We start from the raw sequence: 51,279 nt of genomic DNA, 5'->3' as shown, positions 1-51,279 counted from the left end.
GGTTAAGGTGTCCACCTCTTGACATCTGGATCTCCAGTCTTCAGAGAGGCCACCAACCCAACCCAACCCAACCCAACCCAACCCAATGCAGGTTGAGGTGCCCACCTCTTGGACACCTGGATCTCCAGTCTTCAGAGAGGCCACCAACCCAACCCAACCCCAACCCAACCCAACCCAATGCAGGTTGAGGTGCCCACCTCTTGGACACCTGGACTCTGGTCTACAGAGATGCCACCAACCCAACCCACCCAACCAACCCAACCCAACCCAACCAACACCACCAACCCACTCAACCCAACCCAACGCCCCCAACCCAACGCCCCCAACCCAACCCAACGCCACGAACCCAACCCAACCCACCAACCCAACCCAACCCAACCCAACGCCCCCAACCAACCCAACCCAACACCACCAACCCAACCCAACCCAATGCCACGAACCAACCCAACCCAACCCAACCCAACCCAACGCCCCCAACCAACCCAACCCAACCCAACGCCCCCAACCAACCCAACCCAACCGAGGCGCTTTGAGGTGCCCGCCCCTCGCCCCCCCCCCCCCACCCCGTACCCTGGGGGCTGCTGGTGGTCCCCCAGCCCATGACGGTGCAAGCGGGCGCCGGCGGGCGGGGGCGCGGGGGGCAGGGCCAGGGGCCGGACGTAGGCGCCGGGCACGAAGGGGGGCTCCACGCGCAGCAGCATCAGGTCGTGGGCGTAGCCCCCGGCCCCTCCCCCTCCCGGTACCCGGTGTGGGTCACCGCCTCCACGGCCACGGCGAACTGCTCGCGCCCCGTGGGCGCCGCCAGCCCGTGCTCCCCCGCCCGCACCTGGATGTGGCTGCGGGACGCGCGGCGCCCGTGAGGGCCCAGTTCCTCCCAGTTCCCCTCCCAGGGCTCCAGTTCACCTCCCAGTGCTCCCAATCCCCTTCCAGTGCCTCCCAGTGCCCCAGTCCCCTTCCCAGTGCCCCCAGACCCCCTCCCAGTGCCCCCAATCCCCCTCCCAATGCCTCCCAGTGCCCCCATTCCCCATCCCAGTGCCTCCCAGTGCCCCCCAATTCCCCCCCAGTGCCCCCAGTCCCTTTCCCAGTGTTTGCCAGTGCCCCCATTCCCCCCTCCCAGTGCCTCCCAATCCCCTCCCAGTGCCCCCCAGGTGCCCCCAATCCCCCTCCCAGTGCCCCCAGTTCCCCTCCAGTGCCTCCCAGTGCCCCTAGTCCCCCTCCCAGTGCCCCCAGTTCCCCTCCAAGTGCCTCCAGTGCCCCCAGTCCCCCTCCCAGTGCCCCTAGTCCCTCTCCCAGTGCCCCCAGTTCCCTCCAGTGCCTCCCAGTGCCCCCAGTCCCCCTCCCAGTGCCCCTAGTCCCCCCTCCCAGTGCCCCCAGTACCCCTCCCAGTGCCTCCCAGTGCCCCCAGTCCCCCCCCCAGCAACCCCAGTCCCCTTCCCAGTGCCCCTTTCCCCCTCCCAGTGCCCCCAATCCCCCCCAGTGCCCCCAAATCCCCCTCCCAGTGCCTCCCAGTGCCCCCAATCCCCCTCCCCAGTGCACCCATTCCCCCTCCCAGTGCCCCTAGTCCCCCTCCCAGTCCCCCATTCCCCCTCCCAGTGCCCCAATCCCCCTCCCAGCGCCCCCAGCCCCCCTCCCAGTGCCTCCCAGTGCCCCCAATCCCCCTCCCAGTGCACCCATTTCCCCCTCCCAGTGACACCAATCCCCCTCCCAGCGCCCCCAGCCCCCCTCCCAGTGCCTCCAGTGCTCCCAATCCCCCTCCCAGTGCCCCCAGTCCCCCTCCAGTGCCCCTAGTCCCCCTCCCAGTGCCCCCATTCCCCTCCCAGTGCCCCCAATCCCCTCCAGCGCCACCAGCCCCCTCCCAGTGCCTCCCAGTGCCCCAATCCCCCTCCAGTGCACCCATTCCCCCTCCAGTGCCCCCCAATCCCCCCCAGTGCCCCCAGTCCCCCTCCCAGTGCCCCCAGTTCCCCTCCCAGTGCCTCCCAGTGCCCCCAATCCCCCTCCCAGTGTACCCAATCCCCCTCCCAGCGCCACCAGCCCCCCTCCCAGTGCGCCCCAGTGCCCCCAATCCCCTTCCCAGTGCCCCCATTCCCCCACCCAGTGTCCCCAATCCCCCTCCCAGTGCCACCCCAGTGCCCCCATTCCCCCTCCCAGTGCCCCCAGGCCTCCTCCCAGTGCCCCCCAGTGCCCCCCAGTCCCCCTCCCAGCGCCCCCAGCCCCCCTCCCAGTGCCCCCAGTGCCCCCAATCCCCCTCCCAGTGCCCCCATTCCCCCTCCCAGTGCCCCAATCCCCCCCCAGTGCCCCAGTCCCCCTCCCCAGCGCCCCCAGCCCCCCTCCTGTGCCTCCCAGTGCCCCAAATCCCCCTCCCAGTGCCCCCAAGTTCCCCTCCAAGTGCCTCCCAGTGCCCCCAGTCCCCCTCCCAGTGCCCCTAGTCCCCTTCCAGTGCCCCCAGTTCCCCTTCCAGTGCCTCCCAGTGCCCCAGTCCCCCCCCAGCAACCCCAGTCCCCTTCCAGTGCCCCCAGTTCCCCTCCCAGTGCCTCCCCAGTGCCCCTAATCCCCCTCCCAGCGCCCCAGTTCCCCTCCAGTGCCTCCCAGTGCCCCCAATCCCCCTCCCAGTGCCCCAGTTCCCCTCCAAGTGCCTCCCAGTGCCCCCAGTCCCCTCCAGTGCCCCTAGTCCCCCTCCCAGTGCCCCCAGTTCCCCTCCCAGTGCCTCCCAGTGCCCCAGTCCCCCCCCAGCAACCCCAGTCCCCCTCCCAGTGCCCCAGTCCCCCTCCCAGTGCCCCTAGTCCCCCTCCCAGTGCCCCAGTTCCCCTCCCAGTGCCTCCCAGTGCCCCCAGTCCCCCCCCAGCAACCCCAATCCCCCTCCCAGTGCCCCCAGTCCCCCCCAGTGCCCCCAATCCCCCCCAGTTGCCCCCAATCCCCCTCCAGTGCTCCCAATCCCCCTCCCAGTGCCTCCCAGTGCCCCAGTCCCTTCCCAGTGCCCGCATTCCCCCTCCAGTGCCCCCAGCCCCCCTCCCAGTGCCTCCCAGTGCCCCCAATCCCCCTCCCAGCGCCCCCAGTTCCCCTCCCCGTGCCTCCCAGTGCCCCCAGTCCCCTTCCCAGTGCCCCCAGCCCCCCTCCCAGTGCCCCCAGTTCCCGTCCCAGTGCCTCCCAGCGCCCCCATTCCCCCTCCCAGTGCCTCCCAGCGCCCCCAATCCCCCTCCCAGTGCCCCCAGTTCCCCTCCCAGTGCTTCCTAGTGCCCCCAATCCCCCTCCCAGTGCCCCCAATCCCCCTCCCAGTGCCCCCAGTTCCCCTCCCAGTGCTTCCTAGTGCCCCCAATCCCCCTCCCAGCGCCCCCAGCCCCCCCTCCCAGCGCCCCCAATCCCCCTCCCAGCGCCCCCATTCCCCCTCCCAGTGCCTCCAGCGCCCCCAATCCCCCTCCCAGCGCCCCCAGCCCCCCTCCCAGCGCCTCCCAGTGCCCCCAGTCCCCCCCCAGCGCCCACCTGGCGCGGCAGGTGGGCGGCCGTGAGCACCCAGCGGGGGCTGAGCAGGGCCCCCCCCGCACTGGGGCTGCTCGAAGTGGAAGAGGAGGGACGAGGCCGGGGTGGGCGCGGGGGGGGCACTCGCTGCCCCCCAGGATCCGCTCTGCCCACGGCCGGGCTGGGGGGGCGGGGGGGGGTGTTGGGGGGGGGGGGACCGAGACCCCCATCTCCCCCTCCCCCCCCCATCTCCCCTCCCCACCCCCCCCCCCGCACCCTCCCCCCCCCGTGGTCCCTGAGACCCCCCCCCCCCCAACCCCACCCTGGGCCCCCCAGGGACCCCCCCCCCCCCCGCACCTTGGGGACCCCCCCAGACCCCCCCCTCCCCAAATCCCCCCGGGACCCCCCAGACCCACCCCCCAGGGACCCCCCCCCCCAGCCCCACCCTGGGGACCCCCCCACACCCCCCCCTCCCCAAATTCCCCTCCCGGGGACCCCCCGCGACTCATCCCAGCCCCACCCTGGCCCCCCTCCAGACCCCCCCCCCCAAATTCCCCCACCGGGGACCCCCAGACCCCCCCCAGCCCCACCCTGGCCCCCCCCCCAGACCCCCCCTCCCCAAATTCCGCCCCCGGACCCCCCCCAGCCCCACCCTGGCCCCCCCTCCAGACTCCCCCCTCTCCAAATTCCCCCCGGGGACCCCCCCAGCCCCTCCCCAGCCCCACCCTGGGGTCCCCCAAGGCCCCCCCCCCCCCCAAATTCCCCCCTGGGGACCCCCAGACCCCCTTGTCCCCACCCTGGGCCCCCCCCCAGACCCCCCCCTCCCCAAATCCCCCCGGGACCCCCCCCAGCCCCTCCCCAGCCCCACCCTGGGGGCCCCCCCCAGCCCCCCTAGGTCCCCCCCCCTCCCCCAAATTCCCCCCCAGACCCCCCCAGCCCCACCCTCAGCTCCCCCAGGGACCCTCCCCTCCCCAATTCCCCCCAGACCGCCCCCAGCCCCACCCTGGCCCCCCCCATAGACCCCCCCCTCCCAAATCCCCCCCGGGGCCCCCCCCAGCCCCACCTGGGGTCCCCCCCCAGACCGCCCCCCTCCCCAAATTCCCCCCAGACCGCCCCCAGCCCCACCCTGGGGACCCCCCCAGCCCCCCTAGGTCCCCCCCTTCCCCAAATCCCCCCTGGGACCCCCAGACCCCCCCCCTCCCCAAATCCCCCCCGGGCCCCCCCCGCCGCTCACCGGGGGTCGCGAGCGCGAGGAGGAGGAGGAGGAGGCACGCGGCGGGCCATGGCGGGGTCGGGGCTGGGGGGGGGGTGGGGGGGGGGCGCGGGGCCCCCCGCTTATCGGGGCCGCGCGTTAATCATTAACGGGGGCGCGCCCCCCCCCCCCTCCCCCGCCCCTGTTTGCTCGCGCGGCCCAGCTGCGGCGTTCGCACCCCACCCCCCCCCCCGCGACCCCCCCCCCGCCCCACGGATTTGGCCATGGGGCAGCCGTGGGGTGGGGGGAGGGGGGGGCTGGGGAAGGGGGGGGGGGTCCCGTGGGGGGGTGTGGGGCGAGTGGGGCAGCTGGGGCTGGCAGGGTGCCCCATGGAATCTGTGGGGTGATGTGGGCAGCCCCACATGCCGGGGTGCCCTATGGAATCTATGGGGTGATGTGGGGCAGCCCCACATGCCGGGGTGCCCTATGGAATCTGTGGGGTGATGTGGGGCAGCCCCAAACTCCGGGTGCCCTATAGAATCTGTGGGGTGAGGTGAGGCAGCCCCGAATGTCTGGGTGCCCTATGGTGTCTATGGGGTGAGGTGGGGCAGCCCCACATGTCTGGGTGCCCTATGGAATCTATGGGTGATGTGGGGCAGCTGGGCTTCCTGGGTGCCCTATGGAATCTGTGGGTGAAGTGGGGCAGCCCCAAACTCCGGGTGCCCTATGGTGTCTATGGGTGATGTGGGGCAGCTGGGCTGCCTGGGTGCACTATAGAATCTGTGGGGTGATGTGGGGCAGCCCCAAACTCCGGGTGCCCTATGGTATCTATGGGGTGATGTGGGGCAGCCCTGAATTCTTCAGCCCCTACGGTATCTGTGGGGTGATGTGGGTCCCCCATGGAATCTATGGGGTGATGTGGGTCCCGTACAGCATCTATGGGGTGATGTGGGTCCCCCATGGAATCTATGGGGTGATGTGGGTCCCGTACAGCGTCTATGGGGTGATGTGGGTCCCCATGGAATCTATGGGGTGATGTGGGTCCCGTACAGCGTCTATGGGGTGATGTGGGTCCCCCCATGCAATCTATGGGGTGATGTGGGTCCCGTACAGCGTTCTATGGGGTGATGTGGGTCCCCCATGCAATCTATGGGGTGATGTGGGTCCCGTACAGCGTCTATGGGGTGATGTGGGTCCCCCATGGAATCTATGGGTGATGTGGGTCCCGTACAGTGTCTATGGGGTGATGTGGGTCCCCCATGCAATCTATGGGGTGATGTGGGTCCCGTACAGCGTCTATGGGGTGATGTGGGGTCCCCCATGGAATCTATGGGTGATGTGGGTCCCATAACAGCATCTATGGGTGATGTGGGTCCCCCATGGAATCTATGGGGTGCTGTGGGTCCCGTACAGCATCTATGGGGTGATGTGGGTCCCGTACAGTGTCTATGGGTGATGTGGGTCCCCCATGGAATCTATGGGGTGCTGTGGGTCCCATACAGCATCTATGGGGTGCTGTGGGTCCCGTACAGCATCTATGGGGCGATGTGGGGCAGCCCCAAACACCGGGGTCCCCCAGGGTCCTGTGGGGTGAAGCGGCTCCCCCGCGGCGCCTATGGGGTGACATGGGGCGGGGCACCCCTAGGCTCCCCACCCCCCCCCCCCCGGATTAAGGCCGGATTAAGCCAATCCCGCCCCGGCCCCGCCCCGACGCCGCGCGACAACAGCCGGGCGTGGCGGTGGAGGGGGGCTCCTATTATGGGATGGCCTCGTTAGCGCTAATTACCGGCCTAACGATTTTCGGCCCCTAATCACCGAAACGAAAACAACCGGCTGCCCGCCCTGGGCACGTGGCACGTGATTGGGCAGTGGGGCTGGAAGCCACGCCCCCATGGGGGGGGGGGAGAGAGATGTCATCGTCTCACACAAAGCGCCCAACCAATGGCATGGCCTCCATTCGGGGCGGGTCTTGGGAGGAGCTCAGCCAATGGCGTTGCTCCATTTTTGGGTAGGTGGTCTTGGGAAGAGCCCAACCAATGGTGTTCCTCGATCTGAGGTAGGTGGGTCTTGGGATGAGCTCAGCCAATGGGGTGGCTCCATTTTTGGTGTGGTGAATCTTGGGAGGAGCCAGCCAATGGTGTTGCCCTGCTTTGGAGTGGAGGGGTCTTGGGAAAAGCCCAACCAATGGTGTTGCTCCATTTTGGGGTAAGTGGGTCATCGGAAGAGCTCAGCCAATGGCGTTGCTCCATTTGGGGTAGGTGGTCTTGGGAAGAGGTCAACCAATGGCGTGGCCCCACTTTGGAGTGGGTGGGTCTTGGGAAGAGCCCAGCCAATGCATTTCCCTAATTTGGAGTGGGAGGGGTCTTGGGTTGAGCCCAACCAGTGACATTTCCCCGGTTTGAGGTGGGTGGGACTTGGGGGAGCGCCCAACCAATGGCGTTTCCTCCATCGGAGGCAGGCGAGTCTTGGCCACCAGCCTACGGAGAACCCGGTAGACGTTGAGTCGAGCAACCCAACCATTGGGTTGGGTAACCCTTGTTGGGTTGGCCAACCCTCGTTGGGTTGGCCAACCGTCTTTGGTTGGGCGACCTTCGATGGATCGACCAACCCCCTTGGGTCAACCAACCACCGCCAGCTTGGCTGAGCCTTGTTGGGTTGGCCAACCATCGAGTGGGTGCCCCTCATCGATTGGGTCCCCCTCATCGATTGGGTGCCCCTCATCGATTGGGTGCCCCTCATTGCATTGGCTGATGATGCTCTTTGGTTCTTCCTTCCCATTGGGCGTCTCCTCTGGGATCAGGCCTTGCTGGACGGCCAGCAGAGATCGCGTCGGGCAACCGTCTTCTCTTGGTTACCCTGGTTGAGTTGGCCAACGCCCTTCGGCTTGGAGGACTTGCCCGCCAGCGTTCCGAGGTTGAAAGGACAACGTTTCCCACCGGCCGTCACAACGCTTTAATTTCTCCTGCCTCCCAGCCACCCTCTCGCCAGCTGACTCCGCCCACAGCCTCCGTCGTCGTGTGTGTCCCCCCCCCCCGCCCCCGGCGAGCGGCGGTGAGGCGGGCGAGGTCCCTCCGACCTCGGGCGCTTGCTGGAGAGGTCGTTAGTTGTCCTTCATGACCTTCTGGATCCACTGGGCGTATCTGCAGACCTTGGTGTAGACGCCGGGTCTCCTGGGCTGCCCGCACTTCTCCATGCCCCACGAGACGATGCCTTGGAGGGTCCTGTTGCAAACCAGGGGTCCTCCGGAGTCACCCTGCGGAGAGACGTGGTGTGAAGCCCCCTCCCCCACCCAGGGTCGCCCAACCCTCCTTGGCTTGGCCGACTCGCTGCGGCTTGACCCCGCCGTCGGTGGGGGGGGTCTCGTTGGGTTGGGTGACTTCTCTGGGTTGGCCGACCGTTGTCGGGTTGCCCAGCCGTCGTTGGGTTGGCCAACTGCCATTGGGTGGGTCACCTCCGACTGGTTTTCTCACCCTTTTTTTTGGGGGGGTTGATCATCTACAACTGGGTGAACCACGCCGTGACATTGACCTGGCCAACTCTTGAGTTGTCCCACCATGGTTGCGTTGGGTGACCGACTCTTGTTGGGTCAACCAATGCCCGGTGGCTTCTTTAACCATCGCTGGGTTGGCCAACCACCCCAGTGGGTTGCCCAAATCTCTTTGGGTTTTCCAACCATTGCCAAGTTGGCCAATTCTACTTGCGTTGGCCAACCCTTGTAGGGTTGAAGAACCAAGAGCAGGTTACTCAGCTCCTCTTGGATTGGCCAACTGTTGTTGAGTTGGCCAACTGTTGTTGATTTGGCCAACTAGGGATGACTCGGCCAACCCTTGTTTGGTGAAAGATCACCGGGTCGGCCAACCCTCACTGGGTCATGTGCCAACAGAAGACGACCCCGTCGTGATGCCAAGGGGAGGCGCCTCTCCCGTCCCCGGGGCCACCTTGGTGACAACCCCCGGTGGAAAACGGGCGACGGCGGAGGGCGGGGAGGGGGGGGAGGGGCGTTTTTGGCCGTACCTGGCAGGAGTCCCTACCGCCTTGGAGGCTCCCGGCGCACAGCATGTTCTCGGTGATGGAACCGGGGTAGAACCGGCGACACTCGGCCGTGGAGAAGATGGTGACGTTGACGCACTGCAAGACGTCCGGGTAAGAGACTGAGACGGGCACCGCAGGGCGGGGGAGGGGAGAAGAAAGAAACCAGAGCAATCGACCCGGGCACCGGCAGAAACGCTCGTCCCCCACCCCCACCGCCTCCCGAAACCCTCCCGGCGCCGCCGCCTCCCCCCTCCCGACCTCGGGGGAGCTTCTCCGGCGTCTTTCCGGGGAGAAAAAACCCGCCGTTTGGGGGCGTTTGCGAACCCCGGGGGGGTGGCGCCTCCTCCCCCGGGGGGATTTCTGGGGTGGGGGAGGGAAGCTCCGGAAACGGCGGCGGGTTTTGGGCGCCGTCGTCCCGAATTCCGTCCTGTCTCGCTCATTTCCTCCGCTTCCGTTTTAGGATGTTGCCGTTTTACCCGATTTCAGCGATATTTTTTTTTTATTATTTTCTTCTGGATTTCCTGTTTTAATTTCGTTCTCTGCACTGTTTAACCGAATTTGGTTTAATTTTATTCTTCTTCGATTTTTTTTTTTTTTTCATTTAATTTCTCTCGGATCGTCATTGCCTCTGCTTTCTCCCTCCCCCGCCTTTCCCCGGTTCCCGTTTCCTTCCGTAGAAATCCACCCTCCCGACTTCTCCTTGAAGCCGCTTTTCCCTTCCTGGGACTTTCCGCGGATTCGGGGTTTTCCCTCTTCTTTCTCTTCGTTGGCTTTGGGGTAAATGAAACGAATTTCTTCATCTTGGGGGTGAACCAACCGGATTTCCCGTTCTTGCCTTCCCTTTCCTCCTCTGTTGCCCTTTTTTTGTTCTCATTTCTTTAGGAGACAACCCAGGTGTCCTGGAGACCCAGATGTCCAGGAGAGGACCCAGATGTCAAGAAGAGGACCCAGATGTCCAGGAGATGACCCAAGTGTCCAGGAGATGACCCAGATGTCAAGAAGAGGACCCAGATGTCCAGGAGAGGACCCAGGTGTCCAGGAGATGACCCAGATGTCCAGGAGAGGACCGAGATGTCCAGGAGAGGACACAGTTGTCCAGAAGAGGACCCAGATGTCAACAAGAAGACCCAGATGTCCAGGAGATGACCCGGGTGTCCAGGAGATGACCCAGATGTCAAGAAGAGGACCCAGGTGTCCAGGAGAGGACCGAGGTGCCCAGGAGGGGGAATTGGATGTTCAGGAGAAGACCATGAGATCTGGGAGGGGACCCAGGTGTCCAGGAGAGGACCCAAGCACTCCTGAGAGGACCAAGATGCCAAAGAGATGACCCAGATGTCCAAGGGGGAAACCCACACCTCCAGGAGAGAACCCAGGCCTCCAGAAGACCACCTAGATGTCCAGGAGACCACCCAGAGGTGTGAGAGAGGATCCAGGCACTCCTGAGAGGACACCAGTGCCCAGGAGGGGTCTTGGGTGTCCAGGAGAAGAATCAGGTGTCCAGGAGAGGACCCAGCTGTCCAGGAGAGGACATAGGTGCCCAGTAGGGGAACTGGGTGTTCAGAAGAAGACCAGGACATCTGAGAAGGGGACCCAGGTGTCCAGGAGAGGACCAAGATGCCAAGGATGTCCAATGGGGGAACCCACACCTCCAGGAGAGAACCCAGATGTCCAGGAGAGGACATAGGTGCCCAGAAGGCATCTTGGGTGTTCAGGAGAAGACCCAAGTGTCCAGGAGAGGACCCTGAGGCCCAGGAGAGCACGTAGGTGTCCAGAAGAGGACGTAGGTGCCCAGAAGAAGACGTAGGTGCCCAGGAGGGAAACTGGGTGTTCAGAAGATCCAGGCATCTGGTTGGAGACCCAGATGTCCAGGAGAGGACCCAGATGTCCAGGAGAGGACCCAGATGCCCAGAAGAGGACATAGGTGCCCAGAAGAAGACGTAGGTGCCCAGGAGGGAAACTGGGTGTTCAAAAGATCCAGGCATCTGGTTGGAGACCCAGATGTCCAGGAGAGGACCCAGATGTCCAGGAGAGGACCTCGGTGTCCTGGACAGGGCTCATGAGAGGACCATGGAGGTGACCTCCATGGAGGGGACCCCACATCTCTAGGAGAGGACCCAGACCTCCAGAAGAGGCCACGGGCGCTGGGTACCTTCCGGGGAGGTGGTGGCCCCCCATCCCGAGGTGGTGCAGGTGGTGCCGGGCTCCGGGAGGCAGGAGGCCACGGGGATGGGCTGGATGGTGTCGGTGAGGGTGACGGGCGTCAGGAGCTTTATCATCATGATGTCGTTGTCCTTGGTGGTGGGGTCGTAGTCGGGGTGTGGCACAAACGTCTGCACCATCTTCTGCGTCTCGCCCCGCTCCCGCGCGTAGAGGTTGTGCTTGCCCAGGCGGACGGTGGTGATCCTGCGGCAGGCCGGGAGGGACGCGTGGGACGCGCAGCGAAGGGGGCCGGGACCGCGAGGTCACGCTGCGGCCACGGGCGGGGCGGGGCATGGCTGGGAGGGGGGGGACACGGGCAGCCTGGCCCGCGTGTGGGACATGGGGCACACGGTGGGACACGGCGTGGCATCATGTTTTGGACATGGGGTCTGCAGCATGGCCAGGACACGTGTGGGACATGTCATGACCCACATGTGGGACATGGGGTCTGCAGCATGGCCAGGACACGCGTGGGGCACAGGGTCTGCAGCATGGCCAGGACATGCGTGGGACATGTCATGACCCACGCGTGGGACATGGGGTCTGCAGCACGGCCAGGACACACGTGGGACATGGGGTCTGCAGCATGGCCAGGACACGTGTGGGACATGTCATGACCCACATGTGGGACATGGGGTCTGCAGCATGGCCAGGACACATGTGGGACATGTCATGACCCACATGTGGGACATGGGGTCTGCAGCATGGCCAGGACACGTGTGGAACATGCCATGGCACCACGCGTAGGACATGGGGTCTGCAGCATGGCCAGGACACGTGTGGGACATGGGGTCTGCAGCATGACCAGGATACGTGTGGGACATGCCATGGCACCACGCGTAGGACATGGGGTCTGCAGCATGGCCAGGACACGTGTGGGACATGCCATGGCACCACGCGTGGGGCACAGGGTCTGCAGCATGGCCAGGACACGCGTGGGACGTCACGGCCCATGCACGAGATCGTGCACGCACGACACACGTGAGGCACAGCACAGCCAGGCCGCGTGTAGGCCTCGGCACGGCCACGACCCGCGTGGGACCACGACCCGCGTGAGCCGCGGAGACCGCCACACGTGCGCAGCGGCACACCGGGGGGGGGTCCGGGCCGCGCCGGAGGCGGGGGAGGGTTGGGAGTGGGGGTGGGGGACGACACGCGCCGCCCTTACCCCGGCGTGGTGCAGTGGGCCGCCGTCACCACCCAGCGCCGGCCCACGAGGACGCCGCCGCAGTACAGCTTGTACATGTCGAGCACGGCCGCCTGCCAGGGCTGCGAGTGGGGCCTGCAGGCCTCGCCCCCCACCACGCGCGTTTCGCCCGCCGCCGAGGGCGCTGCCGGGGTGAAGACGCCCGTCAGTGCCGCCGCCCGCGCCGCCCGCGCCCGCCGGCCGGCCCCCCCCCCCCCGCCCCGCCCCGCCCCTGCACTCACCCGCGGACGCCACCAAGACCAGAGTTCCCAGCAGCCTCACGCTGGCCCAGAGCCTGGGGGCCGCCACGGCTCGCGACTCCATGGCCGTGGCCGCTGTGGGGCGGAGAGGTTAGTCCCACGGTGTTGTGGGGGGGGTCGGTGTCTCGCCATTTTCAGGGTCTGCACCCCTCCGCCCAGCCGCGCAATCCGCCCCGTCATCGCGCTTTCGCAACGGTGACATCATAATCCCCGGTGCCACGGTTGGCAATCAACACAGTCATCGTTAACGAGGCCGGTAATTACGGGCCCCACCAACTCCTCCGCCGCCCCCTCCTTGTCTTCAGGCGATTGACCTCCCAGCACCTCGCGCTGCCCCGGGGTGCCTCCCCGGGGCTGGGGGTTGTGGGTCCCGGCCCCTTCCCCCGCGGCTGGGGGTCACGGTTCTTCAGGGCTGTGAGTTGGAGGCACCCTTGGGTGTGGGTCATTGCTCCCCACGGACATGGGTGGTGGGTTGCGAGGATGTGGGTCATTGCTCCTGGTGGTTGTGGGTTGTGGTTCCCCATGGCCGTGGGTCATGGAACCCCGTGGGTCATGGAACCCCCTGGGTCTTGGATCTTCACAGGTCATGGCTCCCCATGGCCATGGGTCATGGATCTCTTGTGGTTCCCCATGGCCATGGGTCATGGATCTCCATGGGTCATGGATCTCCATGGGTCATGATTCTCCATGGCCATGGGTCACGGTTCCTTGTGGGTCCTGGCTCCCCATGGCCATGGGTCATGGATCCCTCATGGTTCCCCATGGGTCATGGATCCTTGTGGGTCATGGATTTCCATGGGTCATGGTTTCCCATGGCCGTGGGTCGTGGATCCCCATGGGTCATGGATCCTTGTGGGTCATGGATCTCCATGGGTCATGGTTCCCCATGGCCGTGGGTTGGAGGCACCCATGGCCATGGGTCATTGCTCCCCACGGAAGAGGTCTGTGGGCCCCCTGGAAGTGGGTCAAGCCTCCACGTGACCGTGGGTCACGGTTCCCATGGCCAGGGGTTGGAGCCACCCATGGGTGTGGGTCACCACTCCCTGTGGACACGGGCCGTGGGCCCCACGGATAAAGGAAATGGGTCCCACGGGAGGGGGGGCATTGCTCCCCACGGACATGGGAGGTGGGCCCCATGGAGACGGGGGGTGGGCCCCATGGAGGGGGGTTGTGGCTTCCCATCAGGTGAGGTGGGGGGTGAGGGAGGAAGGCTGAGGATGAAGAGGACGGAGAGAGAGCGGAGACGGAAGAAAGGGCGGACGTGGGGAAGGAGGGAGGGGGCCAGCACGGAGAAGGAGGGAGGGACGGAGATCAAGGACGGAGGGGTGGAGCAAGCACGGAGAAGGAAGGACGGATGGAGAAAATGTGGAGGAGAAAGGATGGATGGATGGGGCAAGAACGGAGAGATGGAGTGATCATGGAGAAGGAGGGATGGATGGAGATAAGGAATGGAGGGATGGAGGAAGGGTGGAGAAGGAAGGAAGGATGGAGTGAACGTGGACAAGGAAGGAAGGATGGAGGTCAGGGATAGGTCAGACACGGAGAAGGAGGGATGGAGGGACATCAGGGATGGGTTGGACACGGAGAAGGATGGAGGGACATCAGGGACGGGTTGGACACGGAGAAGGAGGGATGGAGGGACATCAGGGACGGGTTGGACACGGAGAAGGATGGAGGGACATCAGGGATGGGTCGGACACGGAGAAGGAGGGATGGAGGGACATCAGGGACGGGTTGGACACGGAGAAGGAAGGATGGACATCAGGGATGGGTCGGACACGGAGAAGGATGGAGGGACATCAGGGATGGGTCGGACACGGAGAAGGAAGGATGGAGGGACATCAGGGATGGGTTGGACATGGAGAAGGATGGAGGGACATCAGGGATGGGTCGGACACGGAGAAGGATGGAGGGACATCAGGGATGGGTCGGACACGGAGAAGGAAGGATGGAGGGACATCAGGGATGGGTTGGACATGGAGAAGGATGGAGGGACATCAGGGATGGGTCGGACACGGAGAAGGATGGAGGGACATCAGGGATAGGTTGGACACGGAGAAGGATGGAGGGACATCAGGGATGGGTTGGACACGGAGAAGGAGGGATGGAGGGACATCAGGGACGGGTTGGACACGGAGAAGGATGGAGGGACATCAGGGATGGGTTGGACATGGAGAAGGATGGAGGGACATCAGGGATGGGTCGGACACGGAGAAGGATGGAGGGACATCAGGGATAGGTTGGACACGGAGAAGGATGGAGGGACATCAGGGATGGGTTGGACACGGAGAAGGAGGGATGGAGGGACATCAGGGATGGGTTGGACACGGAGAAGGATGGAGGGACATCAGGGATGAAGCGGCCAAGAGGAAGGGATGGATGGCGACCAGGGTGGAAGGGACGACCACGGACCGTGACTTCTTCCAGAGGGACCCCACCGCCGCCCGCCCCACCGCCCTCACCCCGGCAAACCTCTCCGTAGATCCCCGCTGCGCCCCGCCGGGGGGCCGGGGGCGTGGGGTCACCCCGCTCCTCTCCCGGCCGACGTCCCGGACGGAGGGGTGACCTCTTCTTGTCTCGCGTCCCCTTCACCCCGACCTCCGCCCCGCGCCGCCGTCCCGGCCCGGCCCGGCCCGTCCCGCCCACGCGGGCGCCGCCGTTTTATACGGGCGTGGGGGCCCGGCCCGGCGCGTCCCACCCCGGGCGTGAGGACGCCTCGTCACCGCCTCCCCTAATCCCTCGGCGCTTCCCCGGCACCGCCTCGCTTCAGAGGAGGCGGCGCGTCTTGATTGGTCGGTTGGCGCCGGCGAGGTGGGGCGGGAGGGGGGGTCGGCGGCCGCCCATTGGCTCGCCCCGGGGCTGGACGGCATCGGCGGGGGGGAGATGCTGATTGGGCAGTCGGTTCTGGAGACGCGGCGACGCCGGTAGGTCAAGCCGAGGCAGATGATTGGTTGGCCATGAGGGAGGCAAACCCGTGCCATTGGCCAGCGGCTTTGGACGCCAACCCGATCCGATTGGCCAACGGCTTTGGAAGCTCGCGCACGGTGGTGTTGAAGACGCGGACGTCTTCATTGGCTGACGGCCTTGGAGAGTGACCTGTGCTATTGGCCAGCTGCCTCTGGAAGCCGGCAGGTCCCACTGGCCAGTGCTGGAGACCAGCGCGTGCTGGTTGGCCAATCGGCTTTGGAGACCTTGGCCAACCACGTTGGAGACCAGCATGTACTGGTGGGCCAACCAGCTTTGGAGACCTTGGCCAACCACATTGGAGACCTTGGCCAACCACGTTGGAGACCTTGGCCAACCACGTTGGAGACCAGCACGTGCTGGTTGGCCAACCACGTTGGAGACCTTGGCCAACCACGTTGGAGACCTTGGCCAACCATATGGGAGACCTTGGCCAACCATATGGGAGACCTTGGCCAACCACATTGGAGACCAGCACGTGCTGGTTGGCCAACCGGCTTTGGAGACCTTGGCCAACCATGTTGGAGACCAGCGCATGCTGGTGGGCCAACTGGCTTTGGAGACCTTGGCCAACCACGTTGGAGACCTTGGCCAACCATGTAGGAGACCAGCACATGCTGGTTGGCCAATCGGCTTTGGAGACCTTGGCCAACCACGTTGGAGACCATCATGTACTGGTGGGCCAACCAGCTTTGGAGATCTTGGCCAACCACGTTGGAGACCATCGTGTACTGGTTGGCCAACCGGTTTTGGAGATTGGCAAGTGTTGGTTGGCCAATCAAATTCAGACGTCGGCACGTGCCAATCGGCTGGCCAGCTTTGGAGGCCAGCTGATTGGCCAGGCAGCTGGCCGGCTTTGAGGGCTGCAGCAGAAGACCAAAGGTGCTGCGTGTGGTTCTCCAGCACTTTGGTGGAGATCACGGTCAACACCTGCGTGCACACGGAGACCCCCTGCGCGAGAACATGCCTCCACACGTCTGCGACACACGTCCGCGTGTCCATGACACGTGTCCACAACACGCGTCCCCCATCCACAACACGCATCCGCACATCCACAGCACGTGTGCACACGTCCGTGACACATGTCCACAACACGTGTCCACGTGTCTGTGACACACTTCTGCGTGTCCACGACACATGTCCACACGTCCGCTACGCAAGTCCACACATCTGCAACTCGTGTCCACGTGTCCACAACACGCATCCACCGCACATGTCCATGACAGACGTCCACAACACACGTCCGCTACGCATGTTCACGTGCCCACACATCCATGACACACATCTGTACATCCATGATACACGTCCACGTGTCCACAGCACGTGTTGTCACGGCCACAGCACGAGTCCGTGTCCACGCATCCATGTCCGCAGTACGTGTTTGCATGTACGTGACACGTGTCCACGTCCACCACACGTGTCCGCAAGCCCGTGACACACGGTCGCACATCCACAACACGCGTCCACACGTCCAGGTGTCCGTGACACGTGCCCACAACACACGTCCGCACGTCCACACGCCCACCACACGTCTATGACACGTCAAGGACACGCGTGCACACCTCCACACCACGCGTTCTCCTGCCTGTGCACGCCCACCCCCGGCTGCGCGCTCGCGCTAGAGGGTGCTGTCACCCCGTGCCGCTCGCACGCTCACGGGGGGGCGGGGCTTCTGGCCGAGGGGGCGTGGCCAGGGGGTGGAAAGGGCGGGGCTTAACCCCGTGTAAATGGCGAGCGGGCCCGCTGGGCGTAAGCGGTGTAAACAGGGCGCAGCGGCTTGGCGGGCGGAGCTGCACGCCACCGGCTTGGCCCGACTGGTTCTCTCGGTGCGGGGGGGTGGCGGGGGGAGCCTCGTTAGCGGCCGCCTCGTTAGCGAGCTCTTAATTGGCTCCAATTAGGGCGCCCACGCGCTGCCGGGAGGAGCCAGCTCCCTGCCGCGCTCCCGGTTCGCGGCGGCCGTGACCCCGGGTGGCCTCGTGGGTGGGGGGGGGGACACGACACACGGGCCGTGGCCTCCAGACACGGACACGCGTGGTGGTGACACGCCAGCCGTGGCCACCGGGCTGGACATACGTGGCGGTGGGTCACCATCCGTGGCTTCCCGAGCTCCTCCAGGCTTGGACATGCGCGTCCTCTTGCTGTGGACATACGTGGCCTGTAGAGGTGGACATGTGGTCTCCAGACCTGGACACGCGTGGTCACGGATTGCCAGCTGTGTTCACCAGACCTGAACATACGTGTTCTCCAGACCCGGACACGTGTTCTCCAGACCTGGACACGTGTTCTCCAGACCTGGACGCACGCACGGTCCAGACGTGGACACATGTCCTGTAGACGTGGGCAGATGTTCTACAACCTGGACATGTATCCTTCAGATCTGCACACGCGTGTCCTCCAGGCCTCAACGTGTGTCTTCCACAACCGGACACGGGTTGCCCGTCAGCACCAGATGTGTGGTCGGAGGTTGCCACCATGGCCACCAGCATCGGTTACACATGGCTATGAGTTGTCCACCATGGCCACCAGCACCAGACGTGTGGTTGGAGGTTGCCACCGTGGCCACCAGCACCAAACATACATGCCCACGAGTTGTCCACTGTGGCCACCAGCACCGGATGTGTGGTTGGAGGTTGCCACCGTGACCACCAGCACCAGATACACATGGTCACGAGTTGTCACCATGACCACCAGCACCAGATACATGATTGGAGGTTGCCACCGTGGCCACCAGCAACAGATATACGTTGTCACCATGACTACCAGCACCAGATACATGGCTGGAGGTGGCCACGAGTTGCCACCATGGCCACCAGCACAGGATTCACATGGTCACGAGTTGTCCACCATGGCCACCAGCACCAGATGAGTGGTTGGAGGTTGCCACCGTGGCCACCAGCACCAAATACACGTGGTCACGAGTTGTCCACCACGGCCACCAGCACCAGATGAGTGGTTGGAGGTTGCCACCGTGGCCACCAGCACCAAGTACATGTGGTCACGAGTTGTCCACCACGGCCACCAGCACCGGATGTGTGGTTGGAGGTTGCCACCATGGCCACCAGCACCAAATACACGTGGTCACGGGTTGTCCACCACGGCCCCCAGCACCGGATGTGTGGTTGGAGGTTGCCACCGTGGCCACCAGCACCAAATACACGTGGTCACGGCTTGTCACCATGACCACCAGCACCAGATACATGATTGGAGGTTGCCACCGTGGCCACCAGCAACAGATATATGTTGTCACCATGACCACCAGCACCAGATACATGATTGGAGGTTGCCACCGTGGCCACCAGCAACAGATATACGTTGTCACCATGACCACCAGCACCAGATACATGGCTGGAGGTGGCCACGAGTTGCCACCATGGCCACCAGCACAGGATTCACATGGTCATGAGTTGTCCACCACGGCCCCCAGCACCAGATGTGTGGTTGGAGGTTGCCACCGTGGCCACCAGCACCAAATACACGTGGTCACGAGTTGTCCACCGTGGCCACCAGCACCGGATGAGTGGTTGGAGGTTGCCACCGTGGCCACCAGCACCAAATACACGTGGTCACGAGTTGTCCACCGTGGCCACCACCCCCAACCTTCAGAACTCGGGCAATTTCCTCACCACGCTCGCGGTGGCCACCCTCGCCCCACCCCTCTCCCCAGCCCCGCGGTGTCCACGGTGGAGCCACGGGACGGCGGAAGGTGGCCACGTCTCACAGGGCTTTATTCCAGGAGCTCCTCCCCGGGGGGGAGAAGGGAGAAGATGACCCCCCCCGTGTTTTGGGTGGGGGGACGCGGTGAGGGGGAGGGCTTTCCCTTTTTTTTTTTTTGGGGGGGGGTGGGGGGGCGTGGCTCAGGGGCGGCTGTTCCTCCTCATGGTGTCGTGGATCCAGGCGGTGAACTCGCAGACGCGGGTGTAGACGCCCGGCTTGCCCTCCTGCCCGCAGACCTGCATGCCCCACGACACGATGCCCTGCAGCTCGGCCCCGCACACCAGCGGGCCCCCCGAGTCGCCCTGCCGGAGAGAAGCACCCCGTGAGCCGGCCCCACGGCTGGGCCCGCCCCCCCGCCTCCCGCCTCGACTCCACCCCACGGAGAACCGTCAAGCCCCGTGGTTCTCCTTCGGGCGCCGCCGCGTCCTGTGGGGTCGAGGCGTGGAGGCCAGCGTGCTCTGTGGGGTCAAGACCTGGAGATAACCAGGTCTCATGGGATCAACGGGTGGAGACCACCATGTTCTATGGGGTCAGGGCATGGAGACCACCATGTTCTATGGGGTCAACGTGTGGAGATCACTACATTGTATGGGGTCAAGGCTTGGAGACCACCAGGCCCTATGGGATGAGAGCATGGAGGCCACCATGCTCTGTGGGGTCAAGACCTGGAGATAACCACGTCTCATGGGTTCAACGGGTGGAGACCACCATGTTCTATGGGGTCAGGGCATGGAGACCATCATGTCCTGTGGGGTCAACATATGGAGATCACCACATTGCATGAGGTCAAGGCTTGGAGACCACCAGGCCCTATGGGATCAGAGCATGGAGACCACCATGTTCTGTGGGGTCAATACCTGGAGATAACCAGGTCTCATGGGTTCAACAAGTGGAGACCGCCGTGTTCTAGAGGGTCATGGCATGGAGACCACCATGTTCTATGGGGACAAGACATGGAGACCACCATGTTCTATAGGCTCAGGGCATGGAGACCACCATGTTCTATGGGGTCAACGTGTGGAGATCACCACATTGTATGGGGTAAAGGCATGGACATCACCATGTCCTACGAGGCCAAGGCTTGGAGACCACCAGGCCCTATGGGATCAGAGCATGCAGACCACCATGTTCTGTGGGGTCAAGACATGGAGACCATCATGACGTATGGGGTCCATGTGTGGAGATCACCACATTCTGTGGGGTCAATGTGTGAAGACCACCATGTTCTATAGGGTCAAGGCATGGAGACCACCATGTTCTATGGGGTCAAAACGTGGAGACCATCATGTCCTATGAGGTCATGTGTGGAGATCACCACATCCTATAGGGTCAATGGATGGAGACCACCATGTTCTGTAGGGTCAGGACATGGAGGATCACCATGTTCTATGGGGTCAAGAGGTGGAGATCACCGTGCCCTGTGGGGTCAATGGCTGGAGACCACCATATTCTATAGGGTCAGAGCATGGAGACCACCATGACCTGTGGGGACAAGACATGGAGATCACCACGTCCTGTGGGGTCAATGTTTGGAGATCACCACGCCCTTTGGAGTCAAGGCACGGAGATGACCATGTCCTGTGGGATCAATGGGTGGAGACCACCATGTTCTAGAGGGTCAAGACACGGAGACCACCATGTTCTATGGGGTCAGGGCATGGAGATCACCACGCTCTATGGGGTCAGGGCATGGAGACCACCATGGCCTATAGGGGGCCATGAGGTCCCCCAAGATCACGGAGCTGGGTTCCTCCGCTGGTCCTCAATGTCAAGTGGGCAGGATGCCCCCACCCCAGTTCTTCTCCACGGGGGTCTCTCCTCAGGGATGGGGTGGGCGGAGCCACCTGGACCCCGCCCTGTCGGGGGCAGGGGTCAGCACCTACCTGGCAGGAGTCGGTGCCCCCCGAGCTGACACCGGCGCAGAGCATGTTCTTGGTGATGCCCTTGGGGTAGAGCTTGCCGCATTCCTCGTTGGGTATGGTGTAGACCACGCCGCACTGGAGAACGTCGGGGAAGTACCCTGGGGACAGCGGGACACGGTCGGGGGGCCGGGCACACGCCTCAGCCCCGGGGGAAGGGTCCCAGGGGAGCCCGAAAACGGTGGGACCCTCTCCCTCCCAGGGTGACGTGGGCGGTGACACCCCACCGTGGGAGGTGACACCCCACCGTGGGAGGTGACCTCAAGATGAGGGATGGATGGCCACCTCGGAGGTGGTTTGGAGTCTCCTGAGGTCGTGGCATGGACCTGGTGGAGAGCGGAGACCCCCACAGCCAATCCATGGACGGTTGATGGACCCAAGCCTCCTTCTGGGGGAGATGCCCCCAAGGTGCTGAGATGCCCACAAGATGCTGAGGTACTCCCAAAACCCTGAGATGTCCCCCAGATGCTGAGATGTCACGGGACACTGAGGTGTCTCCAAGATGCCAAGATGTCTCCAAGACCCTGAGATGCCCCTAAGACCCTGAGATGTTCCAAAGACATTGAGATGTCCCCAAGATGCTGAGATGGCCCCAAGGTGCTGAGATGTCCCCAAGGTGCTGAGATGCCACAAGACATTGAGATGCCCCCAAGACCCTGAGATGCCACAAGACACTGAGATGTCTCCAAGATGCTGAGATGCCCCCAAGATACCGAGATGTCCCCAAGATGTTGACATGCCGCCAAGATGCTGAGATGTCCCCAAGAACCTAAGTTGTCCCCAAGACCCTGAGATGTTCTGAAGACATTGAGATGCCCCCAAGATCCTGAGAGATCCCTGAGATGGCCCCAAGAGATTGAGATGTCCTCAAGATGCTGAGATACCCCAAGACCCTGAGATGTACCAAAGACACTGAGATGTCCCCAAGAAGCTGAGAGGTCCCCAAGACCCTGAGGTGTCCCCAAGACCCTGAGATGCCACAAGACACTGAGATGTCTCCAAGATGCTGAGATGCCCCCAAGATACCGAGATGTCCCCAAGATGTTGACATGCTGCCAAGATGCTGAGATGTCCTCAAGACCCTAAGTTGTCCCCAAGACTCTGAGATGTTCTGAAGACATTGAGATGCCCCCAAGACCCTGAGAGGTCCCTGAGATGGCCCCAAGAGATTGAGATGTCTCCAAGATGCTGAGATGCCTCCCAAGACCCTGAGCTGTCCCCAAGATGCTGAGATGTCCCCAAGACCCTGAGATGTTCCCAAGGTGCTGAGATGCCACAAGACATTGAGATGTCCTCAAGTCCCTGAGATATCCCCAAGATCCTGAGATGTTCCAAAGACACTGAGATGTCCCAAAGACGCTGAGATGCTTTCAAGGTGCTGAGATGTTCCAAAAGACGCTGAGATACCACAAGATCCTGAGACGTCTCCAAGACGCTGAGATGCCCCCAAGACCCTGAGATGTCCCCAAGGTGCTGAGATGCCACAAGACATTGAGATGTCCTCAAGTCCCTGAGATATCCCCAAGACCCTGAGATGTTCCAAAGACCCTGAGATGCCTTCAAGGTGCTGAGCTGTCCCCAAAGACGCTGAGATGCCACAAGATCCTGAGATGTCCCCAAGATGCTGAGGTGCCCCAAGACCTTGAGATGCCCCCGAGACACTGAGGTGCCCCAAAAATGCTGAGATGTCTCCACGGGCATCTCAGTGGCCACCTACCTTCAGGGCTGCTGGTGCTGCCCCAGCCCGACACGATGCACTGGGAGTTGGGCGGGGGACAACGTCTGGGGAGGGCCACGGGTTGGACGTGGTCGGTGAAGCGGGCGGGCTTCTGGAGCTTCAGCAGCATGATGTCGCTGTCGTGGCTGGTGGGGTTGTAGTTGGGGTGGATGAAGGCCTTGGCCGAGCTGATGCACTGCTCCGTCCCCTCTTTGGTCTTCAAGCTGTGGTCGCCCATGCGGATGGGGATGGGGCTGGACAACGGGGTGGAGAAAAGACCACGGGGAGGTTCCCTGGTGGGCCACGGCCGTGCCAGAGAAGGTCCACGTGGTGGAGGTTGGGGAGGAGCTCCGGAGAAGGCTCCTCCCTCCCCGTCACCGGACGGGGAAACCGAGGCTCGGAGTCACCCAGCCGGGGTGGGCCAAGGAGACGCGTGTCCTCCCTGGTCCCAGCTGAAGGAGAACCGGCTCCGACCTGAGGACCCAGAGGTCCCAGTCGCTCTCCAGGACCCTGAAACTGGGATTTTCCTCCCCGGTTTTCCTGCCGGCACCGGGCCAGGAGGAGCTCGGGCCACCAAAACCTGGAGGAACCGCCCCACGTCCGCCTCCAGGAGATGGCTTGGGCACCCGTGGAGCTGGGATGGTGGCCTCCACGGTCCTCCCCATGGGGTTCCCTGCCCAGGCCAGTCGCACCAGTGCCACGGGCTCCTCAAACTGGTTTGTCCCCCTCCACCCAATTCGTTCTGGTGGGAACGGGGAGAGGAGGAGACCTTTCTTCAGGCTCAGTGGTCGGTCACCGCGTCTGGGGGACGTTCAGGTGGTGTTTGACCAGCCGCCCCACGAGGCCACCCCCTGGTTGACTCAGGTGGCCAAGGGTGGAGACCTCCACGGGAGATTGAGGTCCCGACATGGTGGCCACGGCCGACCCAGTGGGATGGTCCTGTTGGGAGCCCACCTGGATGGTTGCGGTGGTCAACCCAACGGGGTGGTCATGTTGGGAGCCCACCTGGATGGTTGTGGTGGTCAACCCAGTTAGGTGGTCAGACCAGTTAGATGGTCATGTTGGGAACCCACCTGGATGGCTGTGGTGGTCAACCCAGTTAGATGGTCAGACCAGTTAGATGGTCATGTTGGGAGCTCAACTGGATGGTTGTGGTGGTCAACCCAGTTAGATGGTCAGACCAGTTAGATGGTCATGTTGGGAGCCCACCTGGATGGTTGTGGTGGTCAACCCAGTTAGGTGGTCAGACCAGTTAGATGGTCATGTTGGGAGCCCACCTGGATGGTTGTGGTGGTCAACCCAGTTAGGTGGTCAGACCAGTTAGATGGTCATGTTGGGAACCCACCTGGATGGTTGTGGTGGTCAACCCAGTTAGGTGGTCAGACCAGTTAGATGGTCATGTTGGGAGCCCACCTGGATGGTTGCGGCGGCCGACCCAACGGGATGGATGGTCATACTGGGAAGCCAAGGGGCTGGTGGCCTTGGGAAGCCAATGGGATGGTCGTGCTGGGCCGCAGAGGTGGCCTCCTCTCTGCCCAGCAGTCAGCCACCCAGTCCCAACTGGTTGACCAGCACCACGGTTGGTGGGAAGAAATGGATCCCAGAAGGCTGTGGGGCGGGGAGGAGGACCTGCGCTAGAGACAACCCCACCACGACCAGCTCTACCTTGGAGGTTCTCCACCCGCCTTGAGGTCCAGGTCCTACCACCACCAGGGCCACATCCACCTCTTGGTGGACATCTCCTGGTGGTTCACGGCCAAAGAGGGGACCCGCCCCCAACCACCACCCCCGCCCCACGGCGTGGGCCGGTGCCCACCCCACCTCTTGGTGTCGCAGTGGGCGGCCGTCAGCACCCACGACTTCCCGATGAGGACCCCACCGCAGTGGATGTTCTTCTGGGGGCCCAGGAGGACCACCTGGTAGGGGTGGCGCTTCTTCTGGCAGCTGTGGCCCCCCACGATCCGGTTCTCGTCCCCCACGGCCGCTGCGGGAGCGGAGACGGGGCTCAGCACCCCCCAGTGCCTCCCAGTGCCCTCCCAGTGCCCCCCCAGTGCCTCCCAGTGCCCTCCCAGTGCCCCCCCAGTGCCTCCCAGTGCCTCCCAGTGTCTCCCAGTTGCCTCCTAGGGAGCCCCCTGGGCCACCCAGCACCTCCCTGTGTCACCCCAGTGTCCTCCCAACTCTCCCTCCCAGTATCCCACTTCTCCCCACTCGCTGCCTCCCAGTGTCTCCCAGTTCCCTCCCAGTGCCTCCCAGTTCCCTCCTAAGGGGTCTACTGGGCCCCCCAGCACGTCCCTGTGTCACCCCAGTGTCTTCCGTTCCTTCCCAGTGTCCCACCATTTCCCACTCGCTGCCTCCCAGTGTCTCCCAGTGCCCTCCCAGTGCCTCCCAGTTCCCTCCTAAGGGGTCTACTGGGCCACCCAGCACCTCCCTGTGTCACCCCAGTGTCCTCCCATCTCTTCCGTTCCTTCCCAGTGTCCCACCATTTCCCACTCGCTGCCTCCCAGTATCTCCCAGTGCCCTCCCAGTGCCTCCCAGTGCCCTCCCAGTACCCTCCCAGTGCCTCCCAGTGCCCTTCCGGTTCCCTCCTAGGAAGCCCCCTGGGCCACCCAGCACCTCCCTGTGTCCTCCCAGCTCTCCCTCTCCCTCCCAGTGTTCCCAGTGTCCCACCACTTCACACCCATTGCCTCCTAGTGTCTCCCAGTGCCCTCCCAGTGCCTCCCAGTTCTTTCCCAACACTGCCTCCTTCCCACTTCACGGCCCCCAGTGCCTCCCAGTGCCTCCTTGCATCACACCATTTCCTCCTGCTCCCTGACAGGTCTTCCCAGTAGCCTCCAGTTCCCTCCCAGCTTCCCCCAGTTCTCCCCAGCTCCCTCCCAGTACATTCTCAGCACCTTCCAGTTCCCTCCCAGTGCCCCCAGTTCACCCACAGCTCCCTCCCAGTACCGGTTCCGTGCTGCCTATTGCCTCCCAGTGCTTCCTGTTTCCCTCCCACTCACACCAGTATGCTCCCAGTGTCCCCAGTTCACCTCCAGCTCATTCCCAGTACTCCCCAGTGCCTTCTCAGTGCCTCCACTGGCCCCCAGTGCCCTCCCAGTACCTTCTACTCTCTCTCTGCCCCAACCAGTGCTCCCCAGTGCCCTCCCAGTGCCCTCCCACCACCTTCTAGTGCTCTCCAGTTCCCTCCCAGTGCCCCCACTTCAATCCCAGTGCCTCCCAGCACCCCCAATTGCCCTCCCAGCACCTCCCAGCGCTCCCCAGTGCCCTTCCAGTGCCCCCAGCATCCCCCCAGCATCCTCCCAGTGCCCCCCACTGGCTAGCAACACCCTCCCAGCACCCCCCCCCAGTGGCCCCCAGTGCCCTCCCAGCACCCTCTAGGGCTCCCCAGTGCTCCCCAGTGCCCTCCCAGTGCTCCCCAGTGACCTTCCAGTACCTCCCAGTGCCCCCTAGAACCCTCCCAGGACACCCCAGTGGCTCCCAGTGCCCTCTGGTGTCCTCCAGTACCCTCCCAGTGCCCCTCAGTGCCCTCCCAGCATCATCTAGCACCCCCCAGTGACCCCCCAGTGCCCTCCTAGTGCCCCCCAGTGCCCTCCCAGAGCTACCTAGTAGATCCCAGTGCCCCCCAGTACCCTCCCAGTGCCCCCCAGTCCCCCCCAGTGCCCTTCCAGCGCCCCCCAGTGCCCTCCCAGTACCCCCCAGTACCCTCCCAAAGCCTCCCAGTGCCCCCCAGTACCCTCCCAACGCCTCCCAGTGCCCCCTAGTGCCCTCCCAGCGCCCTCCCAGTGCCCCCCAGTGCCCCCCAGTGCCCTCACCAGCGGCCAGGAGCAGCAGCGGCAGGAGGCGCTCCATGGCGGGCGGCAGCGGGAGGAAGAGGAGGGTGGCGGGCGCGGGGCCCAGCCCCTTAAATCCCAGTGGGGCCCCGCCTGGGCTGGGGCCACCCGCAAGGGAGCGCGGCCGGTCGGGGCGGTCGCACCGTCCCGCCACACCCCGGCCCGGGGCATCCCAGTGCCTCCCAGTGCCTTCCTAGGGCCTTCCCAGTGCCTCCCAGTGCCTTCCCAGGGCCTCCCAGTGCTTCCCAGTGCCTTCCCAGTGCCTCCCAGTGCCTCCTGGGGCCTCCCAGTGCCTTCCCAGGGCCTCCCAGTGCCTCCTGGGGCATCCCAGTGCCTTCCCAGGGCTTCCCAGGGCCTCCCAGTGCCTTCCCAGGGCCTCCCAGTACCTCCTGGAGCCTCCCAGTGCCTCCCAGTGCCTTCCCAGGGCCTCCCAGTACCTCCTGGAGCCTCCCAGTGCCTCCCAGTGCCTCCTGGGGCATCCCAGTGCCTTCCCAGGGCCTTCGCAGTGCCTCCCAGTACCTCCCAGTGCTTTCCCAGCGCCTCTTGGGGCATCCTAGTGCTTCCCAGTGCCTCCCAGTGGTTCCCAGTGCCCTCCCAGTGCCTCCCAGTGCCTGCCCAGGGCCTCCCAGTTCCTCCCACTGCCTTCCCAGAGCCTTCCCAGTGCCTCCAGTGCCTTCCCAGTACCTCCTGGGGCCTCCCCGTGCCTCCCCGTGCCTTCCCAGTGCCTCCCAGTGCCTTCCCAGGGCCTCCCAGTGCCTCCCAGTGCCTTCCCAGGGCCTCCCAGTACCTCCTGGGGCCTCCCAGTGCCTTCCCAGTGCCAACCAGTGCCTTCCCAGTGCCAACCAGTGCCTCCCCAGTGCCTCCCAGTGCCTTCCCAGGGCCTCCCAGGGCCTCCCAGTGCCTCCCAGTGCCTTCCCAGGGCCTCCCAGTGCCTTCCCAGGGCCTCCCAGTACCTCCTGGAGCCTCCCAGTGCCTCCTGGGACCTCCCGGTGCCTCCCAGTGCCAATCAATGCCTCCCAGTGCCTCCCCAGTGCCTCCCAGTGCCTTCCCAGTGCCTCCCATTGCATCCTTGTGCCTCCCAGCATTCTCCAGTGCCTCCTAGTGCCTCCCAGTACAACCCAGTATGTCCCATTGCCTTCCAGAGCATCCCAGTATATCCCAGTGCCTCCCAGCATTTGCCAGTAAATCTCAACACCTCACAGTGTCTCCCAGCCTGTCCCAGTGCTTACCAGTGCCTCCCAGTTCATCCCAGTGCCTCCCAGTGCCATTCTATTCCTCCCTGACAGTCCCAGTGCCCTTCCCAGTGTGTCCCAGTGCCCTTCCTGTCCTTCCCAGTTCCTTCCAGTTCACCCCAACATCTATCTAAGCTTTCCTGTCCTTCCCAGTATGTCCCAGTGCCCTTCCCAGTGCCTCCCAGTGCCCACCCTATCCTTCCCAATGCCCTTCCTGTGCCTCCCAGTGCCCCCCAGTGCCCTTCCTGTGCCTCTCAGTGCCTCCCAGTGCCATTCTATTCTTCCCTGTCAGGTCACCCAGTATGTCCCAGTGCCCTTCCCAGTGGCCTTCCTATCTTTCCCAGTGCCTCCCACTATCCCCCAGTGCCTCCCAGTGCCCTTCCTGTGCTTCCCAGTGCCACCCAGTGCTGTTTTCAGTGCCTCCCAGTTCATCCCAGGGCCCGTCCTGTGCTTCCTAGTTCCTCCCAGTGCCCTTCCTATCCTTCCCAGTGCCTCCCACTATCCCCCAGTGCCTCCCAGTGCCCTTCCTGTGTCTCTGCCCCCGGGGACCCCCCGGCCCCGTCCCGCGCCCGGCCGGGTCCCGCCGCCAACTGGGGCGACCAGTTGGGGCACCCGGAGGTGGCGCTGGGGCGGCCGGTTCGGCGCTGGGACGGGGGGACGGGGGAGGAGGCCGCCCCTGGGGACGCTTGGGTGTCCCCAACGCCAAAACCCGATGTCACCAACGGGGACGGGCGCCCATCGCAGGTCCCAAGGTGTCCCCAGGGTGTCCCCAAGGTGTCCCCAGGGTGTCCCCAGGGTGTCCCCACGGTGTCCCCACGCTGTCCCCAGGGTGTCCCCACAGTGTCCCCAGGATGTCCCCACGCTGTCCCCACGCTGTCCCCAAGGTGTCCCCAGGGTGTCCCCAGGGTGTCCCCAAGGTGTCCCCAAGGTGTCCCCAGGATGTCCCCATGCTGTCCCCAGGGTGTCCCCCACGGTGTCCCCACGGTGTCCCCAGGATGTCCCCATGCTGTCCCCAGGGTGTCCCCACGCTGTCCCCACGCTGTCCCCAAGGTGTCCCCAAGGTGTCTCCATGCTGTCCCCACAGTGTCCCCAGGGTGTCCCCAAGGTGTCCCCACGGTGTCCCCAGGATGTCCCCATGCTGTCCCCAGGGTGTCCCCACGGTGTCCCCACGCTGTCCCCAAGGTGTCCCCAAGGTGTCTCCACGGTGTCCCCACAGTGTCCCCAAGGTATCCCCACGCTGTCCCCAGGGTGTCCCCACGGTGTCCCCAAGGTATCCCCACGATGTCCCCAAGGTATCCCCAGGGTGTCCCCAGGGTGTCCCCACGCTGTCCCCAGGGTGTCCCCAGGATGTCCCCACAGTGTCCCCAGGGTGTCCCCACAGTGTCCCCACGCTGTCCCCAAGGTGTCCCCAGGGTGTCCCCAGGATGTCCCCAAGGTGTCCCCAGGGTGTCTCCAAGGTGTCCCCATGGTGTCCCCAGGATGTCCCCAGGATGTCCCCATGGTGTCCCCACGCTGTCCCCAAGGTATCCCCAAGGTGTCCCCACGCTGTCCCCAAGGTGTCCCCACGGTGTCTCCACGCTGTCCCCACGGTGTCCCCACGCTGTCCCCACAGTGTCCCCAAGGTATCCCCAGGGTGTCCCCACGCTGTCCCCAGGGTGTCCCCAGGGTGTCCCCAAGGTGTCTCCACGCTGTCCCCAAGGTGTCCCCACGGTGTCTCCACGCTGTCCCCACGGTGTCCCCACGCTGTCCCCACAGTGTCCCCAAGGTATCCCCAGGGTGTCCCCACGCTGTCCCCAGGGTGTCCCCAGGGTGTCCCCACGCTGTCCCCACGCTGTCCCCAAGGTGTCCCCACGGTGTCTCCACGCTGTCCCCACGGTGTCCCCACGCTGTCCCCACAGTGTCCCCAAGGTATCCCCAGGGTGTCCCCACGCTGTCCCCAGGGTGTCCCCAGGGTGTCCCCAAGGTGTCCCCAGGGTGTCCCCACGCTGTCCCCAGGGTGTCCCCAGGGTGTCCCCAAGGTATCCCCAGGGTGTCCCCACGCTGTCCCCAGGGTGTCCCCAGGCTGTCCCCAAGGTATCCCCAGGGTGTCCCCACGCTGTCCCCAGGGTGTCCCCAGGCTGTCCCCAAGGTATCCCCAGGGTGTCCCCAAGGTATCCCCAGGGTGTCCCCACGCTGTCCCCAGGGTGTCCCCAGGGTGTCCCCAAGGTGTCCCCAGGGTGTCCCCACGCTGTCCCCAGGGTGTCCCCAGGGTGTCCCCAAGGTATCCCCAGGGTGTCCCCACGCTGTCCCCAGGGTGTCCCCAGGCTGTCCCCAAGGTATCCCCAGGGTGTCCCCACGCTGTCCCCAGGGTGTCCCCAGGCTGTCCCCAAGGTATCCCCAGGGTGTCCCCACGGTGTCCCCAGGGTGTCCCCAGGGTGTCCCCAAGGTATCCCCACGCTGTCCCCAAGGTATCCCCAGGGTGTCCCCACGCTGTCCCCAGGGTGTCCCCAGGGTGTCCCCAAGGTGTCCCCAGGGTGTCCCCACGCTGTCCCCAGGGTGTCCCCAGGGTGTCCCCAAGGTATCCCCAGGGTGTCCCCACGCTGTCCCCAGGGTGTCCCCAGGCTGTCCCCAAGGTATCCCCAGGGTGTCCCCACGCTGTCCCCAGGGTGTCCCCAGGCTGTCCCCAAGGTATCCCCAGGGTGTCCCCACGGTGTCCCCAGGGTGTCCCCAGGGTGTCCCCAAGGTATCCCCACGCTGTCCCCAAGGTATCCCCAGGGTGTCCCCACGCTGTCCCCAGGGTGTCCCCAGGGTGTCCCCAAGGTGTCCCCAGGGTGTCCCCACGCTGTCCCCAGGGTGTCCCCAGGGTGTCCCCAAGGTATCCCCAGGGTGTCCCCACGCTGTCCCCAGGGTGTCCCCAGGCTGTCCCCAAGGTATCCCCAGGGTGTCCCCAGGGTGTCCCCAGGGTGTCCCCAGGGTGTCCCCAAGGTATCCCCAGGGTGTCCCCAGGCTGTCCCCAAGGTATCCCCAGGGTGTCCCCACGCTGTCCCCAGGGTGTCCCCAGGCTGTCCCCAAGGTATCCCCAGGGTGTCCCCACGGTGTCCCCAGGGTGTCCCCAGGGTGTCCCCAAGGTATCCCCACGCTGTCCCCAAGGTATCCCCAGGGTGTCCCCACGCTGTCCCAAAGGTGTCCCCACGCTGTCCCCAGGGTGTCCCCACGCTGTCCCCCCCAAAGTTCTCCTGAACTTCTCCCCCTGAGGGACACCACCCCCTGGCCCCGAGCAGCCGATGTCCCTCCAGGACCCCAAGATCTGGGGACACCCACGCGCTTCCCCCTTCCCGAGCCCCTCCAGGCCTTCACCTAATTAGAAGACTAATTAGCGCTAACGAGCCACCCTGTCCCGTTCCAGACGCCCGCGGACCTCCCGCGAGGTCCCCGCGTCCCCGCAGACCCTGGGTGACCTCGCCTTCCCACCAGGCTCCCAATTAGCCCTGCCTCCGCTCCTCATTAATGCCTTCATTAATTGGGTCGTTAATTAGGGCGGGGTCCTCACGGCTGACGGAGCTACCTCGAGAGTTTGGGATTCGGCCGAGGATTAATTACCTCCGTTAATTAGTCTCATTAATTAGGCCCTTTCCTCAGTTGGGGGGGGTGAGGGGGAGCCCACGTCTCATCCCGAATGCGGGGGAAGGTTTCTCGTTAACGTTAACGAGGGAAATCCGTCCAGGTGGCTCATTAACTGGTTGTTCCCCCCCCAAATCCAGTTACTCGCCCAGTTTCCACTGCCCCCCCTCCCCAGTGCCCCCAGTTCCCACTGCCCCCCAATCCAGTTCCCCCCATCTCCCACTGACCCCCACTCCCCAGCACTCCCAGTGCTCCCAGTTCCCACTGCCCCCTAATCCAGTTCCCCCATCTCCCACTGACCCCCACTCCCCAGCACTCCCAGTGCTCCCAGTTCCCACTGCCCCCCAATCCAGTTCCCCCATCTCCCACTGACCCCAGTCGCCAGTGCTCCCAGTGCCCCCAGTTCCCACTGCCCCCCAATCCAGTTCCCCCATCTCCCACTGACCCCCAGTCCCCAGCACTCCCAGTGCTCCCAGTTCCCACTGCCCCCCAATCCAGTTCCCCCATCTCCCACTGACCCCCAGTCCCCAGCACTCCCAGTGCTCCCAGTTCCCACTGCCCCCAATCCAGTTCCCCCCATCTCCCACTGACCCCCAGTCCCCAGCACTCCCAGTGCTCCCAGTTCCCACTGCCCCCCAATCCAGTTCCCCCCATCTCCCACTGACCCCCAGTCCCCAGCACTCCCAGTGCTCCCAGTTCCCACTGCCCCCCAATCCAGTTCCCCCATCTCCCACTGACCCCCACTCCCCAGTGACCCCCAGTGCCCCCAGTTCCCACTGCCCCCAATCCAATTACGCCCCTCAATTCCCAGTGACCCCCAGTGCCCCCAGTTCCCACTGCCCCCCAATTCCCAGTGAGCCCCAGTGCCCCCAGTTCCCACTGCCCCCAATCCAGTTCCCCATCTCCCACTGCCCCCCACTCCCCAGTGCTCCCAGTGCCTTCGGTTCCCACTGCCCTCCAAATCCCCCCAAATCCAGTTATGCCCCCCAATTCCCAGTGACCCCCAGTGCTCCCAGTTCCCACTGCCGCCCAATCCAGTTCCCTCATCTCCCAGTGACCCCCAGTGCCCCCAGTTCCCACTGCCCCCAATCCAATTACGCCCCTCAATTCCCAGTGACCCCCAGTGCCCCCAGTTCCCACTGCCCCCCAATTCCCAGTGAGCCCCAGTGCCCCCAGTTCCCACTGCCCCCAATCCAGTTCCCCATCTCCCACTGCCCCCCACTCCCCAGTGCTCCCAGTGCCTTCGGTTCCCACTGCCCTCCAAATCCCCCCAAATCCAGTTATGCCCCCCAATTCCCAGTGACCCCCAGTGCTCCCAGTTCCCACTGCCCCCCAATCCAGTTCCCCCCATCTCCCACTGACCCCCACTCCCCAGCACTCCCAGTGCTCCCAGTTCCCACTGCCCCCAATCCAGTTCCCCCATCTCCCACTGACCCCCACTCCCCAGCACTCCCAGTGCTCCCAGTTCCCACTGCCCCCTAATCCAGTTCCCCCATCTCCCACTGACCCCCACTCCCCAGTGACCCCCAGTGCCCCCAGTTCCCACTGCCCCCCAATCCAGTTCCCCCCATCTCCCACTGACCCCCACTCCCCAGCACTCCCAGTGCTCCCAGTTCCCACTGCCCCCTAATCCAGTTCCCCCATCTCCCACTGACCCCCACTCCCCAGCACTCCCAGTGCTCCCAGTTCCCACTGCCCCCCAATCAAGTTCCCCCCATCTCCCACTGACCCCCGTCCCCAGTGACCCCCAGTGCCCCCAGTTCCCACTGCCCTCCAATCCAGTTCCCCCCATCTCCCACTGACCCCAGTCCCCAGTGACCCCCAGTGCCCCCAGTTCCCACTGCCCCCCAATCCAGTTCCCCCCATCTCCCACTGACCCCAGTCCCCAGCACTCCCAGTGCCCCCAGTTCCCACTGCCCCCCAATCCAGTTCCCCCATCTCCCACTGACCCCCACTCCCCAGCACTCCCAGTGCTCCCAGTTCCCACTGCCCCCCAATCCAGTTCCCCCCATCTCCCACTGACCCCCCTCCCCAGTGACCCCCAGTGCCCCCAGTTCCCACTGCCCTCCAATCCAGTTCCCCCCATCTCCCACTGACCCCAGTCCCCAGCACTCCCAGTGCCCCCAGTTCCCACTGCCCCCCAATCCAGTTCCCCCATCTCCCACTGACCCCCAGTCCCCAGCACTCCCAGTGCTCCCAGTTCCCACTGCCCCCCAATCCAGTTCCCCCATCTCCCACTGACCCCCAGTCCCCAGCACTCCCAGTGCTCCCAGTTCCCATTGCCCCCAATCCAGTTCCCCCATCTCCCACTGACCCCCAGTCCCCAGCACTCCCAGTGCTCCCAGTTCCCACTGCCCCCTAATCCAGTTCCCCCCATCTCCCACTGACCCCCACTCCCCAGTGACCCCCAGTGCCCCCAGTTCCCACTGCCCCCCAATTCCCAGTGAGCCCCAGTGCCCCCAGTTCCCACTGCCCCCAATCCAGTTCCCCATCTCTCACTGACCCCCACTCCCCAGTGCTCCCAGTGCCTCCGGTTCCCACTGCCCTCCAAATCCCCCCAAATCCAGTTATGCCCCCCAATTCCCAGTGACCCCCAGTGCTCCCAGTTCCCACTGCCGCCCAATCCAGTTACGCCCCCCCCAATTCCCAGTGACCCCCAGTGCTCCCAGTTTCCACTGCCGCCCAATCCAGTTCCCCCATCTCCTACTGCCCCCCATCCCCAGCGCTCCCAGTGCCCCCAGTTCCCACTGCTCCCCCAATCCAGTTCCCTCATCTCCCAGTGACCCCCAGTGCTCCCAGTTCCCACTGCCCCCAATCCAGTTATGCCCCCCAATTCCCAGTGACCCCCCAGTTCCCACTGCCCCCCAATCCAGTTACGCCCCCCAATTCCCAGTGACCCCCAGTGCTCCCAGTTTCCACTGCGCCCAATCCAATTACGCCCCCCAATTCCCAGTGCCCCCCAGTGCTCCCAGTTCCCACCGCCCCCCAATCCAGTTACGCCCCCCAATTCCCAGTGCCCCCCAGTTTCCCCCTGAGCGAGCGGGACGGGTCCCAGTGGACGGGGGTGGGGGTGTCCCCATCCCTCCCTGCCCCAAACTGGGGTGCCCCCCCCCGCCCCCAACCCCTCCGTGACTCCGTCTCCCCAGTTTCCCCAGTTTCGCTCTTTTCCTTTATTTTTCCACCCAAAATCTCACCGCGCCCCAGGTGCATCCTGGGAATTTCTTTTCTCCTGCCCACCCCCACCCCACCCCACCCCACCCCACGCGGGGGTGAGGTCCCTGGTGGGACGGCCCGGTGGTGGTGGGGGGGCGGGGGGGGGACACACGGGTGGAGGCGGTGGGAGCTGGAGGCCTCACCGCCTCCCGATGCTCCTCCTGATCCACGGCGCGGCGCGGCAGACGTTGGAGTAGACGCCGGGTTGTCCCCGGCGCCCGCAGACGGCCATGCCCCAGGAGACCACGCCCTGCAGCACCCCGTTGCACACCAGCGGGCCTCCCGAGTCGCCCTGGGTGGGGGGGGGGGGTGGGAAGAGGGGGGGAGAGAAGGACACGTGGTGGGGCTCGCTCGCGTGGGTCCGTCAACGTGCCGTGACCCAGCCCCCGGGGTCAAGGAGAAGGTTCTTGGTGGGACGTGGAGCCAACCACGTGCCTTGGCCCTTCCAGGGTTTTATGAGTTGGGTTGGAGATCACGGCGGAGGAACCCAAACCTTGGATGGATCCATCCGTGTGCCGTGACCCATCCCCACCCCCATGGCTCAAGAAGATCATTGGTGGGAACCCAAACCTTGGATGGATCCATCCATGTGCCGTGACCCATCCCCACCCCCATGGCTCAAGAAGATCATTGGTGGGAACCCAAACCTTGGATGGACCCAACCACATACCACGGCCCTTCCATGCTTTTATGAGTTGGGTTGGAGATCACGGTGGAGGAACTCAACCCCTGGATGGATCCATCCGTGTTCCATGTTCCCACCCCCATGGCTCAAGCAGAAGGTCGTTGGTGGGAACCCAAGCCTTGGATGGACCCAACTGCATGCCTTGGCCCATCCATGGTTTTATGAGTTGGGTTGGAGATCACAGTGGAGGAACCCAAACCTTGGATGGACCCAACCACATGCCACGGCCCTTCCATGCTTTTATGAGTTGGGTTGGAGATCATGACGGAGGAACCCAAACCTTGGATGGACCCAACCACGTGCCATGGCCCTTCCATGGTTTCATGGCTTGAGTTGGAGATAATGGTGGAGGACATCAACCCTTGGATGGACCCACCCTTGTGCCATGACCCATCCCCTGCTCCGTGGCTCAAGCAGAAAGTTCTTGGTGGGAATCCAAACCTCGCATCCACCCATCCACGCGCCATCACCCTTCCGTGGTTTCGTGGCTTGGGTTGGAGACAACGGTGGAGGAACCCAAACCTTGCATGGACCTGTCCACGTGCCAGGGCCCCTCCCCAGCTCCGTGGCCCCAGTACGAGGTGGCTGTGGGGAACCTGGACCTTGGATGAACTCACTGATGTGTTGTGGCCCATCCCAGGTTCGATCGGTTGGAGATAACGGGGGAAGTCAAACCTCGAACGGAGCGGTCCACGCGCCAGAGCCCATCCCCAGCTCCGCGGCGGAAGCGTGAGGTGGTTGTGGTGAACCCAGGCCTCTCCTGAACCTCCCGCCTGCCGTGGCCGTTGCCCGGCTTTATGGCTTGGGTTGGAGATAAGGGTGGAGGAACCCAAGCTTCGCACGGGCCTGTCCGCGTGCCAGGGCCCACCCCCAGCTCCGCGGCTGAAGCATGACGTGGTTGTGGGAACTCAAACCTTGCCTGGACCCATCCGGGTGCCGTGGGCACCCCTTGGTTTTACGGCTCGGGTTCAAGGAACCCAAGACTTGCATGGGCCCCATCTCGCCTTCTGTGTCACCTCAAAGCCACCCCAGGCCCCTCTCTTCTCCCGGGGGGGTTGGCTGGAGGGACGCCACCCCCTTCCCTTACCTGGCAGGAATCGATGCCCCCCTGGGGGACGCCGGCGCAGAACATGTTGGGGGTGATGGCGTTGCCGTACGCCCGGGCGCACTTCTCCGGCCCGAAGGACTGGATGGCGGCGCACTGCAAGTTTTTGGGGAGCTTTGCTGCGGAACGAGGTGGGGAAGGAGAGAGAGAGGGGATGAGAAGGGGCGGCTCCCCTAAAGCTGAGGCCCGAGAAGACCTCGTGACGCTTTTGGTAGGGTTCTCTGGGAGGTGGGCAACGGAGGTGCCTCCGTCAGAGATGGTCAACGCAAAGGAAACCCAACCTTGAAGGGAAAACCCAACTTCGATGGGAAAACCCAACTTCAACCAGAAAACCCAACCCCGTAGGGAAGACCCAACTTTGAAGGGAAAACCCAACTTCGATGGGAAAACCCAACTGGAAGACGTTCTCCATGGGGAGCTGCTCGCCTGGCAGTGTTAAGGTGACATCATGGACGCCCTTATCCCATTTTTTTTCCAGCAGAGAAGGCCACCTGGTCTCCTTGGCGAGCCCTCTCCCCCACCCAACTGCCTTCCCCCATCCCACCTCTTCCATCGAGGTCTCCATCACCAGCCAGTACCTCCAGGGGACTTGGTCGTGCCCCAGCCGGAGACGCTGCACCTCATCCCGTCCATGGGACACCTCGTGGCTAGTCTGATCTTCTTGATCCTGCTGCTGAACTGGACGGGCTTGTTCAGCCTCAGGAGCATGAAGTCGTTGTCGTTCTTGCGGGGGTTGTAGGCCGGGTGGACCTGGATCTTTGAAATCGTCCTCACTTCCCCCGTCCCGTCCTGTAACGTGTCCGTCCCGATTAACACCCTGAGGTCCCTGCCAGGGGGAGAAGGTCAAGAAATCAGTGCCGGTCCTTCCAGAGACACATAAACCCTTGGCTTCAAGGGCCGTCCATCAAGGAGATGACCAAGACCTGGCCGTTGACGCTTCTCCAGAGGGCAGGATTAAGGTGGGGCCACCTTATCCCATTTCCCTGGGGGAGGAGGCCAGGAAAACGCGCTGATGCCTTCAGGGTTCACCAGCCGGCTCTTCTCCAAGAGCTCGTTGACGGCTCAGGTACCCTGGGGGCATCTCTCCCCCGTCTTCACGGGAAACCACTGCGTGTCTTGACTTCAACTCCTGGACTTGGTCCTCCTGGCTCCAGGATCCCCACCCACAACATCTCAGCAACGTTGCCCTGAGCCCAGCTTCTTGCCAACCTTTCTTCTGCTTTTTTTTTTTTTTTCCACATTTTTTTTTATGGTGTTATTTCCCCTCCAAAAGGTCCAACTTCCCCTCGCAGGACCTTCTGGAGGAGCTGGAGAAATTTGGCTGTGGGTGGGATCTGCTCCATGTGGTGTCACCACCTGGAAAAAGGGGGTGAGTGGACCTCAAAGTGGGGGGGGGGGGGGGGAGTTGGACACATGAGCTCCTCCAGTCCCCGTGTGGAGCATGGCTGTGTCTTCATTGCCCTCTAGAGGTCCCAACATCTGGAGATGCCCGTGCCAGGAACATCAACATCTGGAGCTACCCGTTGTGGGACACCAGACTCCGGAGGTAACATCTGGAGTACCAGCATCTGGAGATACCAACCTCTGGACACCCCTGGAGGTACCCGCCTCTGGAGCTACCGACCCCTGAAGATACCAGACTCAACTTCTGGACACCGGCATCTGAAGGGGTTCACATCTGGAGGCCACAAACCAGAGGTGCCAACATCTGGGGCATCTCCCTCTCTGGATACCCCACTTCGGAGGCGCCGTTTTGTGGAAGGGCCAACATCTGGGCACTGACGCCTGCAGGACCTCACCCTCGGTCGTTGAGGGTCCCGGGAGAGGAGACGTTGGCTCGTGGGGCACACGGTGACGGACCCAGCTTACCTGATTGGCTGCCTGCAGTGGGCGGCTGTCAGGACCCACTGGGCGTCTACCAAACTTCCCCCGCACAGGATTTGACCCCTCTTGATGAGGGCGACTTGGAAGGGGCGCTGGTTGATGGAGCAGGGCCTCCCGCCGATGATCCGGGACTCGTCCTCCTCCGGCACTGTAACACAGAGGGCCGAAGGGCGGAGTCAGCGGGCGGCGGCGGGGCCACGCCGGCCGCCGCGCCTTCCAGCGGAACCCACCGCTTCGGGTGGAGGAGGGGGAAAAAAAAAACACGTCGCAAAAAGGAGTCTCCAAAAAGGTGAAACGACAGCGAGAAGGGAAAGGCCTCCGTTCCGCAGCCTGGAACTCCCTCCGAATCATCTTCAGAACCTAAAAATCGTACTTTTTCAAAATCTACTGAGGCACCTATTGGCCTACTGAGGTCCCGCGGGACTTCTTTTTGGACCAAAAAAACCCTCGTAGCCGTGATTTGCACCGGTCCTTGAAGGTCCGCTTCCTCCTGGTGCCCTCGGACGGAGCCCGCGACTCTGGGACCTGAGCGCCCATCCCAGGGCAGAGGATTGGGGTGGAAGCTCCCACCAGGAGATCCCCCCTCCGGGACCGGTCTTTCACGCCGGGCCGTGCCGATGAGCTGTCCTGAAAATCACCGCGCATCAGGAAGTCACCAGGGGCCGTTTATCTCCACCGGTTTCGCCATCTGCCTCAGGGAGGGGCATCCGTTCCACGTCTAGAATTCCTCCCAACCCAGGCCGGACTCCAAGAGGGAGGTGACGCACCTCTAAAAGAGCTGATTTTTTTTTTTTTTTTTTGGTCCCCGCTTGGTGAGAGAGCCTGTAGGACCAGCTCCAAAGCCTCCTACCTCCTGAGCGGCGCGTGTGCTCCTGGTTAGAGTAGGAGATGGTTGCATCAACACAAGCAGGAGAAGCCCTGACGCGGGGAGAAGCGATAAGAGGAGTTCACTCAGGAACGTAAATCCTTACGGCGTTCCGGAGCCAGGCGTCTTGGTTCCATCAAGTTGCTTGAGAAGAAAAAGCGAGGGCCATCAGCTTGGTTTGGGGGTCTTTGGTCATATCCTCGATAAAGGGTGTCCCCACTTGAAGCTCCCGCTTTTGACACGGCGCTCCCGGTCTTCCAGGTCTCTGGAGGCATCTCCCTCGGCTTCAGGTGGGTGGTCCGCCAGAGCTGCCCAAAGACAACGGTCCGTGGAGGGAGGGACCATTCTGAGAGGCAATCCCACCCCCATCCAACATCAGGCGTCTCCAAGATGAGGCCCCCCCCACTCCCCTTGTCAGGTTATTTACAACGAATGAGATTTGCAGGGTGGCCATCTTGAGGCCGTGACCATCATCTTCGGGCCGTGACCATGGAGAGCGTCCTCAAAATGGAGTCCAAAGCCTTGCGATGTGCTCCTGGTGTCCCTCCTCCGGGTCTCCACCTACAGCTCTACACAGGCAAAGCCTTTGGGGAACCTCAGGTGACACCTTGGGCAAGGCCGCTGGAGAAGATGCCCAAGAGTTGTGGCCAAGTGGGAGGAGACGACATTTACAAAAAAAAAAAGCATAATCAGCATTAAAAAAGTTGTGTTTTCAAGACAGAGGCCTCCCTCCCACCACAAAAACATGCGGCAGGACTTTCAAATGGGAGACACCAAGTCCTTCTTGTTCTCTGAGATGTCCTCACAGGTGTGGGGGTTGAGTCCTCCACCGTGGTCCGGGGCATCCCCGATGTTTTCGCCTATTTTGGGGGAGAAATCGCGACTCCAAGCGTCGACCGCCTTGGCGAAGACCTGCGTTGATCCCAGCGTGTGCGAGGTGGCTCCGGTCCACGACATCTGCAACTGCCTTCCACCAAAGGTTGGGACATTGGAATTCACCAGCGGGACTGGTTTGCGCCGGTGGGGATTACAGCTTGCCATGGGTGGCAATGGGAGACGCCCAAGTTTCAAGTCACCTGGAATTCGCCACTATCCGGTCCTGGCAGCCCTGCCAAAGCCAAAGGGTGGGAACCGTCCTCCCGCAGATGCTCATCGAGGAAGCATCCTCGGTCATCCCGAGGGCCGTCCTTGAGCCTTTAGAGACTGACCAGCGGGTTTAGATTCCGCCGAGCTCCTTGAAGGCATCTCGGCAGCTTCCCCGAGCTCCCACGGTGGCGAGGCATCCACCAGTGAAGGCCGATCAGCGGAGATGTAAGCAACACAAAATGGCGGATCTTGCCCCGTGGTAGAGTCCATCCTCTGGATTTCCAGAAGCTGCTGGCAACCAGAAAGCTCCAGCCAAGGTGATGGTGCCTCCATCCCGAAATGCTCCACTTGTCTCCCCAAAAAACCCTTCCGGGAAGATCGCGGGGTAAATTATCCAGCCGCGGTGCCTGGACAGGACCTTGTTCCTCCTCCGCGGGACCTGGGAGGGGGGGCGGTGTTCGGGTTCGGCTCTGGGGACACAGATTTGGGTGAAGAGGCACCAAGATCAGGTCAGAGCCCAGGTCTTGGCATCCAGCAGCCAGAAATCACGGGGTTCCTCTTCCCAGCCTGACCGAGACGCGTCCATTCGGATCCTCCTTCGGCAGAGCCTCGCTTTGGAGGCCAAGAGAGAGGAAAGGCGATGTTTCCGTCGGGATTCCGCCTCCTTTCTCTCCCTCTTTTTGTCTCCTTTTTTTTTTTGCAGTTGGGACAGAAATCCCGGTACGAACTTCCAGAGGAAGGAAAGAAATTGTCCCGGAGATCCCAGCGTCTCGGACGGGATGCGGGAATCTCCCTCTGCGTCTCTTTTGGGGCCATTTCTCCACGGCGAGGAGGTTGCTTTATCTCAGCTCGTCGCCAAAACAGGTTTCGAAACGGCGGGGCCTTGCCCAAACCTTCCCGTCGGCAAGGTTCCCACGAGCCAAGAGAAGGCATCTCCTCGTCCCATCCCGTCCCGTCGCGTCCCATCCCATCCCGTCCCATCCCGTCGCGTCCCATCCCATCCCGTCCCATCGCGTCCCGTCCCATTCCCCTACAAGGTGCCCGCGAACACCCGTGCCGTCCCCGTCCCCCTTCCTTGGCCACCGCCTTGACTTACGCTCATCGCCTTCGTTGCCCTTCACCTGAGCTCGCGCCGACGGCGGGGCGGTCAGAAGTCCGGCCGCGAGGATGAAGACGGGGATGAAGCCGAAGGCCCCGTGCCCATCGCAAGCCATTCCTGGGGCAGAGAAACCAAACCGGATCAGCCCCTGGGCCACAGGAGAGCGGCCGGCGCCACGTGGAGAAGGTCCTCGGTGGTGTCCTCCTGCCTCCCGCGTGGGATGGAGGCGACGTGACCGAGACGCTGGTGGTGTTTCGGTGCACCGCCACCCTTAAGGGCCTTGGGGTGGTCTCGCTCCTTCTTCTCTCCCGTTTCGGTTGAGTTCGGCTCCCCGGTGGCACCAAACCCGCCTGGCACGAGCTCAGGAAGGACCACCTCCCGCCCCGATCTCCGTGAAACCGGGAAAGCCGGGCGAAACCGGTGTTCCCACCAAACCCATCCGAAACAGAGCCACCACGCGGGCCGAGCGCGCGGGGACTGACGGATCCGACCCGCCGGAAACGTCCAGCGAGAGACGGGGAACCCCCCACCCCCGGGGCGCCCGGTTCCCACGCCACCCCCCGCAGCGTCCGTCCCTCGGAGGGGCGCCCGCGGTCCTGGCCGCGGGGACGGACTCACCTGCCGGAGGAGAAGGACGGGGCCGGCTCGGCGCGTCGGGAAGCCGAGAGCCGGCGGCTGGGGCATATTTATACTCGGGGTGAAAAGTAGGCCGTGTCTCCGCCGGGGTGAGTCAAGAGCGGTTGGGCGACGGGTCCGCGCGCGGCAGCGGGGCGAGCGTGACCCGTGGGTGTCTCCCCGGACCCGGGGGTGATTACCGCTTTGATGTCCCAAAGGAAACGCCGCCGGGCTCTTCGGCAAAGGGGAAACGCCCGCTCCTCCCGGTCGCCCGCAGCCGCCCCGGACACCGGGGTGAGGAGTCCCGAAAACAGCCCGCCCGGGCGGGCCGGCTGGCTCGTCCCTCCCGTGTCCCGGCCGGGGGGGCCGGAGGGGGGGGGGTTCCTCTTCCCCCCGCCCCGGGCAGGACGGGGGTGTCGACCCGGCCCCTGGGCGTTGCGCGATGTCGCGGTGCGGCCTCCTGCCCGCCCGGCCGGCTGGAAGGCCGCCCGTCTGTCCGGCCGCCCGTCTGTCCGGCCGGCTGTAAGTCCACCGGCCGCTTGCTTGCCCATCCGTCCATCCGTCCGTCCGTCTGTCTGTCTGCTGATCCAGCTCTCTACCCATCCGTCCGTCTGTCTGTCCACTTCTCCACCTGCCTGTAAGTCTGGCCGGCCGCCTGTCCACCCGTCTGACCATCTGCCTGTCCACCCGTCTGACCATCCGCCTGTCTGTCCCGCAGCCTCTCTGTCCATCTCTCTATCTCTTTGTCCATCTGCGGGCGGCCAGTCCATCGCCTCACGCCTCTGTCCCTCAGCCCACCTCTGTCCGTCTGTCTGTCCATCCGGAGAGCCGTCTCTCTGTCTGACTGTCTTTCCAGAGAGCTGGATAGTTGTCTGTCCGTCCGTCCTCCTCTCTATCCGTCCGTCCATCCATTTATTGATCCATTCCTTCATCCATCCACCCCTCCAACTATCTGTCCATCCATCTGTCCATCTGTCCATCCATGTCTCCATCTAGCTGTCCATCCATCTGTCCATCCCTCCACCTATCTCTCCATCCATCTGTGCATCTGTCCATCCATGTCTCCATCTAGCTGTCCATCCATCTGTCCATCCCTCCACCAGTCTCTCCATCCAGCTGTCCATCTGTCCATCCATGCCTCCAACTTGTTGTCCATCTAGCTGTCCATCCATCTGTCCATCCCTCCACCTATCTCTCCATCCATCTGTGCATCTGTCCATCCATGTCTCCATCTAGCTGTCCATCCATCTGTCCATCCCTCCACCAATCTCTCCATCCAGCTGTCCATCTGTCCATCCACGCCTCCAACTTGTTGTCCATCTAGCTGTCCATCCATCCCTCCAACTCGTTGTCCACCTAACTCTCCATCCATCTGTCCATCCATGTCTCCATCTAGCTGTCCATCCATCTGTCCATCCATGTCTCCATCTAGCTGTCCATCCATCTGTCCATCCCTCCACCAATCTCTCCATCCAGCTGTCCATCTGTCCATCCACGCCTCCAACTTGTTGTCCATCTAGCTGTCCATCCATCCCTCCAACTCGTTGTCCACCTAACTCTCCATCCATCTGTCCATCCATGTCTCCATCTAGCTGTCCATCTGTCTGTCCATCTCTCCATCCATCTGTCCATCCATGCCTCCAACTCCTTGTCCATCTATCTCTCCATCAGTCTGTCCGCCCCTCCGTCTCTCCACCTAGCTGTCCACCCACCTCCTTCTCCATCCACTCGTCCTTCTGCCCTCCACACGCGTGCGAGCGCACCGGAAGCCGGGTAGACGTCACGTTCCCCACACGCGTGTGCGCACACCCCCCCGGGCATGTGCGCAAACGTGCAAGCACAAGCGTCGGCGGGTGCAAAGGGAGCACGTGTGCGCGCTCCCGGCCCAGGGTGCCGCCTCCAAAGAGGGACCCCCGTGGCTCCAGGGTGGGGGGGACGTGGCCCCTGGAGAACATCGCCAGACCGGAGGTCCCCGGGGACCTACGTGCCGCCTTCCTTCGGCGCCCGGCACCGGTTGCGCGTCGCCGATGAGTAACGTGGCGGATGTGGGTGAGCGATGGGCGAGGCCAGGTCCCGCTGCCAACCCAGCCTGAGCCCCGTGAGTGGCTTCTGGTGAGTCAAGGGGACAGCGGGGACGGGGGTGCCACTTGTCCCGCGGCCGGACACTGTCCCCAACCCCGGACGTGCGTCACCTCCCCTTCCTTGCTCCCCCAGCACCAATGGCACGAGGGTCTGGAGGGTCTCCAAGGGAGGGGAGGTGACCACCCCGCGCATGGGGTGGGTGGCCCAGGTACATCTTCACCAACGGTTCTCCTCCCCTGGGAGAGCCGTGTTGGAGCTCCAGGACGTCCTGCAGCGAGGTCTCAAAAGGATTTTAGGCGCTGATGGGTCCTCTAAAGCCACCCCAGCCTGGCCGTCCTCCACGCTGGTGGGACCAGAGCTGCAACAGGGGTGCAGGAGCTCCAGGGGTGGAGCGAAGGGACCTCTCTGCCTCTTCGACGGCCCGCTCGGCAGGGCCGGGAGAGGAGATGAAGCTGGGAGCAGCTGAAAGCAATTAACAGCCTGACGAGCAATTAAGGGCGGAGAAGCCCAGGAGCTGAGTCCTGACGAAAGGAACGGCCGGGTTGGGGTGAATCACGGTTTGGAGATGCTGATCTCGCTCTCTGCTGGTGGCAAGAGGAAGCCTGGGGTTGGCTTTGGTCCTAAATCTGGAGGTGAAGCTGGAGATCCCGGAAAGGCAACTGTCCCAGCAGATCCGTGAAGATCTGGTCTGTGGAGATCCTCAAGGAAGAGGTGTGGCTGTGGGAAGCCCGTCTGTGGAGGCCCGGCCCGTGAAGGTCTCGCCTACCAGGATGCCATGGCCTGGAGATCCCATCCCGTGGAGGTCTGGTCCATGGAGACCTAATCCACCAGTCTCCTCCTCGTGGTGACCTTGATCTGGGTCCGCAAAGATCCCATCCACCAGGATCCTTTCCGCTGGGATCCCATCCCGTGGAGGTCTGGTCCCCTAAGATCCCGTCCATGTCCATGGAAATCCCATCCGCGGAGGCTTGGTCCGCAGGGATCTCAGCTGCAGGGATCCCGTCCGTGGAGATCCTGCCAGTGGATCTCTCATCCATGGGGATCCCTCCTACGGAGCAGCTGGGCAGCGGTGATCCTGGTGGAGAGAGGTGGTGGGCAGAGATCTCATCCACCGGGATCCTCTCCGTGGAGGTGCCGCCCGCGAAGGGACAGGACAGGGCGATCCTGGGCCGTGGAGGTCAATTCCGCGAGGCTCCAGACCACGGGGATCCCAGCCGTGAGGATCCCGTCCACGGGGATGTCCTCTGTGGACATCCTCGGCCGTGAAGGTCCGCAGAGGTCCCATCCCTGAGGATTCCCGATCCCCGGGGGGACGTGAGGGGACCGGGGGACGCGGCGAGGTGACGCGGGGGCTGCCGAGGGGAGCAGAGCTCCTGGGTGGGGCTGGGGGACGGGTGAGGGGAGAGGAGAGCTCGTGGGGGTGACGTGAGGCACCCAAGGGGATGTGAGGGGACACGGGGGCACGTGAGGGGACACTGGGGCACGTGAGGGGACACTGGGCACGTGAGGGGCAGGGGGGCACGTGTGGGGACACGGGGGCTCATGAGGGGACACTGGGCAAGTGAGGGGACAGGGGGGCACGTGGGGGGGGTCACAAGGGGACAGGGGGGCCCAAGAGGGGGACACAGGCACAGGAGGGGACGTGGTGGGACGTAGGGGGACACGGGGGCTCATGAGGGGACATGGGAGGGATGGGGGGGGACCCAGGAGCCCACGAGAGGTCCTGGGTGGGGGGGGGGGGGACATGAGGGGACAAGCGGGGACATGGAGGGACCCACGGGGGAGCCCACGAGGGGCCCCTGACCCCCGTGGAGATCCGGGGCCCCTCATGGCGGGGCCGATGACACCAGCTTAGCGCCAGGGGCTGGGGCTGAGACAAACCAGTTCTCCCAGTTCCTCAGCTCCCATCTCAGTGGCGTGATTAGTGCTAATTACCTAATTACCCTGCGGGCCCGGGCAGAGCCAGCCCGGGCCTGCCACCCACTGCCAGGGCCACCCAGGACCTCCCGGCCCCCCACAGCGGCAGGGAGGGGACATGCCACCCCCCCACCCCCCCCCCGCCCGTCCCGGTCCTCTGTCCCCTCCCAGATGTCCTCACAGCCCTGGGTGGCCCTGGGTGACACGAGCAGTGGCGGCGCCCCGGGGGACACGGTAGGTGGCCCTGGTTGACACGGGGTGGCAGCGCCGTGGGTGGCAGCGCCCTGGGTGACATCAGGGGGTGGCTCAGGGGACACGAGTGTGACACAGGAGTGGTGGCGTTGGGTGTCAGCGGTGCCGGTTTCTCGGATGCGGTGGCCACACTCCAGCTGTTCCTGGCACGGGTCAATGTCACCTCCATGGACACGGGGACTCACCAGACCCCATGGACCTGGCTGTGGCACCTACACCTCCAGGAACATCTTGACCTGGCGCCAAGGGCTGCAGTGACCAGACCTCCACGGCCCTGTGTAGGCGCCAACAATGTGATGACCAACCCTCCATGGGCACAGGGGGTAGACCTCATCAGACATGTTGGTAGATCCCAGTGGACATGTTGACCAAATCTCCGTGGACACGTTGACCAGGCTGCCATGGACGTATTGATCAGACTTGCATGAAGATGTTGACCAGGCCTCCATGGACACATTGACCAGATCTCCATGGACATGTTGACCAGATCTCCATGGACACATTGACCAGACCTCCTTGGACACGTTGACCAGACCTCCTTGGACACGTTGACCAGATCTCCATGGACACGTTGATGAGATCCCAACAGGCACCTTGACCAGCCCCCCCAAGAATGATGGACGAGCTGGAGTTTCCTCTGCTGGAGCCCAGTGTGGCAGCCCACCAACAGCTCATGGTCACCAACGTGGGGCCTTCCAAGTCAAACCTCCTCCATGGGACGCTGAAAAGTGGTTGAACCTCCTGAGGGAGAGCTGGAAGTCACCGGTGGCCACCATTGTCGCCAGCAATGACGGGCCATGGCTTCTCCGCCTCCTTGGCGATTTGGACCTGGACCAAAACCTCTTGCCCCACTGCGGCGCCCAGACAAGGTCCACACCCTCCAACGCGCCGGGCCTCGGCCACGTGGGGGGGAAGAGGGAGGGTGACACCTTGCGCAAGGCGGCCGGCATGGCTCCCTGCCCCGTCGAGCCACGGGGGACGGCACGTGACACTGCGACCTTGCCGGATCTCCTCTCTGTCCCAGCCCAGCGCACGTCCTGCAGCCACGCCGCCGTGAAGCTGGGCTGGCACCGTTCTCCGTCCCACCACCCACCGCCGAGACGGGACCACGATGACCCCGTGGAGGAAAAAAAAAAAAATCCACCTCTCCTGCAAAACAGAGGCCTCGTCTCCCTGCGACCGGGTGAACGTGGCCTCCAGCGCGCCGGGGTGGACGCTCCCCGCCGGGGAAGCCAAACGGCCCTGATCTGCTGCCAAGGTCGGGAAATTTGGGCCCTTCAGCTCCCGTCGAGTCACGGAGAAATTTCTTCCCTCTGGGAACGGGAAGTCCTCCTCTGGTCACCGGCTGACCCGTGGAGATGGGGTTGGGATGGGGGCATCAGGAGGGAGGAGCTGGCTCTGGGGCATTGCAAGGGCTTGTTGGTCTTGTTGGGGGGACACCAAGCTGGATTTTGTCCCCCCCATGGTGGTGCAAAGAGCCCTGGGTGACCCCAGAGAAGCCAACAGGTCTGCCCCACGGTGGGGCAAACAGATCGGCGCCACAGTGGGGTCAACAGGTCTACGCCATGGCGGTCTACCTCACGGTGGGGCCATCAGATCTCCCCCACGGTGGTGTCACCAGGTCCACCTGCAGTGGGGTCAACAGGTCTACGCCATGGCGGTCTACCTCACGGTGGGGCCATCAGATCTGCCTCACATCGAGGCCACCAGACCTGCACCACAGTGAGGCCAACAGGTCTACCTACAGTAGGTTCAACAGGTCTTCTGCAGCGGGGACCTCGTGGTGGTCTGCCTCACGGTGGGGCCATCAGATCTGCCCCCCAGCAGGCCCACCAGCTCTACCTGTAGCAGGTCCAGCGGGTCGGCCTCATGGCCAGGGCAATGGGTCTACCCCACGGTAGAGCCAACAGGTCAAACCCCATGACAGAGCCAACAGGTCCACCCCACAAAGATGGTGAGCTGGGCCTTCTCCTACCCCTACGAGATGCGGGGCAGCTCCGGGCACCCTGACCTGAGCTCTGCTCCACCCGTCAACGACGTGGTAAAAAGCCACGTCAAAAAAAAACAACTTTATTCATCGACATCTCAACAGGGTTCTGCGGGTCAACCCCTGCCCCCACCCCGCCCAGGGCACGTGCCCCAGCGCTCGGACCGGCCGGCGCTGGGGACCTTCGTCAGGGAGGAGGAGGAGGAGGGTCCATCCCACAAGCGTTGGGGCTGGGGATGGATTGGGGGCGGGGGCTCAGTTCCTTCTCATGGTGTCCTGGAGCCACCGGGTGTATTTGCAGAGGTTGACGTAGACGCCGGGTTTCTTGGGGTCACCGCAGACGCCCGGGCCCCAGGAGACGATGCCCTGGAGCCGCCCGTCACACATGAGGGGTCCCCCGGAATCACCCTGAGGAGGCGAAGAGGCGGGGCTCTGGGACCCACGGCCCACCCTGAAGAACCCCCCCCCGCATCTGGGACGGGTTCAGGGCTGGCCCGGCGTCTCCGCCCCCAAAAATCCCCACCGAGGAGACGCTCTCCTCCCCGCCAAGCCGAGCGACGCCGTCTCGCCTCCCACCCCGCGCACCCAAATCCCCTCCGGCTGCTGCCGGCCGCACCGAGTTGTGCCCGTTCTCGGCCCCAAAAAAAACGGCCCTGGCGCCCACCTGGCAGGAGTCGGCCCGACTGCGGGACTCGCCCGCGCACACCATGTTGGCGGTGACGGAGTCGGAGTAGACGCGCCGGCACTGCTCCTCCGAGACGATGGTGACCTTGGTGCAGTGGAGGTCCTCCGGGAAAGTGACTGCGGGCGACGGAGAGCTCGAGGTCACCCGGCGGGGGACGGGCCAGGTGATCCGAACCCAGCCCGGACCCCCTGCTCCTGGACCTCATCGCCCTCCTCTTCCTCTCGGTGGCACCCTCCGAGACTTCCCGGTGTCCCGGCCGAGTCACCCCACGCCTGGGTTCCCTCAAGGGGTCGGAGCGGGGCCAACGGGACCAGGAGGTGGGGGGCGGGGGGGGGGATTGGGGGACCCCAGACACCGCGGTCTTCGGGGAGAGGACACATCTAGGGGCGATCGACGCACCCCAGACCTCCGGGTCGGCAGGCGAGCGGCTTCGTACCTTCTGGGCTGGTGGTGGACCCCCATCCCGAGATCTGGCAGGTCTCTCCGGGCACGGGCAGCGGGAAGCCAGCGGCAGGGGCTTCACCTTCTTGTTGGTGCGGACGGGCAGGAGGAACCTGACGAGCATCAGGTCGCCGTCCTTGCTGGTCTCGTTGTAGCGAGGGAACTTGAAGACCTTGGCCGAGCGCCGCCACTGCTCGGCTCCCCCCGAGTCTTTGTGGCTCCAGCCCCCAGCCGCACGTTGATGAAGCTGACGGAGCCAAAGGCAGCGGGGTCAGTGGGGTGGGAGGAGGTGGGGGGGGGAGGGTCCGTGTTGGACACAAGGGGGGCGAGGGGGAGGTGGGCGGAGTCAGCGCCGCGGTCCCGGAATAAGGGCAGAAGAAGCGAAAGCAGAAAAAAGGGCAGAGTTTAGGTGGCGGCTTCCCCAAAAAAAGGGCAGAGTTCAGGTGACACGCAGGCAGAAAAGGGGCAGAGCGAAGCCTACTGAGATGCCATCAACCTTCCCAACCTTCCCAACCTTCTTGGCCGGAAAGCAGGGACCCCCCGGGTGCCACCTGGACCAATTCTTGGTTGGCCTCGGCCCGTCGAAACCAAACCCGCCGGGGGCACCGCTCGCCCCGTGGCCTCCTACCCCGGGACGTGGCAGTGGGCGGCCGTCAGCACCCAGTTCCTGTCCACCAGCGTCCCCCCGCAGATGAACCTGTCGTCTTTGAAGAGGGCGGCCTGCCAGGGCAGGTCGCAGGAGGTCCCCTCGATCACCCACAGGACGTTCCTCGAGGCTGCGGGACAAAGGGAGGTGACGCAGGGGACGCGGGTGGTCTGGGACCCTCTCTCATGAGCGGACGTGGGGCCCCTGGGGTGGTTGGGGCCCCTGGGGTGGAGTTGGTGGTCCCACAAGTAGACGCGGTAGCCCTGGGGTGGATGACATGGATGTGGAGGGTCTCGCGGGTGGACACAGGACACCCAGAGTAGGCGTAGGGGGTCCCGCAGGTGGACACGGGGGGGTTCCCTGAGGCAGACGTGGGGCAACTAGGGCGGATGTGGGACCCCCGGGGCGGGGTGGGGGACACACAGGGGTCCCACAGGTGGAGATGCAGCACCCAACATTGACGTGGGGTCCACAGGTGGGCATGGGGCCATCCAAGGTGGACGTGGGGCCATCCAAGGTGGACGTGGGGTCCAGGGTGGGCATGGGGCATCCAAGGTGGACGTGGCGAGGGGGGGTGGTCCCACGGGTGGAAACAGGACCCCTGGGAAAGACACGAGACCCTTTGGCGAAGACGTAGGGGTCCCGCAGCTGGGTGTGGGTCCCCAAGATGGACACGAGGGTCCCACAGGTGGACACGGGTCCTACCAGGTGGACACGGGGGTCGTGTGGGAGGACGCGGGTCCTACAAGGTGGGCATGGGGGTGGGGGGGGGGTCCCACGTGCGGATAGGGGACCCCTTGGGGAAGACACCTGACCCCTCGGAGTGGACGTGGGGGGTCCCACGAAAGGATGTGGGGCATCCAGGATGGACCTGGTGGTCCCGTGGCACCCAAGGTGGGCGTGGGGGGTGCCGTGGGAGGAACGGGGCACCCAAGGTGGGCGTGGGGGTCCCACGGGTGGACACGGGGGGGTGGGGGGGGGGGTAATCCCAGCGCCCCTCCTACCTGCGGCTACCAGCGCCGGGAGCAGCAGGAGCAGGACCTTCATTCCGGAGGGCCGGGAGCTGCGGGGAGACGGCGACGGGGTGACCACGGGTGACCCACGGCGGGGTGGGGACACGGGTGTTTGGGGAGGGGGTGGCAGGACGGGAGGTAAATGGCGGGGGGGGAAGGGGGAAGGGAAAAGGGGGGAAGGGAGGATGGAAAAGGACGGGAAGAGGGGGGAAGGAGGGGAGGGAAGAGGGGGAAGGGAAAAGGGAAAAGGGGGGAAGGGAGGACGGAAAAGGACGGAAAAGGGGGGAAAAGAGGGGAGGGAGGGTGGGAAAGGGGAAGGAAAAGGGGGAAGGGAGGACGGAAAAGGACGGGAAGAGGGGGGAAGGAGGGAAGGGAAAAGGGGGAAGAGGGGATGGAAAAGGGGAATGGA

The 51,279-nt window shown here is 64.0% G+C and overlaps 3 protein-coding genes across 3 annotated transcripts; all 3 read right to left on the bottom strand.

Moving 5' to 3' along the window:
• Positions 1 to 7,745: 7,745 nt before the first annotated feature.
• On the bottom strand, positions 7,746 to 26,482 carry LOC104485692 (transmembrane protease serine 9-like). Its single transcript, XM_086771645.1, has 12 exons — positions 26,446 to 26,482; positions 24,458 to 24,620; positions 22,637 to 22,890; positions 20,884 to 21,020; positions 19,152 to 19,302; positions 17,514 to 17,578; positions 15,861 to 16,149; positions 12,305 to 12,397; positions 12,045 to 12,207; positions 10,827 to 11,080; positions 8,660 to 8,796; positions 7,746 to 7,898 (listed from the first exon to the last, which is right to left on the bottom strand). Exons 1-12 carry the CDS (start codon positions 26,480 to 26,482, stop codon positions 7,746 to 7,748), a joined length of 1,896 nt encoding a protein of 631 aa, XP_086627771.1.
• Positions 26,483 to 34,647: 8,165 nt separating this feature from the next.
• On the bottom strand, positions 34,648 to 42,398 carry LOC104483479 (kallikrein-5-like). Its single transcript, XM_086771644.1, has 8 exons — positions 42,034 to 42,398; positions 41,851 to 41,907; positions 41,469 to 41,620; positions 41,230 to 41,349; positions 38,168 to 38,330; positions 36,877 to 37,124; positions 36,281 to 36,417; positions 34,648 to 34,800 (listed from the first exon to the last, which is right to left on the bottom strand). Exons 1-8 carry the CDS (start codon positions 42,396 to 42,398, stop codon positions 34,648 to 34,650), a joined length of 1,395 nt encoding a protein of 464 aa, XP_086627770.1.
• A 5,756-nt stretch (positions 42,399 to 48,154) lies between these two features.
• On the bottom strand, positions 48,155 to 51,004 carry LOC147596153 (kallikrein-7-like; the record flags this gene model as incomplete). The annotated part of the gene is given in 6 exon segments (XM_086771643.1): positions 48,155 to 48,493; positions 48,750 to 48,886; positions 49,207 to 49,263; positions 49,266 to 49,458; positions 49,840 to 49,987; positions 50,862 to 51,004. Coding segments are annotated over 6 exon segments (831 nt in total), but the record flags the coding sequence as incomplete, so codon positions are not given.
• Between the last annotated feature and the right edge of the window lie 275 nt (positions 51,005 to 51,279).

Source organism: Chlamydotis macqueenii, unplaced genomic scaffold, assembly GCF_036417535.1.
Source record: "Chlamydotis macqueenii isolate bChlMac1 unplaced genomic scaffold, bChlMac1.mat HAP1_SCAFFOLD_136, whole genome shotgun sequence".
NCBI classification, from domain to species: domain Eukaryota; kingdom Metazoa; phylum Chordata; class Aves; order Otidiformes; family Otididae; genus Chlamydotis; species Chlamydotis macqueenii.
This window is presented reverse-complemented; position numbering and strand designations above follow the sequence as displayed.

Bases quoted from the DNA above. Each gene is read 5' to 3' on its own strand.
- LOC104485692 (XM_086771645.1), bottom strand. From the start codon at position 26,482: ATGGAGCGCCTCCTGCCGCTGCTGCTCCTGGCCGCTG. The intron at 21,021-22,636 runs GTAGGTGGCCAC...CGCTGTCCCCAG, and splicing joins CAGCACCAGCAGCCCTGAAG to GGTACTTCCCCGACGTTCTC. The intron at 12,398-15,860 runs GTTGGCCAAGGT...TCCGCCCCACAG, and splicing joins TGGCCAAGGTCTCCAACGTG to CGGCCACGGCCATGGAGTCG.
- LOC104483479 (XM_086771644.1), bottom strand. From the start codon at position 42,398: ATGGGCAAGCAAGCGGCCGGTGGACTTACAGCCGGCCGGACAGACGGG. The intron at 41,350-41,468 runs GTCACGTCGCCT...TCTCTGCCCCAG, and splicing joins GAAACACCACCAGCGTCTCG to GAATGGCTTGCGATGGGCAC. The intron at 36,418-36,876 runs GTACTGGCTGGT...CTCGTTCCGCAG, and splicing joins CACGACCAAGTCCCCTGGAG to CAAAGCTCCCCAAAAACTTG.